Source organism: Chrysemys picta, chromosome 5, assembly GCF_011386835.1.
Source record: "Chrysemys picta bellii isolate R12L10 chromosome 5, ASM1138683v2, whole genome shotgun sequence".
Taxonomy (NCBI): Eukaryota; Metazoa; Chordata; order Testudines; family Emydidae; genus Chrysemys; species Chrysemys picta.
Window position 1 is genome coordinate 2,926,557 of NC_088795.1, and position 71,272 is coordinate 2,997,828.

General features: G+C 50.8%; 3 long non-coding RNA genes across 3 annotated transcripts; 2 read left to right on the plus strand and 1 right to left on the minus strand.

The window, feature by feature from the left end:
- The first annotated feature begins 6,136 nt into the window (after positions 1-6,136).
- Positions 6,137-13,052, plus strand: LOC135983868 (uncharacterized). The gene is made up of 2 exons (XR_010601681.1): positions 6,137-11,204; positions 11,540-13,052. It is a non-coding gene; the product is annotated as an uncharacterized LOC135983868 (long non-coding RNA).
- On the minus strand, positions 13,043-26,789 carry LOC122172155 (uncharacterized). The gene is made up of 3 exons (XR_006172196.2): positions 26,451-26,789; positions 15,017-15,068; positions 13,043-13,645 (listed from the first exon to the last, which is right to left on the minus strand). It is a non-coding gene; the product is annotated as an uncharacterized LOC122172155 (long non-coding RNA).
- A 35,010-nt stretch (positions 26,790-61,799) lies between these two features.
- On the plus strand, positions 61,800-65,292 carry LOC135983507 (uncharacterized). Its single transcript, XR_010601183.1, has 2 exons — positions 61,800-62,577; positions 64,213-65,292. It is a non-coding gene; the product is annotated as an uncharacterized LOC135983507 (long non-coding RNA).
- The last annotated feature ends 5,980 nt before the right edge of the window (positions 65,293-71,272 follow it).

Sequence of the window (71,272 nt, forward strand, 5' to 3'; positions counted from 1 at the left end):
CATATAAACTGTGTGTACACTAGGAGGGTTTGCTGGGACTGGGAAACCTCTTCCTGTGTAGATCTGGCCTAAGACCTGGTCTACACTTACAACTTATAACCAGCAAGGGCATGACTCCCCCGCTCCCTCAGGGACACAGATATGATCACAAAACTCCCAGCCGAGAGAAGAGGGCATAGCTGCCGTCATTCAGGGAGGTGGTGCACACTGGAGGAAAAACTCCTTCTGTCAGAGTATATGCAGTGTCTACAGTAGGGGCCTGCTCAGACATAGCATTGACTGGCTGTGACTGTGATCTGACCTAGGCTGGTGTAAATCAGGAATAACTCTAATGAATTCAGTGGAGTCAGAGTACCTTAAAACCCAGAGTAAGATCACAAAGAGGCCCTGAAAATTTGATATTCTATTGAAATTTATCACCTTTTCTCTGTGAAACTAAAAAGAAAAAAAACTCATGCAAATGTAGAGCTTTCGGTGTGTGTCACAAACTGTAACTGTGGGGTTGGAGCAGCACTGGTCTAAGAGCACCTGGCTGCTCCAAGAGCAGCTGCAGCCATTAGCGCAGGGTAGGTTCTTAACAGGGCACCAACCCAGAGGAAGTGATGCTGGGTTCTCATTGGAAAGAATTCATGGCAATGTACATTTTTCCAAACAAAGGTCTTTCTTTGCATAAGTAGTTTTATTGACTTTCCTGGAGCTACTCACATTGGCAAGGCTTTCAAAGATCAGACACAAAATAGGAAGATAATTGTATTGGTGTGCATTACTGTCTGGAGGCATAGACTATTGATAGGGCACTGGGCTCAGACTCAGGTGGGGAGCCCTTGATTAATTACTGGGCTCTGCTGTTAGGAAGTCACTTCACTGCCTTGTGCCTCAGTTTCCCCACACTTGTAATTTGTGGATGATACTGGCCTCATTTGCAAAGCATGTTGAGATCTATCGAGGAAAAGGGCTAGAGATTATTATTATTAAACTGAGCCCCATTTAAAATTAGACATGGTTGAAACAAACCTGAATTTTTCAATTCAACATTTTCTACTTTTTTATGGAAAATTTCAAAATGAAAAATTTCAAAACATACTTTGAATTTTTTATTTGTTTTGGTGGGGAAAAAAACCCTCTTCCTCTCCCTTTTATATTTTTTCTAACTTTTTCAAGTGGACAGACAAGTGGTTGGAAAATGAAAGTGGCTTTTTTCTCTGAATAGAACTGACATTTTACCAAAAATCAAAACATTTGAAATATTTTTGTTTTGATTTTTCTTGTTGAAAGCTGAAATTTTATGACCAAAATACTTTGTTTCACACAAACTTTCATGCAAGGGAGAGCTGGGTCTGATCCTGATGGTGCATGATCAGCAGCTCCATGGAAACGCTTCTCCACAATGGCTCCAACTCAGGACCAATGAGGGTGCATCCTGGCAATACACAATGCCTGCATTTACCCTGCCCTTGGGACTCATGCAGGCAGCAGCCATGACAGTAACCATTGTGAAGCCAGAACCCGTCATTGCTTACCAGGGTATTTGCATGTGGATAGCTGCACCCAGCTCCTTTGCTAATCAGCCTGTTCTTCACCAGCTTGTTCAGTGACAGCTTCCCGAGGAGCAGCCCAATGACTGAGGAGATCATTTCATTTACATGAAAACTCCTGGTAATTAGACGGGAAAGACGAAAAAAATCCATGACAATGGTCCTCAAACATCCCATGTTGTTTAAGCTTTGCTCAAGGCTCCAGACAGAGGGTGATGTATAACAATCCCCCCCTTTCAGACACTAACAAGCTGCCACCTCCCATCGGCCCTGAGAGGTAGGGAAGTAGTAGTATTGTGCTCATGGGTGTTTATGGGATGTTCCCAAGGCCACGCAGGGAGTCCCAGGCCAGCTCAGAATTCAGACATTCAGGGGGTCCCAGATTGGAGGTCAGACCACTAGGTAACACTTTCCCTTGTAGGCACCATGTATGCCGTACTGCTCTGGCCCAATGGAGAGGGGAAAATACAAAATTTAAAGCTGTAATTCTGAAGCCATAATCTCTGCTTTGGTGGGCACTAGCCAGACATGCCACATACCGTATTTACTCCTAGAGCACACACGTTCTGGGATGAACCATATCGGGTTCAATTCCCGGTTATTATAGCTACATAGGGCCAGTGAAGCCAGCAGGGCCTGTGTGGAGACCCCAGGCACCAGCAGGCGCTGGTGAAAGTTCAGGGAGGACCCCTCTCTCCTGTCCCCAAAGTTCTTCAACTTTGGGGGCGGGTGAGAGGCAGGAAAAGGCTGGAGGGAAGTTGCAGTTTGATTGCTTTAGGAATCCCTTCGCAATAGGTCGTAATGTGAAGACGTACACTGTATGCCCTTGCGATGGTCGCCTGGCTGTATTCACTAAGGGGTAGCATTGGAGTCTCCCCCACCCCCTGCCATTGGCAATGTCTTTATTGCAATGCCAACACTTTGTCAGCAAAAACCAGATGCTATTTTTGTGGGACCTTTAAAAAACAACTACATAGGGCTCTTGTGCTGCTCTCCTGCAGCAAAGCACCACAAGGAATAGTTCAGGCACATGCCCAGGAAAGGAAACAAACATTAGAAACATAGGGCTATGAATAACAGACAAGTGGAAAAGCACAAGTTGGCTTGAGGAAGAAGTGGTTTTTCAGTCTCCAAGGAGGATATTGCAAGCCACCGACAATTAAACTCACTCTGCAAGGAAAGAGCTAGCCTGTGCCCTTGGAAATCAAGTACAGCCGGTTCCCAGTTATAGAAACTCAGCGGAGTAGTTTGAATTTTTCAGCATGCCAGGGGGAAGACACCGTGCCTTTCAGAGCACAGAAATTTGTGTCCAGGTAATTCATGCACCGGCACTCTGTGTAGGGAGGCAGTGTGGTCTATCAGCCAGAACCAAGAACAGGCAGGATGCTTCTTGTCCCGCCTTAGTCACTGTTTTGCTATGTGATCTTAGAATCATAGAATATCAGGGTTGGAAGGGACCTGAGGAGGTCATCTAGTCCAACCCCCTGCTCAAAGCAGGACCAATTCCCAACTAAATCATCCCAGCCAGGGCCTTGTCAAGCCGGGCCTTAAAAACCTCTAAGGAAGGAGATTCCACCACCTCCCTAGGTAACAAATTCATCACCCTCCTAGTGAAATAGTGTTTCCTAATATCCAACCTAGACCTCCCCCACTGCAACTTGAGACCATTACTCCTTGTTCTGTCAGCTGGTACCACTGAGAACAGTCTAGAGCCATCCTCTTTGGAACCCCCTTTCAGGTAGTTGAAAGCAGCTATCAAATCCCCCCATCTTCTCTTCTGCAGACTAAATAATCCCACACACACGTTACCTAAACTCACAGACCAAAACTGTCAAAAGTTGCTAATGATTTTGGGTGCCCAACTTGAGACCCCTCAAATGGGCCCAATTTTCACAGAGATGCAGCACTCTCTGAGAGTCAGGCCTCTTCAACGTGTGCCAAGATGGGCTCCCAAAAATTGGTGTGCCCAAAATCAGGTCACTGTTGAAAATCCTGGTATCAGTTTCCCCCTTGTAAAATGGGTGCGGTGATACACAGGGGTGGTAAGAGGCTTACTTTGCTAGTGTGTGAAACCCCTTGTGCTCCTCAGAGGAAGCTGCTTGGTTCCACAATGAAGCCAAATCACCCTGTTCCTTGCGAATGCTGCTTCTCTTTCATTGCCCCATTTGCTTCAGGTTATGCACCTCCCCTCATGGAAAGCGAGCCTATTTCACTAACTGTACAGAACCCCCTTGGACAGCAGCTCAGCCAGGGACATGCTGCTCTGAGCACTGCAGCTGAGAACATTGCTACGTAATCCCTTGGTACCAGATCTGGTTGGGTTCCAAGACAGCTGCTGTGACCCCAAACTCTCCATTGCTTTAAATGAAAAATTTGACCCCACTTAAAAAATGATTTGGGTCAAACTGAAAGACAGCCGTTTCCCAGGATAGCAATGTTGCGTAGGGGTGAGATTTTTAAAAATATTTTATCTAGCGTAGGTCCTGCAACCATAGTGGGGCCTTGCTTTAGCCCCATTAGCTGCTGCCGGGGTCAGCACTGGCAGGACGAAGGCCTCACTTGGCAGTGAGGAAGACAGAGGCACTGCTGCAAAATGGAAAAGCGTTTCCAAGGAGCAGAGGAGTTGCTCAGCGCCGTCAGAGCTTCCCCACTTGTCTGGTTGTGGAGCAGCATTGAATTTATCCGTTCATGCCGAAGCTCTTAGATTGGTTAGACCAAACGTGGACTGGCACTGTGCCCACCGAGGAGCTGGCTGCCTGGCCACACTGGTCACTGGCACCTTCAGTCATATTGGAGATGGCATGGGTGGTGATGTCCATACATAGGGTTACCCAACACCACATTCAGTGGCTTATAACTGTACCAAACTTTAACCATTTGGGCTCAAATTTCCCATGCCTTAGGCCGATTTTTTTTTTTTTAGATGAAATGGTTCTGATGTTGCAGAGATGAGATTGGGGAAATACATTGTTTTGCCCATATTCATTAATTAAGTGTAAGAATTTTTTTGGCCGTTCTAGTGCTTCCATACTTTAGAGCAAGGATTTGAAATTTGGCAGCCCTGGCACCAGGGATGTGCCTTTTGCTGGCCCCATGGCTATGCTCCCCAATAGGGCCAAGTTACAAGCTTTTGGAAAAATCTCAGCACGCTGAGCCTGGGGGTAAGAAGGATTTCCCTGAAATTGTGCCTCCTGGCAGCTGGGGCCGAGCGCAGGGAGCCTGTCTGTCCTGAGTTCTCAGCAACAACACCCCACACACCCAAGTGCCAGAGGAGAAGGAGCAGTCTGACCGGAGTGGGAATGGGGACAAGTGGGGGGGGGGCAGCGAAGGAGCCAGCATGGGGTACTGGGGCAGGAACAGGTGAGTTTGGAGATGGCCCTGATATTCCCATTCCCGGGCAAGGTATTGCAGGCCCTACGGGCTTTGTGTGACCCATCCCATGCCAGTCTAGACTGGGGCTCATAATTGAATTCCAATGGGTTAATGATTTCCCCCCCTCACCACCCCGAGGCTTCCCTCCCAGAGGACTCCCCGCAGCCGACTCTGGGCCAGGCCCCATGGCAGAGTGTTGAAGTGCAGGGTCTGGAGGCTGTCCACATTCTGCCTGGCCTTCACCCCAGCGTCCCTCGCCAGAGCTCCTTAGTGCTCACCTCCCTCTGGCACTCCAAGCTCTCCAGGCCTGGCAGCTGGTCAGGTGGCCCTGAGGAGAGTCCTAGGGACCCTGCCCAGGATGAGGGCAAGGTGGCCCAGCAGTACTGGAGGAAGCCCCATCGGCTAGCTCACCAGCCCTTCCAGCTGCACAGGAGGGAAGGGGATCCAGCGAGTTGGGAGGGAGAGTCCACTGCAGGGGGCCCATCCGACAGTGGAGAGCCAGAATAGTGTTCCAGAGCTTCCTTCCTCTCGGCATGGGGAAGGAAGTGCTGGGCTGTGCAGAGCCCAGGCCCCCAGTGCCAGGGCAGGGCACAACCTGGAGAGCATGGGGGATGGACCCTGCAGCTCCCTGTGGAAAGCCCTGGCATTGGGGCTGCAGTCCCTGTCCCTGCTCAGGGGGCTCGGGGATGGGGGCAGAGGCCTCTAGTCCCCTCCCAGCCCACAGCACCTGAATGCCAGCAGGGCCTCCCCGTTGGACAGGGCTGCAGGCACCCCAGCCTATTACCTCATGTGCAGGTACCAGGTCCCTGGCCATAGGGCCACCCTGTGCTGCTGGGTCAGCTACAGCTGGGAAGGGAGGTGGTAGCTGCTCAGTCTCTGCTCGGAGATGGCCAAGAGAGGGGCTTGGCCCACCATCTTTGCACCCTGCTCCTGCCTCCCCTATGGTGAGTGCTGCAGCAGGTCCCTACTTCTTCCCCTGGGGAGGGGAGCCCTTTATCACTGCACAGGCCAAAGGAGCCTGGCGGAAGTATAGTGACCACCCCAGGCACGCCGGAACAGGGGAACCAGGGCCATGGCCCCATCACTTTTTACCTTCCTTAAAAGCGAGTGATGAGGGGATGGGGTGGAGAAAAGCAAGCGGAGACAGGGCTGCAGGGGAAGAAGCAGAGTGAGGGTGGGGCCATGGGGGAAGAGGTTGAGTGAGAGCAGGGGGGAAGGGAGTGAGGGGAGCCATGGTTTGGGTGCCAATGCCCCCCCACACACACACTTCTAGGGAGGTTCCAGTGCTCCACCCCCACTACTCCTTTGCTGTCGGTGAGCAAGTCGACCCAGACCAGCACCAGCAGGGCTCTAGTGGCGAAGCGAGTGCCGGCGCTTCATTATTTAGCACTCGAGATCTAGTGTGTGAATGAGCTCAATATCCATCGCCCGCTGCTGAGATCCTGTCCTGCATGTGGAGAGCAATCAGCCAGAGAGCACAGTGTCCTCCCCCATCTCCATGAGTACCCTGCGCTGGCCCACGCCCCACATTCATGAGCCCAGGTCCCTCTGGGAAAGCATTGCTACAACTTACCCTCTCCTAACTCCCTAACTGCAGTCACATTGCCTCATTCCTTATAGCCAAGTGCCCACTTGTGCAGCATGGCTCCAACTGTACAGCAGGCAGGACTTTGAAGCGGACACAGGCCATATCTCACTGAGGATGTAGATCTGCGTTCAGGCGTTCACAAATCTCAGGGGTGGCCAGGTCTTGGGGTTGGTCGGAGCCCATCTCTGCATTCAGGTTGGTCTGAGCCATTGCTGGCCCTTACCATTAATTTAGCAAAGCAAAGAGCGAGCTGAGCACCCATTTGAACTGACTGATGGACTTTTGCATTCAATGAAAGGATATTTTCAGAGCGCAAGATAAACTTTGCTACTCTTCACCTACAGGTGCACAGCTGTGCGGAGACAGGGCTTTGTGCAGACCGGGTGGTCTGGATGAATAACTGAATGAAAATACAATGAATGACTGTTGAAAAATGCCAATATCTGCACAGTCACAGCAAAGGCTGAGCAGAGTATCACTGAATTAGTCTGCACAGCATTTTAACAGCCGTCCTCTCTCATCTGCTCCCAGGAGCGGCACATTCCAGCAATGCACAGTGCAAACTACCAGCCAAAGAAAAGCAAACAAACGAAAAGCTGCCTGGACTGTGCAATCTGCTACAGATAACATGCCCATACACCTGTTCACTCTAACCATTAGTGAAACCCAACAAATGTAAAATCTACATGGGCCCTTAAAGGAATAAAACTGTAGGATTAGGGTGAGACTTGTATGTTTCACATGAAGCAATATTCTTTTAAGCAGGCATTGTTCTATTTCTCAGCATTTTTCGCTAAAATTCGACTTGCCCTGTGCCACACTTTGATTGAGTTTGAAGGCTGGATCTGTCAAAGAGTGAGTATGGTGCATCAAATATTAAAATAACTGAATATTTTAGAGAGCTGGCTGCCTCTTTCCTGAAAAGAATGCAGCTCTATTGGAAAGTTTATTTCAGAAGGTATTATGCAGTATTGGGCTCAAGCCTGCACAAGCCCTTATTCACACAAGTAACCCTGCGAACAGAGTCACTGAGGTCAATGACACTAGTCTCATTAGTAAGGACAGGAGCCGGTTCTGGTTTATATTGTGTGCTCTTATGCCCTGACTCAGCACAGCACATTCTTAGCTGTGCTTACGGATGTGCTTAAATCGCATTGATTTCAATTAGACATAGGCAACATGCTTAAGTAGTTTGCTGAATCAATGCCTTATATAATGACTTAGAGTGACTCACGTGCAAGCTTTGGTCCATGAGCTACTCACTGCAAACCCACCTTTTAATTTTAACTTGATAGTAACCGAGATGGATGCTGTGTGCATCACTTCAGGTCTGATTGTGATGATGCCTTTGGTCCTGTCCATTTCTGATTGGTAACACACTGTCCTGTGAGGACCCTCTGCTCTGGGTAGCCTTCATTCAGTGTCCCGCAATTACAAGCAGAGTGCTGTTCTAGCCATTGGTATTTCACTCACGTGCAAGGTTCAGATTGTCACCAGGACCTTAGGGAGGTGACACGTTGTTTAGTTGTACCCCCTTGCAATATCTCAACATTCTAGTGACCTGCCCGTGCTTTGCCATGTAGTAACCCAAGCTAAACCACCAGCAAGGGATGCAGCTCTAGGTAAGGAATTAAAGTAACACCTTTTGTGCCAATCACTGGCATGTACAACAATTATCTACTGTACAGAACATAATAACTCATCATTCTAACACAGCCTACTGGATGAGACCATGGGGTCCATGTAGGATGCAGTGCATTGGGGGTCCTAAGCAGGAATATTGTTGGGCCCTTCCCAACACACAACACATACTAATCATTAATAGAGGGCCCTAAGCAATTGCTTAGTCTACTTATGGCCAGCGCCAGCTCTGCTAGTATGGTAACCTGTCTCTGGCTATGGTGTGCAGCTGGTACTTGAGAAGGCGCGAACAAACCCTTCAGGAATGTGTTTCCTACTAGAACTTTCTAAAATTCGGTAACTTCAGTGTTCGGATTCCTAATGAGGGAAAGAAATGAGCTTTCAGAGGCTGTAACAAACCACAACTCCAGCAGGGCTCCATCCATCAGGAATGTGCATTTCTAAGACTTTGATTTGCCAGTTTAACAGAAATAAGCAGCAGGATAAGCCGGGCGCAATTAATCATTAGAGCTGGAACAAACAGAGGGCATATTAAACCAGTTTGGTGTCACTCATTTGAAATAATACTCCAGCCAGCTCTCTTGGCCCAGGCAAGTAATACTTCAGCATTAATCATTCTCTCTCTGTGCCATTTTCTCAAGTATCTGGGAGGTCATCGGCTTGCCCAGATTTATCACAGGATGTTTCCTTCGTTTCACTAACCGAGGGTGAAATGTAGCTACTGCTACAGGCTTGTATTGGAATCCCTGTGGGTGACCGTTTCAATGTGCTGCAGTGCAGGAGCACTGGGAAAGAACAGTGACCAAGAGATTCACAGAGAAGAGCCTCAAGCCAGGCAGCTAAGTCCATATTTAGGCACCTAAAAAAGGACCCAGATTTTAAAGGTGCAGAGCATCCAACAGCTCCCTCTTGCCAGCATCTGGAGCTCCTGTGTGCTTGAATCAGGCCACCTAATGTCAGACTCCAACTTCGGAAACCCTTGGCCTGATGCCCTGTACTGTATTTATCCATAGGCCAGGTACATGATGGGCAGCAGCCGCGCAACTGTCCCCACGTCCTAGCCACTGTGCCTCTCTTCTAGAAAGACAAGCCTGCCAAGCAGTGCTAGGACTCTGATAAAGTTTGCAAATGACACCAAGATTGGGGGAGTGCTAAATAATGAAGACAGGTCACTGATAGGGAGCGATCTGGATCACGTGGTAGGCTGGGCTCAAGTAAACAATGTGAATTTCAATATGGCCAAATGTAGTTATACAGCTAGGAACAAAGACTGTCGGCCATACTAATGGGATGGAGGACTCTATTCTGCGAAGCGGTGAGTGAAAAGGATGTGGGGATTATGGTGAATAATCAGCTCAACACGAGTTCCCAGCAATACGCGGCTGTGATCCAAAGGACTAATGGGATCCTTGCTTGTAGGAGAATCTCGAGTAGGAGCAGAGAGGTTTCTTTGGCACTGGTGTGACCACTGCTGGAATCCTGTGCCCAGTTCTGGTGCCAACTATTCAAGAAGGAGGTTGCTAACTTGGAGAGGGGTCAGAGAAGTGGTGGATTCTCCATCACTAGCCATTTTTAAATCAAGAAGAGCTGTTTTTCTAAAAGATCTGCTCTTAGTTCAAATAGGGATCAATTCAGGGAAGTCCTATTAGCTTGTCACAATAGTCCATTCTGGCCTATTAATCCAAGCATCAAGAATAAGAGCTGCTGCTTGGTTTGAGCCCCTGACTAGGTGAAAAGACGTCTCACTTTGTCCTGCTCTGCCATCAGTTCTCCCGTATTATGCAGCGTTGCTCCAGGTCAGTATTTAAGAACGTAAGAATATAAGAATGGCCACACTGGGTCAGACCAATGGTCCGTCTAACCCAGTATCCTGTCTTCTGACAGTGGCCAATGCCAGGTGCCCCAGAGGGAATGAACAGAACAGGTAATCATCAAGTGATCCATCCCCTGTCGCCCATTGCCAGCTTCTGGCAAATGGAGGCTAGGGACACCATCGCTGTCCATCCTGGCTAATAGCCATTGATGGACCTATCCTCCATGAATTTATCTAGTTCTTTTTTGAACCCTGTTATAGTCTTGGCCTTCACAACATCCTCTGGCAAAGAGTTCCACAGGTTGACTATGCATTGTGTGAAGAAATGCTTCCTTTTGTTTGTTTTAAACCTGCTGCCTATTAATTTCATTTGATGATCCTTAGTTCTTGTGTTATGACAAGGAGTAAATATTCACTGTCTCCACACCAGTCATGATTTTATAGATCTCTATCATATCCCCCCTTAGTCATCTCTTTTCCAAGCTGAAAAGTCCCAGTCTTATTAATCTCTCCTCATACGAAATCTGTTCCATACCCCTATCATTTTTGTTGCCCGTTTCTCAACCTTTTCCAATTGTAATATATCTTTTTTGTGGTGGGGTGACCACATCTGCACGTAGTATTCAAGATGTGGGCGTACCAGGGATTTATATAGAGGCAATATGATATTTTCTGTCTTATTATCTATCCCTTTCTTAATGATGCCCAACATTCTGTTCGCTTTTTTGACTGCTACTGCACATTGAGTGGATGTTTTCAGAGAACTATCCACAATGACTCCAAGATCTCTTTCTTGAGTGGTAACAACTAAGTTAGACCCCATCATTTTATATGTATAGTTGGGATTATGTTTTCCAATGTGCATTACTTTGCATTTATCAACATTGAATTTCATCTGCCATTTTGTTGCCCAGTCACCCAGTTCTGAGAGATCCCTTTGTAACTTCGCAGTCTGCTTTGGACTTACCTATCTTGAGTAGCTTTGTATCATCTGCAAATTTTGCCACCCCTCAGCTTACCCTTTTTTCCAGATCATTTATGAATATGTTAAATAGGACTGGTCCCAGGACAGACCCCTGGTGACACCACTATTTACCTCTCTCCATTCTGAAAACTGACCATTTATTCCTACTCTTTGTTTCTTATCTTTTAACTAGTTACTGATCCATGAGAGGACCTTCCCTCTTATCCCATGATTGCTTACTTTGGTGAGGGACCTTGTCAAAGATTTTCTGAAAATTTAAGTACACTATGGGTATGTCTACACTACGAAATTAGGTCGATTTTATATAATTTGATTTTTAGAAATCGATTTTATACAGTCGATTGCGTATGTCCACACGAAGCACATTAAGTCGGCAGAGTGCGTCCTCACTACCGTGACTAGCATCGACTTACGGAGTGGTGCACTGTGGGTAGCTATCCCACAGTTCCTGCAGTCTCCACTGCCCATTGGAATTCGGGGTTGAGCTCCCAATGCCTGATGGGGTAAAAACATTGTCGCGGGTGGTTTTGGGTACATGTCGTCAGTCGCCCCTCCCTCCGTGAAAGCAACGGCAGACAATCGTTTCGCGCCTTTTTTCTATGCAGACGCCATCCCACGGCAAGCATGGAGCCCGCTCAGCTCAGCTCAGCGTCACCGCTGCTGTTGTGTCCTGGGTGCTGCTGGCAGCAGACGGTGCAGTAGGACCGCAAACCATCGTCATCCACCGCTTCCGCTGCAACTCTGCTCTCCTGCTCTCCTCAGATGCCATATCACAGCAAGCATGGAGCCCACTCAGCTCACCATCACTGCTGCTGTTGTGGGCATTGTAAACACCTCGGGCATTATCCTTGAGTATATGCAGAACCGGGCTAAGAGACGGCCGCACAAGGGCGATTATGAGGAGGAGTTGGACACAGACATTCCTGAAAGCATGGGCTGTGGCAATTGGAACATCATGGTGGCACTGGGGCTGGTTGATACAGTGGAACGCCGATTCTGGGCCAGGCAAACAAGCACAGACTGGTGGGACCACATAGTGTTGCAGGTATGGAATGATTCACAGTTGCTGTGAAACTTTCACATGCGTAAGACCACTTTCCTGGAACGTTGTGACTTGCTTTCTCCTGCCCTGAAGCGTAGGAATACCAAGATGAGAGCTGCCCTGACAGTTGAGAAGCAAGTGGCGATAGCCCTGTGGAAGCTTGCAATGCCTGACTGCTACCGGTCAGTTGGGAATCAATTTGGAGTGGGCAAGTCTACTGTCGGGGCTGCTGTGATCCAAGTAGCCAATGCAATCGTTGATGTTCTGTTATCAAGGGTAGTGACTCTGGGAAATGTGCAGGTCATAGTGGATGGCTTTGCTGCAATGGGGTTCCCTAACTGTGGTGGAGCGATAGGTGGAACCCATATCCCCATTGTGGCACCGGACCACATTGCCAACAGGTACTTCTCAATGGTGCTGCAAGCACTGGTGGATCACAAGGGACATTTCACCAACATCAACGTGGGATGGCCGGGAAAGTGCATGACGCTGTTCGAGCAGCTGCAAGAAGGGACTTACTTCCCAGACCAGAAAATTATCGTTGGGGATGTTGAAATGCCAATAGTTATCCTTGGGGACCCAGCCTACCCCTTGTTCCCATGGCTCATAAAGCCGTACACAGGCAGCCTGGACAGCAGTAAGGAGCAGTTCAACTATAGGCTGAGCAAGTGCAGAATGGTGGTAGAATGTGCCTTTGGATGTTTAAAAGCTCGCAGGTGCTGTTTGCTGACTAGGTCAGACCTCAGTGCAACCAACATTCCCATTGTTATTGCAGTTTGCTGTGTACTCCATAATATCTGAGAGTGTAAGGAGGAGACGTTTATGGTGGGGTGGGAGGTTGAGGCAAATCGCCTGGCAGCCAATTTTGCACAGCCAGACACCAGGGCGCTTAGAAGAGCACAGCTAGGCATGCTGCGCATCAGAGAGGCTTTGAAAACCAGTTTCATGACTGTCCAGGCTTTGGTGTGACAGTTGTGTGTGTTTCTCCTTGATGCAAACCCGCCCCTTTGTTGATTTTAATTCCCTGTAAGCCAACCACCCTCCCCCCTTCAAAATAAAGTAGCTATTGTTTTGAAGCCATGCATTCTTTCTTTAATAATTAAAAAAAAATTAGATAACAGACAAGGTATCCTGGGTGGGATGGGGGAGGAGGGAAGGAAAAGGCCACATTGTTTATTGTAGCCACACTACAAATCAAACTGCTTGAATGACAGCCTTCTGTCGCTTGGGCCATCCTCTGCAGTAGAGTGGCTGGGTGCCCGGAGCCTCCCACCGCGTTCTTGGGCGTCTGGGTGAGGAAGCTATGGCACATGGGGAGGAGGGTAGGCGGTTATACAGTGGATGCAGCGGGGGTCTGTGCTGTTGTTGGCTTTCCTGCAGCTCCAACACATGCTTCATCATGTCCGTTGCTTCCCCAACAGATACTTCAGCATGTCCATTTGCTCCCCCATTAGCCTCAGCATCGCATCCTGCCTCCGCTCTTCGCGCTCACTCAATTCTTTCCTGGCCTCTGCCACTGAATGCCTCTATGCATTCAGCTGTGCCCTATCAGTGCAGGAGGACTTCATGAGCTCGGAAAACACGTCATTGCGAGTGCGTTTTTTTCGCCTTCTAATCTGCGATAACCTCAGAGACGGAGATGATAGGGGGAGCGTAGAAACATTTGCAGCTGGGAGGAGATAAAAAGGGAAAGTAACATTGGGTTGGCTTCTTACGGCTTCTTAACATGTGGGAATGTTTTCAAACTGCAGGGCCCCACTTTCCCAGAGCAAGCAATGGGTTGGGTTTCACATTTAAAAGGAGGGGCTGCAGTATTTGGGTAGATGTGCATCACACACCTACCTCCACCCCACTGCGTGGTTATTCTCTGGGATGATCCCTTCCCCCCGCCATGTGGCTATTCTCCGGGATGATCCCTTTTAGCCAAGCATAAACAGCCCAGCATGAACGGGGTCCTTTTACTGTTCCCTTACAAAAATTCCCCTATTTCAAACAGGTGACCATGAACACTGTTGCTTTTAAACCGGTACTCAGCACACACCAATTTTTCCCTGTGGGTGCTCCAGCCCCAGAGCACCCGCGGAGTCGGCGCCTATGGTCTGGGGTGCATTAGGACATGGCTACACATACAGCAGTACTGCAATGGCACAGCTGCACCGATGCAGCTGCAGCACATCTAGTGAAGATGTTCTGTGCTGACAGAAGCCCATCAGTGTAATAAAACCACCCCTGTGAGTGTTGGTAGCTATGTTGGCGGGAGAAGCTCTCCCACTGACACAGCGCTGTCCACACCAGCACTTATGTCAGTGTAACTTACATCACTCACGGGGGTGTAAGTGACATCACACCCCTGGCATAAACTGTGTAGTGGAGGTCAGAGTCCCCCCATGGCTCAGTGTTCTGATGTTAATCTGCAGCAGCTGGCCTGATTTTCCACTGTCCCTGCAGCTCTGGAGTTTCTCTGCCTGTAGAGAGTGTCAAACTGCCATGCTAATCGGTAGCTCTTCTCACCCACTTTGCCAGGTGCACATGATCTGCACAAGAGGCAGGCTGGGGAGAACCAAGCCTAGCTACTCCACAAACACATTCCCGTTTCACTCTTATGTCACATGTAAATACACTGGATCAAGACTTTAGCAATACTTGCAGTACATCCCTGGAACTCCAAGATGGTATGGCCCATAAGTGGTTAACCCCCTGAGCTCATTAATTCACTGCATTAGCTGATCAAGAGTCACCCAACAGCAACTGTTCAGCAACAACTGCTATTACTCTTATTCCCCATTAAGGACTAAAAGGGAACCTAATGCAGGCACCTGGTGGAATTTTCAATAGTGCCTACTCTGAATTTTTAGCTACCTAAATACCATTGAAGATATGGCCCCAAGGGGCAAATCCCAATCACATTGATACAATTTGAGAGTTTTGTCACCAACTCTAATGAGACCAGGATTTGACCCCAACTGTGTGATTCATATCAGAGATAAAAGACATTGCATCAGAGGGGCTTTGTAGAATCAGGTAATCCACTTGTACATACCTTCACACTGGATATTTGCAACCTTAGACCTGAGATCAAGAGCACACCCAACCTGCAACAAACAGAGAAGTATTTTGAAGTGTCATTCGATTCCTGCATTTGCCCAAATCCAAATAAGCAGAACTTTTCTGCTTTCTTAAGCTCTGCTGCTTTCATGATCTTTGCTACATCTTCATCACTGTTTTATTGTTCTTGAATTAATGTTTAACCTAAACTAGGTATGCTGGGAACCAGCCTTTTTCCAATAGCTTTGGGCTCTGCTACAACAGCTAACTCTGACACTAGTTTATGACACTATTTTCTGCAGTACCACCATGATCTCCAGCCTTTTGTTTGTATGCCAAAGTTATGTGCATTTTTGGAAGCAATTTGAGCTTTATGACCTTGCTTTTCCCCCTCCTCTTAAATTGTTCTTCTGACAAGCAACAGATTAAAGTGCTGTTCTACTCTGGAAAGTGACTTTGCAAAAATGGTACTTTCTTGATGAATAAATCTGTTCCCTGTGTGTATTCAGAGGCAGAGCTCCTGAGAATCTATTGCAGGTTACGGGCAAGAAGGAAAGGAGCCAGCTTGAGTCTCCAAGCCCAGGTTTAGGGCCTGAGCTAGCAGCTCCCATTGATGTCAATAGCCAAAGTCCTGTTGAGGCCTCAGCTTGCAGGGCTGGTGGTTAGGAAAAAAGCCGTTTTCCTTCTGAACTAAACACACCTGATCCTGAGTCACTAGCATCAGCTTGTTTTAGGCACCAGGGTCCCTCCACTGCACACAGCTGTCTTTTTTTATTGGTGAAAGTTAAGCCATGGTGTGGAGGACATGGGGCTCTGTTTCCTGCATGAGTCATTTGACTGGCCCTCATTTGGGTCTTTGTCACACACATATTAAACTGATGTTTAAGACTAATTAAAAGAGAAGGAAACATCCTCCCCAGCCCCTGCCCGCCCCCCCAAAAAAACCCACCACAAACCAAAAAACCCTCCAAAACCCAGCCTGCAGTCACTTCTATATGAATTTTGCCTGTGGCTGTTCATTAGGCTCCATTCTCCAGTCATTTCTTTCTGGGCCTTTGTCTTTTTCTCCCCCCTCACCAATTCACAGTCCTGTTGACTGTTCATGTTCAGACATTGCTTCTTTAGCAACAGTGACAAATTGTAATAAATTGATTCTTCTAATTGTAGTCTTTTGGCTTCAGGTTTTTTAGGTTAAAGCATCATCAGTGTTTTTTAACTTTATGAAGTTTTCAGGCTGACAAATCTTTCTCTATCATGAGGGAAAAAGAAGAAAAATAACCCCTTAGAAAAGAACATTAGGAATCAAAATGCTTTTTTTTCCTTTCTCTCGCTAGTACAAAGATTGCAAAATACATGTGTACTCTGGAGCAATTATTTGCAAAACTCAAGCTACACCGTTGAAACAATTAAATTTAATATATCAGCTCGTTTCATCAGCAAAACTGTTCAACTCCTCTCAAGCCTCTAAAGACATAGCTCCTTTCATCAGCAATCAATAGGGTAAAAGTGACTTTTTTAGGCTGTATCTGGATGGTGGAGTCCTTCCACCACATCAGGAGGATGATGAGTAAGGAGTCACATTTATTTCCTTATTCAGGTAGCACAGGGAGCACATCTTTCTGGAGCTGCCCAGGGCACCCGGGGGGAGGGGGGGTAAGTGGGGCAATTTGCCCCAGGCCCCGCAGGGGCCCCCATGAGAGCTTTTCGGGGCCCCTGGAGCAGGTCCTTCACTCACTCCAGGGGCCCCGGAAAACTCTCGCGGGGCCCGGGCCCCCAGAGCTTCTTCCGCTCTGGGTCTTCGGCGGCAGTTCAGCGGCAGGGGGTCCTTCCGTCCCGGGACCCGCCACTGAAGTGCCGGGTCTTCAGTGGCAATTCGGCGGTGGGGGCCCCCTACCGCCGAAGACCCTAGGCCCCCTGAATCCTCTGGGCGGCCCTGGAGCTGCCTCTTTTGGAACTATGGATGTCTTCATGGACAGGAAAAAGAACAGGATACTTGTGGCACCTTAGAGACTAACAAATTTATTAGAGCATAAGCTTTTGTGGGCTGCAGCCCACTTCATCAGATGCATAGAATGGAACATATAGTGAGAAGATATTTATACATACAGAGAACATGAAAAGATGGAAGTAGCCAGACCAACTGTAAGAGGCTAATTAATTAAGATGAGCTGCTATTAGCAGGAGGGGGAAAAAACTTTTGTAGTGATAATCAAGATAGCCCATTTTAGACAGTTAACAAGAAGGTGTGAGGATACTTAACATGGGGAAATAGATTCAATTTGTGTAATAACCCAGCCACTCTCTATTCAAACCCAAGTTAATAGTATCTAATTTGCATATTAATTCAAGCTTAGCAGTTTCTCCTTGGAGTCTGTTTTTGAAGCTCTTCTTTTGCAAAATTGCCACCTTTAAGTCTGTCACTGAGTGATTAGAGAGGTTGAAGTGTTCTCCTACTGGTTTTTGAATGTTATGATTCCTGATGTCAGATTTGTGTCCATGTATTCTTTTGCGTAGAGACTGTCCAGTTTGGCCAATGTACATGGCAGAGGGGCATTGCTGGCACATGATGGCATATATCACATTGGTAGATGTGCAGGTGAATGAGCCCCTGATGCTGTGGCTGATGTGATTAGGCCCTATGATGGTGTCATTTGAATAAATATGTGGACAGAGTTGGCATCGGGCTTTATTGCAAGGATAGGTTCCTGGGTTAGTGTTTTTGTTGTGTGGTTGCTGGTGAGTATTTGCTTCAGTTTGGGGGGCTGTCTGAAGCAAATACTCACCAGCCACCACACAACAAAAACACTAGCCCAGAAATGCAATACTTCAGGTGTGGCCTCACCAGTGCCGAATAGAGGGGAATAATCACTTCCCTCGATCTGCTGGCAATGCTCTACTAATGCAGCCCAATATGCCATTGGCCTTCGTGGCAACAAGGGCACACTGTTGACTCATATCCAGCTTCTCGTCCACTGTAATCCCCAGGTCCTTTTCTGCAGAACTGCTGCTTAGCCGGTCGGTCCCCAGCCTGTAACGGAACACGGGATTCTTCTGTCCTAAGTGCAGGACTTGTTGAACCTCATCAGATTTCTTTTGGCCCAATCCTCCAATCTGTCTAGGTCCCTCTGTATCCTATCCCTACCCTCCAGCATATCTACCACTCCTCCAAGTTTAGTGTCATCTGTGAACTTGCTGAGGGTGCAATTCATCCCATCATCCAGATCATTAATAAAGATGTTGAACAAAACCAGCCCCAGGACCGACCCCTGAGGCACTCCGCTTGATACCAGCTGCCAACTAGACATTGAGCCGTTGATCACTACCCGTTGAGTAGGGTTACCATATTTCAACAATCAAAAAAGAGGACGGGAGGAGCCCCACCCTAGCCCCGCCCCTGTCCTAGCCCCGCCCCCATCCTGTCCTAGCCCCGCCCCTGCCCCTTCCACTCCCTCCCACTTCCTGCCTCCTCAGAACCCCCAACCCTCCCCCCCACTCCTTGTCCCCTGACTGCCCCCCAGGACTCCACCCCCTCCCTAAGCCTCCCTGCCTCTTGTCCCATGACAGCCCCCCCCCAGAACTCCTGACCCATCTAAACCCCTCTGCTCCCTGTCCCCTGACTGCCCCCTCCTGGGACCCCTGCTCCTAACTGCCCTCCAGAACCCCACCCCCTATCTAAGACTCCCTGTTCCTTGTCCCCTAACTGCCCCCTCCTAAGACCCCCCCCAACTGTCCCCCAGGACCCTACCTCCTACCTGTACCCTGACTGCCCAAAACCTTATCCACCCTCCCCCAGAAAGCCCGCCCCGAACTCCCGACCCCCCCCCGCTCCTTGTCCCCTGACTGCCCCCTCCTGGGACCTGTGCTCCTAACTGCCCTCCAGAACCCCACCCCCTACCTAAGCCTCCCTGTTCCTTGTCCCCTAACTGCCCCCTCCTGAGACCCCCCCCACCTGTACCCTGACTGCCCAAAACCTTACACCCCCAACCCCCAGACAGCCCCCCCCCGAACTCCCTGACCCATCCAACCCTCCCCCATGCTCCCTGTCTCTTGATTACCCCCCCCCAGAACCTCCCTGCCGCTTCTCTGACCCCCAGCCCCCTTACTGTGCTGCAGAACCACGTGCTCAACAGCGGGGGAGGGCAGCAGGCTCGGAGCTCCAGACGAACGGCCGCCGGTGATCTGTGAGTGCAGGGAGGGGGAGGAAGAGGAGGGGGGGTGTCAAGTTTCAGGAGGGAGGAGGGGGAAGTGCAAGCAGGGCTCTGGCTTTGGCTGTTGGAGCACCGGCTGCTTTGTAAGCCGCGCGCACGCTCTGCATGGGGGCGGGGGAGGAGGGGAAGTCCGGACAGTGACAAATTCCCCCCGGACGCTATTTTTAACCCGAAAAAGCCGGACATGTCCGGGGGAATCCGGACGAATGGTAACCCTACCGTTGAGCCCGACAATCTAGCCAGCTTTCTATCCACCTGTAGGATGTCAAGCACTCACTGTCACGGCACCTCCTGCTGGCCATCCAGGAATTAGCTCGATTCCAGCACTCGGCGCACCCCCTGCTGGCCAGTGTCTCTCCTGCCTCAGGCCCCATGTCCCTCCTGGACCCCGGTGCCCCTTATCCTGGGGGTCTGCCACACAGCAGTCCCCATGCTCTGGGTCTTCCTTCCCAGGAGAACTCCCAACCCTCTATTCCCACCTCACCTCAGTGGCTACTGCCAGTCGTCATCTAGCCCCCATTCTCTGGGGGCAGACTGCAGTCTGTAATGGCCACTCATCACTGGCAACGGGGTTGGATCTGCTGCCTTTCTAGGCCCTGCTGTCTCCCTGCAGCCCTAGTACCTCCATTGGCCTTCAGCAAGGCCTCAGCCTGGGCATTCGCCAGGCCAAAGCTCCCCAGCACTGCTCTGCTCTGCTTCTGGTATCCTGGGCTCCCAGGCAGCAGGTCTTTCCCACTCCAAGGCTGGAGTGAGACTGACCCAGCTCCTCCCTTAGGCCTTATATCAGCCAGCTGTGGGCTGATTGGGTGTGGCCACAGCTGTGGCCACCTCCCCAATCAGCCTACCCTTTTCCCTTAGGAGCGGGGTAACTGCCCCGCTACACAACCTTATAGTCCATTCATCCAATCCATACTTCTTTAACTTGCTGGCAAGAACACTGTGGGAGACCATATCAAAAGCTTTGCTAAAGTCAAGATCTATCACGTCCACTGCTTTCCTCATATCCACAGAACCAGTTATCTCATCATAGAAGGCAATCAGGTTGGTCAGGCATGACCTTGCCCTTGGTGAATCCATGTTGACTGTTCCTGATCACCTTCCTCACCTCCAAGTGCTTCAAAATGGATTCCTTCAGGACCTGCTCCATGATTTTGCCAGAGACTGAAGTGAGACTGTAGTTCCTTGGGTTCTCTTTTTTCCCCTTTTTTAAAGATGGGCACTATATTTGCCTTTTTCCAATCATCTGGGATCTCCACTGATCGCCATGAATTTTCAAAGATAATGGCCAGTGGCTCTGCAATCACATCAGCCAGCTCTCTCAGCACTCTTGGATGCATTAGATCTGGACCCATGGACTTGTGCATGTCCAGCTTTTCTAAATAGTCCTTAACCTGTTCTTTCACCACTGAGGGCTGCTCACCTCTTCCCCATACTGTGTTGCCCAGTGCAGCAGTCTGGGAGCTGATCTTGTCTGTGAAGACCAAGGCAAAAAAAGTATTGAGTACTTCAGCTTTTTACAGGATAATTCTACAGGATGCAGTAGTGCCAACCTGCTAGAGTATTCAAAACTCTGAGATTCGCTTAAAATTCTGAGATTTTAAAAATCATAGTTGGGGGGAGGGGGCACATCCATACTTGGGGGGATGTTTTATTTATGTTGGGGTTCTCAGGTTTTTCACCTACATTTTTGCAGGGAAAGTTCTCTAAGTGCCTGTTCCTACCTCTGCATCTGCCTATGCACCTGCGCGTTGCAGTCCCACACCAGCTGCCCGACCACCTAAGGCTCAGAATAATGCATGAACCAGGGAAAGGCAGGCAGAGGAACGGCTAAGTCACCTGCAGGGCCGGGAAGCATGCTCAGAGCTCACCTACCAGATCAAGCTCCTCTGGAGAGCTTACACAAAACACAGTGGTGAAGGTGCCGGGGGAGGAGATCTCTCAACTGTTAGCCCAGTGGATAGGGTACCCCCAGTTCAAGCCCCCTCCAGCAGAAGGGGAGAAAAGAGGTGGCAAATTCCTGTTCAAAGCCCTTTGCCCCTCAGAGCAGGGGGAGCTGACCTGGGGGGTGTCCCACATTCCCACTAGGTGCCTGAATCATTGGGTTACTAGTCATGAGGGAGATTTTCTTCTCCAGCACCCCCAACTAAAACAGCATCAGCGCCTAACCCCAAGAGAGGGCTCACAGCTGAGACCCAAGCAGAGGGAGACAGCTGCCCACAGCCGGGACCTAGATGCCTATCTCAGCGAGGGGCGGGGCTTGGTCCCCACCCCTCAGCTTGACCCTGTCCCCAGCTAGCTTAGGCAAGGAGTCACCTAGGGTGCTGGGTGTTGTGGATCCCGTTCTGAGGCACCCATTGCTCCCCATTCACTGCACAGGGAGCCAAGGCCCAACCTCAGACTGTGAGGCCTGGTGAACTTCTGGGTATCTACGTTCCTCTGTGCATCTAGCCCTGCCTCTTTCTCTTCCCACTCCTTCCCCGCCTCTCCCCTCACATCTCCTTCCACATACCCTCACAAGGACCCAGCACCCAACCTCCTAAGCTCTTCTGCAAAGCTCGCCCTGAGGCTCCCGCCCCCACCTCTGCCCTGAGGTCCTCTGTCCCTGGGTTCCCCTCCCCATTCCATTTCCCCATTTCCCAGTTGCCTCCTGCACCCCACATTCCCCTGTCCCAGGTAGGTAGCACAAAGGGCAGGGCTTTGTTTAATATAGAGCTCTGGCCAGGCAGCAGCCTCTGTCCCAGGGTGTATGTGGGCAGGAGCTGGATGGCTCTGGGCACTGCTGGTGAGCTGTCCCATTGTGTTCTGGCTCCTGTTCTGGTGTGAGGCCGAGATTGTAACCAGGTGTTTTCCATGAGAATGTTTCCTGTGGCTTTAGCCCCAGTATGGGGGGCTAGTCAATAGCTGCCAAGCTGCTGGAGGTGGTGTATTGCCCCATGTGCTGGTGTAACCCACAAACCTCCTGGGTGTGGTGTTCTGTCCCATCGAGTGGCACCGAGACCCCTTAGAGAGAGAGAGAAAATGAATCTGCTCTACAGCCTTAGCTAACAGCCAGTTCATGCGGTAGAGGCTCATACACTAAACTCCAGAGGTCCCAGGTTCGATCCCACCCACCAATGATCGGGGTTTGTCGGCGTTACGCTCGCAGTGTGTACACGTCTGTTAATCCACACAATCCCCCTCTCTCCTTGTGCTCCCTTTAGCTGGGCTGTGGAGAGAGGTGAATCCATTTTAACTAATTCACACCTCAGAACCCCCCACCCTGAAGCACCAGCCCATTTGCTAGGTAGGCGCTGGGCACAAGGCTTGCTACTCCTCTCAGCTACGGAGCAGGGCTCTGGAACAGCAGTGGGTTAATTCAGGCATAGTAAAGCCGAGGCCTGGTGAAGCTACTTGTTCTCCACACCAGGACCTGTGCGAAGCACTGTGAAGTGGAAAGCACATGTCACAACCACAGCACTGTTCAGCGGCAAACCTTCTTGCTTGACAATCAGCTAAAAAAATAAAAACCGTGTAGCTGGCACCAGACCTGAAGACCTGGCTATTAATAGAAGGCAGCACAAGCAGAAGTGAGACAAAGCAAAGGCCATTCAGAGGGCAGGTACAGTGCTGCCTATATATGACACATATACAGCTCTTCTGATCAAGCGTGACGCTGAGCTGAACCACTGACTCAAAGGTAGCATGATATGGCACTAACGCCCCCAATGCTCCCAAGCCTCCCCTGCTGCTCCCCAGGAATGCACCACACCCAGTGCTGTACAAGATAAGAGAAAGCTCTGCTTCCAGCAGCCCGTGCGCGGCATTCCTCCTTTCTGGGCTCTTTTATTTTAAGCCTTAATACGTTAACTTTACTACGTACGGACTCATAGCAAAACAAACTTGGACTTGGGGCTGGTGGAGCTCTGCCTGGGGGACTCAGAAGAGAGGGCAGTCGGGCTGGGGTGGCCGGCTAGCACAGTTAGACAACATGAGGTTTAGAGGAGGTTGGGAATTTTCCGAAGACCTTTGGGGAGGGGCAGGAGGGACTGTGGGGGATCAGAGAAAAGCCACTGTGTCAAAACTGAAGTTTTGCAGAACCCTACCAGAGTTGACGGTACTTTTCTCGGGAACGGTTCTCAGGTGCAGGGTGCAATTTCTGGTGAAAGCCAGAGAGAGAGGGAGACACCCCGTCCCAAAAAAGCCAGAGGCTCAGAGCACTCATCTGGGATATGGGAGCCCCAGGTGCAAGTCCCTGGGCTGCCTGAGGCTGATGAGTGCTCTGGGATGGGAGGTGGAAGGAGGCTCTCTATTTTGTCTGTCTGTCTCTTGATGCAGAATGGGAAAATGTTTGAAACCATGCCAAGTTTCTTGAGCTGGGAAAGCAGTGTCCTGCCCAGCTCCAGCCAGTTCGACTGAGATAAGGCTGGTGGCTGGTGTGCAGGGGGCTGTGTGTGCATGAAAGAGGGCTCTGGGCAGAGGCGGGAGTGGGAGTGAAAGACAGAGCAGGAAGAGCTCTACTGTGGGATGTGTGACAAGGGCAGGGAGGGTGGAGAGATGGGGGAGACCTGGTCAGAAGTGGGGGCACCAGGCAGCTCCCTCTTATTCACTCTTGTTCCAAGGCTTCAGGTTGCCAGGCTTCAGCAGCTCTGCAGCCCCACCGCAGGCCTATCTGGGGAGCCTTTCCCGCACTCCTCTCCTGCTCTGGGTCCTGGGCTCTCAACTCCTCCTCCTTGGCTGAGGGTTTCCACAGCCCTGCGTCCTGGGGCTGTGCTGGGATTCGAGCTCGTTCACAACCCACCAGTCCCCCCATTCCACACAGCCTGCTTTGGTTGGACGCCCATGCTGCAGCCCCATGGTACAGGGGGCTCCAGCCTCCTCCTAGGGGCTCGGCTGGGATCCAGGCAGGCTTCCCCAGCTCCTTCCCTCCTCCTGTAAAAGGGCAAGGGCCAGGCCCTGGAGCAGAGGTTGGCTGGCCTAAGGCTCCACCTCTCCTTAAAGGGACAGACCTCCCTGTTACAGCCTACCATTTCCACCACGCTCCTGCACCAGCTCTGCGCTAGCTCAGCCACGTGGGATTACTCAGCTGGACGCCGCTCCATGGCTGAGGTTCTGTGCTGGGTCTCTCTTAGAGCATCGCTCAGGGCTCAGGCCTCTGCCTTCTCCTGGTCCCGGGTGGACTCCTGTGATTCTCCCACTGTCAGATGCAGCACTCTGTGTGCCAGCCGGGAGGGCTCACAGTAGGTCTGACGGGGTTTGAGCCCTGCTAGTCTGCACTTTGGGAGCTGAGACCAGGGCGAGAATATAGCGACATCAAACAGCCTTTCCAAAGAAAGTCCTGCGCAACGTCATCTAGGGCAGAGGGCTCTCAACACAAGCAGCCTACACACAGGCCTGTGTTACCTACTGCTTAGGGAGACCTGGCTCATCCCGACACCCCAGGGACGGGGTTCAGGCTGCTTACGCACAGGCCCTGTGCGTCTCTCTTGTTTGATCAGTTGCCTGGTTTGTTGTCTGCCTGTGCGCTGGGTCCAGGCCCATGAGGGTAAAGGGGTCACAGAGGGCAGAACAGGAGGGGGGCGGGTCCATGCAGCGAGGAGTGCAGTTGGTTGGGGAAGCCCCCTCTGTGCCATCATGCTCTGTGCACAGATAGCACTGATCGCTGGTGATATTGGGGCCAGGTGAAGTTTTTTGAACAAAACTGGTTTGCTAGAAAGTTGAGTTTTTGACAGGCCCCAGTTTGTCACACGCCGTGTCCGCTTTCCACACACCAGGAGGGTTTTCATTGAACGCTTTCAGCCCAAAACTCAAACATTGCCACAGCAAAAAGCAGCTTTTGGAGCAGCTCTAATGGCTACGCTGGTAGTGCCCAGCAGCCCAGCCAGGATCAGGCCCCTTGGCAGGTGCTACACACGCCAGTCTGGCCTGGAGAACAGCTCTCCCTGACTGGGCCGCCCGGGGGGGCAAGTGGGGCAATTTGCCGCAGGGGCCCCACGAGCCCTGGCCTGGCGGCAATCCAGGTCTTCGGCGGCATTTTGGCGGCGGGGGGTCCTTCAGTGCTGCCCAAGATGCAGAGCGACTGAAGGGCCCCCCGACGCCGAAATACCGCCAAAGACCCGGACCGCCGCCGGGTGAGTACAAGCGCCGCAGCTCCCCCGCTTTGCCCCAGGCCCCCTGAATCCTCTGGGGGGCCCTGCTCCCTGACCCTCGCTCTCTTCCCTTCTTTTTCCTCCCCCAGTGCCCAGAAGGGCGGAAGGCGGCTTCCCCCAGAAATGGAATCACCTGTTAACCCCAGCTGCAGCCACCAGCAGGGGGCTCTTGCAGTTGAGCTGGGTTCAAATGCTGCACTACGGGAAGCCATCCCTCCAGAGACAGGGTGTCCCAATGGGCAACCAATCCCAGGGCATCCCTGCCTGCCAGGGACAGAGTAGCAGGGACCCCTTTCCCTGCAGGGCTGGTTGGCTGCTAGCCATGTAAGGGGGTGTGCTCTCATAAACCCACATGCAGCACCCTCCTGCAGCACTGGGGTTAACAGAGCAGGGCTCCCAGGCTCTCCCCAGCCCCACTCTGCTAGGTGCTCCACCAACACGGTCCCTGGATATGAGTGCTCCTGTGAGGCCAGGTATGTTAGTATGTGACCAGTCCCACTGAAGACAGGCTGCTGAATTGGGATCTGAATACAATAGTCCAGGTTCAGCGGCCATGCACTAGGCCTGATATCCCCTCTTCAGTGAGGGTCTGGCCGTGCGCTTGCAGCCCACACCTAGATGGGGCAGCTTTAGCTGTTTCATTGCATTGTAAAAGCACGTCCCATTTGCTTGGGGTCTCCCAGCTGTACTCCTTGGCAACGTTCCCCATCCCTTTGAAAAGTGGCCTGTCGGATTATTTCCCCCTACTGTACCGCATTAATGTGACCCTCTGCTTTTCTGCCCATATTTCTAATTTTCTTTGGGCCCTAGGTGTTATTTCACTGTCTGGACTGCAGCTTGAAACACTGCCCAGTTCAGTATATGCCATACAGTCCATTAATATGCCTTTGCCACCTTTCCAGACAACCGCGTGCAGGGTTTACATTCTCCCAGAGTATTTCCCAGAGCCCCAGGGTTTCTGCCCTGCGGGGGGCACTGGGTCTCAGGGCTTCTGCCCCGTTGGTTTGAAAATATTTCCCGAAGCTCTGCTCTGGCCAGCTCTGGCTAAAGTTAAGCCCTGACTGAGTGGGGTATTAAATAACAAAAGGCCACTAACCATTTCAACACACTGGGTGAAATCCAAAACTCCCAGCAGGGCCAGGGTTTCACCCAGCATTACTCTTTGCTTGTCATCCTTCAGCCAATTTTCAGTCCATGTAACACTGTCCATGTGTGCACGTAGACCTCAGGGCTCTCACTGAACATGAGACGCTATGTCATGCCCTCTACTAAAAGCCAAATATATTACATTGGCTACACAGCCTTCATCTGCTACATTTGTAAATGTCTCGCTCTTTGTTTGGCAAGCTTCATTCTTTAGGAACCAGGGCTGCTTCTTTGTTTACAGTTCCACTATTCTCCAGGGCATTAGCAGATTTCCCCTTCCTATTTATTCCATTTCTTCACTGGGAACTGAAGCTAGTTAATAATTTACTGGTTGCTAATTGCCAGAGTCACCCTTCTTTTGTGTTTTGATGACCCGTGTCGTAAAGCCTGGGGTCAGGAGGAGGAGGACGGATGTGTTTACTTTGTTCTGCTCTTGGGCATACTTTTACACCCTCGAGCACAACGTTTTAAAGTACTGCATTGTATTTAGGCTAGTTCAGATGGACATCCTGTTTTCCAGCTGGCTTGCTTTGGAGCTACGCAACGCTGAGGCCTGATCTACACTTAAAATGTAGGTCGCCATTAGGGTGACCAGATGTCCCGATTTTATAGGGACAGTCCCGATATTTGAAGCTTTTTCTTATATAGGTGCCTATTACCCCCCACCCCCTGTCCTGATTTTTCACCCTTGCTATCTGGTCACCCTAGTCGCCATAGCCGCGGTGCTCAGGGGTCTGAAAAATCCACATCCCCCAGTGCCGTAGCTTTGCCGAGGTAACCCCAGTGTGGATGTAGCGAGCATTCTTCCCCAGCCCAGCTGCCATCACTCAGGGCGGTGGAGCTCCTACAGTGATGCTGTCCATTGGTGTAAGCTGCAGATACATGACGGGGTGCTGTTCTTGCTAGGCTGGCCCCCAAGACAAGGCCCATGAAATAATATCTTTTATTGGACCAACTTCAGAGCTGCCGTGTTCAGCTCACTCCAATTAGCACCGCAGTCTGTCTCGTTAGTGCTCTTTGACTAATGGCAGAGGTCTCCAAGAATGGGAGCACACACGCTGTGCAAGTGCCTGCCCCAACCCCCACTGCTAGATCCGGAGTGAAGCGTAGTATTAACCCATTCGGTATTCAGTGACACTCCACAACCACGGTGGGATTACACCCCCCTTGATCTGAGCTGCATAGCAGGAACCCACCGGGGCAGCAGGGTTAGGCCCAGGCCGGAGAAGTGCCCATCTAGAGCACCTCATTTAGGGGAGCAGAGCGCACCATGAGCCTGGGATGGGGTCCACTGCAGGGCATCCTCCATGAAGTACACAGCAAGCTGGCAGATGAGCACATGGGGCGGCATGTCCCAGCACCTGCACCACCAAGTCAGCCAGGGATGTACGGGTGTGTCTGGGAGGACAAAGGATCAGACACGTGGGCACAACAGGAGGGTTGAACGTCACAGACCCACCAAAGAAGCAAGATGCTTCTTTTGAGAGTGAGGCTGGAGGTCTCAATCCACCCCTTCCCCTGGAGCCATCAGTCCCCGTCACTGACCCCAACGTGCCATTCAGCACTGCTGGCGATCCCTCCACAGACCCATGAGGGGTGGGCAGCTGGACGCCGTGGCTCAGATCACGGGCAATTAGTAAAATACCCTAAGGATACAGAGGCCCAACCCAGATGCCTGCACAGAGCTCCAGTAAATGAGCTCTGCACAGAGATTCTCTCTGGGTCTGGAGGGGATTGGAGCTTCACCTCACAAGCAACCTCATCATGTACTGGGGTTTTACCACAAGACACGGTCCCTCTCGGCCTTGCCGCCAAGCCTCCTGTTAACAGCTCCCCTCCCACCCAACACACCCATTCTACCGCTTTTCATTGAGCAGGAGGTACAGAGTGTGTTTAGGGCTCACAGAGGCCCTGTGCAGCGTGGGACCCAGCAGCCAGCCAGCCCCCATGTGGCTATATCCAAGAGCTAGTTTCATAGTCATGTGTTGGGTGTTAGCCCTGAGGGACACGCAGGGCCGGCTCCAGCTTCGTTGCCGCCCCAAGCGGCGATTAAAAAAAAAAAAAAGAAGAACCCGATCGAGCTGCCGACGCCGATGCGGACGTGCCGCCCTGACAAGGGATGCACTGCTGCCCCTTTCCATGGGCCATCCCAAGTGCCTGCTTCCTTCGCTGGTGGCTGGAGCCAGTCCTGGAGACACGTCCAGTACCCCCAAGTGCCCCTTCTCTCAGAGAATTTTGTCTGCTCTGCCAACGCTCTTTGGGACAGCCTAGCCTGACCTAAGACTTGCACACAGAAAAGCCAGAAAGTGTGTTGTTTATTGCCCCCGGAATGGTATTGTATTTGTGACCCTTGACCTTCCCATAGCATATACACAAGCTATTGATCAAATAACAAAAAGCAGGATACGTCCATACGTGCAATGCCCCTGCAGACAGGCCCCTGCACCACCCAACAGCTACTTCTTGTGCCTAAGACCCCCAGCCTGCTCACCCTGACATCAGGAGCCACGAATGCCCGTCTCACCTAGACCCAAACCCACCCCGAACAAGACTGCAAACCCTTGCTGATCGCACATGGCTTGGACATTCACCAGACACTGCCAGTGTGCTGGTCCCAACACCTAGGCTATGTCTACACGGAGATAAAAAACCCGTAACACTGGGGCTCAGAGCCCAGGTCAGCTGACTCAGCTCACAGGGCTGGGCTGGGTTCTGGAACCTCAGGACCAGGGAGGGCCCCAGAATCCAGTCTCCAGCCCAAGCCCGAACATCTACAATGCAATTTTATAGCCCTGCAAGCCTGAGCCAGCGGGCCTGGGGTAGCCATAGCAGTGCTGCCGGTCTTTTATTGCAGGGTAGACATACCCTTAGGGCAGTGGTCCCCAAACTTTTCAGGGTCACGCTCCCCACCCCCACGGAGCCGGGCCCCTCCGAACATTCCTCCATGCCTCCTAGGGGGGCATGCCCCACAGTTTCAGGCCCTCTGCCTTAGGGCCCGAGCATGCCTTGCTTGGCATGGGTTTGTGAGAGTACAAGCAGACTTGCCCCACTAGGATGAGGGGGGATGTACTCACTGGGCGGTTCCCTACCGGGTCTTGGGCGGCGGGTCCTTCAGTGCTGCGGAAGACCCGGAGCGAAGACCCAGAGCGCTGCCGGGTGAGTCATCCCTGCCGGGGCCCCGTCGAATCGGGCCCCGCACTTCCTAAAGCCGGCCCTGCCTCCAGCCGGGACTCCCGCCTCTAGGACTGGCTGGGAATTGGGAGGGCAGAGCTGCGGGGACCGCCTTGGCAGGGGGCTGAGCAGCCGGGGCAGGGCAGCCTCAGAGGGGAATGGACCCCTGGAGAGCAGGACGTGGGCCCTGCACGGCAGCGCCTCGGGCACCGGTCCCCTCTATGGCCTCGTTGCTGCTCCTGACCGCCCTGCTGCAGCCCCTGGGCGGCTCGAGCCACTTCGCCCAGCCCTAGCTGCGGCGCTGGGGAGCAGCTGCCCTGCGGTACTTGCAGGCGGCTCTGTGCACCCCGCGGGGCAGCCCCCAGCCCAAGTGTCCTGTGAGCCACATGTCGGAGCCCACCGGATGGCTCGGCCGTGGCTGGCGGCACGAACCACAGCAGCCCCAGGGCGCCCCCCGCGCACGACGCGCTGCTGCTGCTGGACCCCAGTCCCAGGGCCAGCTTTGGCTACTCGCTGCGGCTCTTCCACCTGGACTTCGGCGTCAGCTTGGGGGCTGGGACAGCGTCTACTTGGGTGAGCGCCCGCAGGGCTGGCCCTCCCGCCCCCCACAAAAAAAGGATGGCCCGAATGCAGCCCCTGCAAATGTACCGCCCCAAGCACCTGCTTGCTTTGCTGGTGCATAGAGCCAGCCCTGCTTGGCTCCCTCCACCATGACACAGCACAGCAGTTCTGCAGATCCCTAACGGCAGCACGGCCATGCAGAGCCGTCACTCAGCCTTTCAGCGCCTGGGGCAAACAAGCATATTTGCGCCCCCTAAAGGCAATGCATGGGGGGGCCCATAGGGTCATGTTCCGCCCACCACCACAGCTTTCTGCCTTCCATTTAGCACAGAGATTTTCAAAATGTGGGATGCCCACACACACTCCCCACAGTTTGAAAACCATTGCCTCCTGCCAGGAGCCGGTGGATTGGAAGCTGGTGGGCAGCACCCGGCCTGCTCAGGCCCTTGGCTTTCCATGCTGTGGGAGCTGGGGTCAGGGGTGAAAGTAAAGCCGAAAACTTACCAGTACAGGGGCCGGTGGTAGGGAGGAGGGGTGTGTGTGAGAGTGTTGAGGGCTGGGGCTATATTTAGTACTTATGTTTTATCCTAAATGAGGCCCAAGCACACCCGGTACTACTGTATCCAACACTATGTGACTAGTGGCTGCGGTGGAGTTGGTCAAATGCTACAAAAAACCTTTACAAACATGCATTCAGTCTGGGAGCAGCCATTCCCTTCAGCCACATGCATCTCCCTTCGTCTTCAGTGTTCTCAGGCCTGCAGAAATGGGTGAGTATCTGCGTGACAGTTTGGGTATCAGCTGTTCTCAGTGGGTGAAATTCAGCTGTGTGTAGTGAGCCAGCAAGAGTCCAGAACAGATACACCCTGCAGTGGCGTTAGTAAAGCCTGTCCAAGCCCTTTAACTGCTGGACGCATTCCAGTCACGCTGACCCCTAGGCAGTGGAGTTCAGAAAGCAGTTAGGTCACTGCTGGAGGGAAGATTGGAGTGGGAGGACTTCTTTACCAGTAAAGTTGTATCAGTGTTAGTGTGTAGCCATGGTGTTACTGCATCAGCATCATTCCACCACTAGGGACCTGTGCCACTTTGCCAAAAGGAATAACTATAGAGAATAACAGTGGGACGCACAAGACTGTGTTCGGACAGGTGAATTCTACTGGTGCAACTCTTGTGAGGAGACTAGGTCCAAGCCCCACCCAGGCAGCCCTTGTGTCCTCCACACAGCGGTGTGCTTCATTCTGTTCTCCTACAGAACATGTCACTTATTTAGTCAGGGAGCAGAGATCCCACCTTGTGATCAGTTGCACACCACAAATAACTCAGAGCAGAAATGAAGAACTCACAAACATCTCACAGGCTGAAATGTGTTTGCATAAACTGTTTGTTGAAGAATAATGAACTAGGTTTGTAAAACTCAAAGCTAGTTTGTGGATAATCTGCAAATAGATAACAGGGTTGAGGTTCTCTTGGCAGAAATCTTACCTGCCATGAATAATTCAACTACTGCTCTTTCTCTTAAATATATTTAACATCCCTTTGTCAATGTTTGTACTGACCTTAGAACGATCTAGCTAAACTCAGTAGACAATGAAGCCAAAGGTTCACTTGTTTTTCAGAAATATTGAGAAATTCAAGGCCTTTCTGAATTGTAGTCATTGAGAATATTTCTGTTTAAAGGTTGGTTGTGAGAGTGGGTGTGAGAGTGTGTGAAAGTTGTCAAAATTGTTTGTGCAACCTTAGCTTGTGATTTCATAGGTTGTGATATTTGTGGGCTTTGTACCGATGTGCTTAATGGTATATTTTCTCTTGGTCTGCACTTAGCAGGTTTATCTGTGACATTACAGTATTCTTAGTGTTGGCATTATGTATGTTGTATAGCACCCACGGTGTGGTAGGTATGGAATTTACAGGCAGGGATGAAGGAAAGAGACAAAATTATCAAAAGTGCCTAAGTGAATTGGGAGCCTAAGTCCCAACTAAGGGACTAGGCTTAGGCTCCTATATCACTTAGGTACTTTTGAAATTGTTGCCCATACTGAGGTGATCTAGAAGGTCTCACTGAATCTGGGGGTAGTGCTGACTATTGCTATCATTTCTGGGTATTCTGTAATCAACCCTTGTTGACAGCGGATTGTTTGCTCTGTGTGCTTCTTGCCCATTCTTCGTCTCCTCCACTCCTCCACACACCATACCAAAGAGGGATGAGGTGGGATGCCACCAAATGTGGAGGGATTGTACAAAGGAGCAAGTTAGTTTGTTTCTACACCAATGCTAGGACCCTGGGAAACAAGAGGAATTGGAATAGCACCTTTACTAGCATACATTTGATCTAACTGGTATGACTGAAACCTGCTGGGATGATTCTAGTGATTAGAATGGGACCATTGTGATCTTCTCTGACCTTCTGTATAACACAGGCCAGAGACCTGCCCTGAAATAATTCACAGAGAACATCTTTTATTAAAACACCAATCTGGATTTTAAAATTTCCAGTGATGGGGAATCGACCATGACATTTAGTAAATTGTTCCAATTACTAAAATTGTTAATTACTCTCAAGATTAGAAATTTCCCATATTAATCTGTCTAGCTTCAATTTCTAGTCATTGTCTCATGTTATATCTTTCTCCGTGTAGTAGTTCCAGGGTGGGGCTCGTCCCTTCCAGGGGCGCCTGGGAGCCAGGCTGCCCCGCTACAAAGCTAATAATAGTTTACAGCTCAGACCTTTGGGCAGGGATTGAGCACACAAGTAACAGTTCAGAGCTCAGGCCCTTATGCAGGGAGTGCAGTAAAGTCTATAGCAGCCCAGGCCCTGGGTCAGGGCGGGGCAGCAAACAAATAGTCTGTCAGAGGCCTAGGCCCCTTAGACAAGGAGGAGGAGAGACTGCCACCCGGCACGGGGTGGCAGGGGGGAACACAGGCTGACCCACTCCACTGTGTTCCAGCCCGGGGCCCTATCCGCAGCAGTCCATCTGCCGCGCAGTCAGTGGGGATCCTGACCTCAACACACTGACATGGGTTCAGGGTCTGCTATCCCCGGGCCACTTCCCATCTCCTCCTCCATGGGTACCTGTTCCTCCTGAGTTCCGTCTGGCGGGTCGCAGATCATGGGCTCCTCCGGGCCCCGAGCACCAGGTAAGTTTGTCGCTCCCTCTGGGCCCTCGGCGGGGGGAAGCTCAGACCGCTCCTCAGGATACCGGGCTCTCGGCAGGCTTGGCCAGTCCTCCTCAGGGTACCGGGCTCTCGGCAGACTCAGGCCCGCGGGAGCTCGGGCACCAGCATCTGTCCTCTCCCGCTGCCGGCCAGCTACTGAGCGCTGTGGCTTGGCCTTTATACTTCCTGTCCCGCCCCTTGACTTCCGGGGGGCGGAGACAGGCGGCGGTGGCTCCGCCCACTCTGGCAGCTGTTCTGGCTCGTCCCTTCCAGGGGCGCCTGGGAGCAAGGCCGCCCCGCTACACTCTGCTAGACTGAAGAGCCCATTATTAAATATCTAAATATAGACTGGGATCAAGTTTCTAAGTACCTACGTTAACCTTCCAAACAGAGAGAGGTGAAGAAGGACAAGAAACACCACCTCTCTAAGGAGAAGTCCAAGTCCTGCACCAAGTGAGCTGGTACCGACACTGATTATGGGACTGCAAAATGCCCACACTGAGCTGTCAGGATCCTCCTCGCTGTGGGGAATGACATTGGTATTGTCCTCAGAGCAGGGCACCAACTGGCACAGCCAGGAGTGTACCCTATCAACATACCATCTTGGGGACCATCATCTCATGTTTCCCTTAGCCAGTCCCCTTCCTGCTGATCCAGGAAGTGGGGAGCTCAAGGTCCCCAGTGTCATCACTGCCTAGACCACTGAGACCAGAGCCTGAGGCCAGCATCCAGGAGCTGGGGGCAAAACACCAACACCCCTAGTCTCCACCATCTCTAGACAAGGCAGTCCAACCAGCCCCAGTTGTCAACAATTTCAGGGCTTGCCAGAATCTCCTAGTACATAATGAATGAACAGAATGAAGTACTCTCAAGCAGGCCAAGCCTTCACTTGGCTCACTCACCTTGCAGCAAATTCCCCTTGTCACCGGCTGGTGCAGTCACACTCAGTCTCCTCCCATCCCACAGTGCTGAAGTTTCTTAAAGGGCACCTATGCACTTACCCATCAGTCAGGGAACCCCCTTCTGCCTGGGACCTCAATATAGTCCTCCTGAGACTCCTGGCGTCTCCCTCCACCTGAGCCTCTCTCAGAACCCTCCCTGCACTACCTCACACTGAGGATCTTCCTAGTCACTGTCCCTTTGGCCCCCAGGAGAGCGAGGCGCTTCTGGAGTTTATGGCTGAACGTCCCCAGACAAAATTCCATGGGGACAAGAGGGTGCTGAGGTCTCACCCGACATTCTTCCCCAAGGTCACTCTGAATTCCATCAGAACCAATCCCCCAACTTCCCTGTCTTCTTCCCAGAGCCACATCTGGGACTGGAAGAGAAGAAATTGCACCTACTGAATGTGTGGCCAGGCCTCTGCTTTATTCCATTGACAGGACTAACCCACTCAGACTGTCGCCCCCAGTGTTTCTGGCTATAGCGAGGCATCTCCTCTCAAGTCTCTCCAAATGGGTCACACACTGCTTCTCCTTGTGTTACCAGCTGGCTGGCGCACCTCTCCCACTGAACATCGAGGCTCACACCACCAGACTTCTGCCTGCATCAGGCCCCCACCAGTATCTGAGATCTGCAAGGTGGTGACGCTATAAAGCACAGTGCCTTAGACTTAGCTGTGAGGTCAGTGTGACAGTGCACCCCATAAGGCTTTATGGAAATATGCTTAGGAATGTATCTATATATAACATAACTAGAATGTGTTTTATGCTACATATGCCATGTAACATATCTATGTAAAGGTTATGAACTACTGAATCTATTCCTCCTATTTGTATGCATGTATCATCGTTGTGTTCAAAGTTATGAATATTGGCTGTGTACTTCCTTGATTTCTAAGTAGCCTTAGGGTATGTCTACACTACGAAATTAGGTCGATTTTATAGAAGTTGATTTTTAGAAATCGATTTTATACACTCGATTGTGTATGTCCACACTAAGTACATTAAGTCGGTGGAGTGCGTCCTCACTACTGTGGCTAGCATCGACTTACGGAGCGGTGCACTGTGGGTAGCTATCCCACAGTTCCTGCAGTCTCCGCCACCCATTGGAATTCTGGGTTAAGCTCCCAATGCCTGATGGGGCAAAAACATTGTCATGGGTGGTTTTGGGTACATGTCATCAGTCGCCCCTCCCTCCATGAAAGCAACGGCAGACAATCATTTCGCACCGGACACCGGGGCAATTAGAAGAGCACAGCAAGGCGCGCTGCGCATCAGAGAGGCTTTGAAAACCAGTTTCATGACTGGCCAGGCTTTGGTGTGACAGTTGTGTGTGTTTCTCCTTGATGCAAACCTGCCCCCTTTGTTGATTTTAATTCCCTGTAAGCCAACCACCCTCTCCCCTTCGAAATAAAGTAACTATTGTTTTGAAACCATGCATTCTTTCTTTATTAATTAAAAAAAAATGAGATACGGACAAGGTAGCCCAGATGGGGTGGGGGAGGAGGGAAGGACAGGCCACATTGCTTATTGTAGCCACACTAAAAGTCAAACTGTTTGAATGACAGCCTTCTGTTGCTTGGGCCATCCTCTGCAGTAGAGTGGCTGGGTGCCCGGAGCCTCCCCCCACCGCATTCTTGGGTGTCTGGGTGAGGAGGCCATGGAACATGGGGAGGAGGGTATGCAGTTATACAATGGATGCAGCGGGGATCTGTGCTCTTGTTGGCTTTCCTGCAGCTCCAACAGACATGTCATCATGTCCGTTTGCTCCCCCAACAGATGCTTCATCATGGCCGTTTGCTCCCCCATTAGCCTCAGCATTGCATCCTGCCTCTGCTCTTCAGGCTCACTTAATTCTTTCCTGACCTCTGCCACTGAATGCCTCCATGCATTCAGCTGTGCCCTATCAATGCAGGAGGACTGCATGAGCTCGGAAAACATGTCATTGCAAGTGCGTTTTTTTTGCCTTCTAATCTGCGATAACCTCAGGAACGGAGATGATAGGGGGAGCGTAGAAACAGTCTATGCTCTACAATTCTGGGGGGACTGCATGGTCACCTGTGCTGCTGAGTTCGCCACGCTGACCAAACAGGAAATGAAATTCAAAAGTTCCCGGGGCTTTTCCTGTGTACCTGGCTAGTGCATCGGACTTCAAAGTGCTGTCCAGAATGGTCACAATGGAACACTCTGGGATAGTTCCCGGAGGCCAATACCGTCAATTTGCCTCTGCACTATCCCAAATTCAACCCATCAAAGTCAATTTTAGCACTATTCCCCTTGCCGGGGAGGAGTACAGAAGTCGATTTTAAGAGCCTTTAGGTCGACAGAACGGAGTTGGTTGTGTGGATGCATTCATTTTTAAATCGACCTAATGTGGCTAAATTCGACCTAACCCCGTAGTGTAGACCAGGCCTGAGTAAAGTATTTGGTCAGCTTCTTGAGAAAGGAATGTGCAAATTAAGTGCCCAATCAAGATGCACTTAATGGACAATGGATCTTGGAAGGCTGCAATACACATAAGAAGTTTACTTGAGGATGTTCAAGGCAGCATATGAACAATTGCTGCTGCCTGTAAAGAACTGAGTCATGCATGGACATGTGACTTGCCCAGGTGACTCCAAAACTCCATCTTGGAGCTGGTCTTTCCATAGGAGAGAGGAGGGGGTCTCCACCTACAAGATAAAGTCTATTTAAGCCTGTGGGAGACCCCTACATTTTGGTCTTCAGCTGGCTCAAGAGATAGCCTCTCCACCCCCAAAGATACCTGAAAGAAACCGAAACAAAGGACAGTAACTACAGGGGGTGTGAGTGATTGCTGGAAGGAGACTAGTCTGTAAAAGGAAGCTTACTGGAATTCCTCTGAGGCTGAGGTTTTTATCTGCATTCAGTTTTCTTACTGTATTAGACATAGACTTGTGTGTTCTATTTTATTTTGCGTGGTAATTCACTTTGTTCTGTCTGCTATTACTTGGAACCACTTAAATCCTATTTTCTGTATTTAATAAAATCACTTTTTACTTATTAATTAACCCAGAGTATTTATTAATACCTGGGGGGGCAAACAGCTGTGCATACCTCTCTATCAGTGTTATAGAGGGCGAACAATTTATGAGTTTACCCTGTATAAATTTTATACAGGGTAAAACAGATTTATTTGGGGTTTGGACCCAACTGGGAGTTGGGCATCTGAGTGTTAAAGATAGGACCACTTAAGCTGCTTTCAGTTTAAGCCTACAGCTGTTAGGGGACATGGTTCAGACCTGGGTCTGGGTTTGCAGCAGGTTAATGGGTCTGGCTTAAATCAGGCATGGCACTGAAGTCCTAAGCTGGGAGGGCAGGGAAAGCAGGGGCAGAAGTAGTCTTGGCACATCAGCTGGCAGCCTCAAGGGGGTTTCTGTGATCCAACCCTTCACAGTCAAATGCCAAGTTCTGGAGGGCAGTACTGCAATCACTCTGTGACTCATGCAGTTGAAACTCCACATTCTCACCATCCAGGGAGGATACTGCTTGCCAGTCATCTGCAGTAGAATCACAAGGATTCCGGTGGCACCTCAAAGACTAACAGATTTATTTGGGCATGAGCTTTCGTGGGTAAAAAAAACACTTCTTCAGATGCATCTGAAGAAGTGTTTTTTTACCCACGAAAGCTCATGCCCAAATAAATCTGTTAGTTTTTAAGGTGCCACCAGACTCCTTGTTGTTTTTGTGGATACAGACTAACACAACTACCCCCCTGATACTTGACACCATGCAAGGCAGTAGAATCACACTGACACATAGATGAAGGAGACAACTGCTTGAACCTGGGCCTACAGGGTTTTTAGGTGCAGCCATGCACCAACTCTCCACCCAGCAGCCTGCTGATGCTGGCTTACCCGGGACCCATGAAGCCCAGCCCCGGTTTGAGGCTCTGCCCTGCAGTCCTATTGGCAGAGTCCCGGGGCAGCTGATGGCCCGCTGGCCCTACTTAAGCCAGCAGCAGGAACAGGAAATTCTCCGAACAATTGGGCTTCAGCCCATTCTGGACTGTGAGCCTCTGCTTCCTACCCCTGCTCCCCTGGCTTGATTTCCTGGCATCCTGACCTGGCATGACCCCTGACATCTGATTCATGGGTCTGACCTCCAGTTTTGTCTCCTTCCTCTGACCTCTCACTATCCTGACGCAGCTGACTCCTGTCTCCTGCTTTGTGACTGCAGCCTCTGCCTCTGACTGCTAGGTCTGGCCGCCCAGGACCTGGCCATGACACTGTGGTTCTTTGAGATTCTGTAGTCAATGTGGATCCCACGACCTGCCCTCCATCCCTACCTTTGGAGTCCTCAGCTAACACAGGCTTTGAATTGTGGGGGAATTGAAGCAGGGTCATGGCCTCCCCACCCTTGAGGCCCTCGCATGGGAGTGCACTGATGACAACATTTCAAACTACTGCAGGGTAAGTATTTGGTAATGGATTATAATGATTACTGCAGCTAATAGTCGTCTCACTTAGACATTGCTAGTGACAGTGCCAGTTCCAGCATGTGCTGCACAAGCTGTGAGGAGCCCCTTTGATGTGCATCTGCATAACTAGATGGACCACTTGACAACCACAACACTAGGAGTAGGTTTGCTCACAGTGACAGGGAGGCACTGGTGCAAGTTTGTCTCTAGAAAATGCGTGTAGACATGCAAATAGGTGCAGGCCAGAGTTCCTGGAGAGGAAGCTATTGTGATTTTTCTCATGAATATAGTGGGCTCTCTTGCCAGGTGCTCAATACGTAAATTCCCCCCTTCCATTTCCTTGCCCCACCCCCACACAGGCATAAGAAATACGTACAAGCACCTAATTAACCTTTCTGGCCACTGGATTTCACCTTCATGATTACACCACAAAAGGCACTTACTTGGCAGCAAACATAATAGGCTCTAGCAAAATGCTAAGGTGTCAGAGTTTAGGCTAGCTCACTATATTTCTACTTAATGACTTTTGGGGCTGAATAATAATTAAAACGCATTCCTTTCCTGTGGAATGTTGGCAAGCCATGTGAGTGAAGCCAGAATCTTCCCGAAGCAAAGTATGTGCAATAAGTTAGCAGCTATTGGTAATTCTTCAGAGATTGCTGAGTTCCAGAGCTTCGGGGTTTTTTGAGACTCAGTACTGTTGATCCTTTGGTGCTTACATGCCAGGGCAACAAATCTTTCTTGGAATGTTTTGGGTAGCAGCTGTTCCTAAGATTGTCATTGTGTAAGGCTAGACATTGAAATTCCCTATTTATAAAACAGTATTTATCATCATCCCAGGGGGAAAGAAATACACTGCCCTAGACTCTTGGGGTTGAGTCTATAGTCTGGGTTTATAACACGGTTAGAATGGGAAAAAAATACACGTTGATCCTGGAATACCTGTTAGTCATGCTGAAACCTGATTATTGCTACCAACATTTCCACCATGCTGTAGGGGTCTAAAAGACTCAGGGAGTCTTGAGCAATGTCCTCTTTCACCAACATGAATTACTGTCATATCTAGTTTCACCCGCCCTTTTTCCTGTAATGACTGCAAACCTCTCTGCTTGTGTTTTTCCATCAATGTCCAGCTCCATCCCCACCAGGACAAACAGTTTGTACGCAAAGGAGGCATCTAGATCCTCTTCATGAAGTGCATTAGAACTTCGTTTCTGTGACTGGAATTGGATACTCCTTCCCCACTAGACTACTGCATGCCCTGAGTGTATTTAATCCTCCCTTCTTTTCGTCATCTCTCCCTGGGCTAACTCCTTTCTGACATATATTCACTTCCTGTTTGAACTCCTGGCTTGTCTTCTAATAGGAATCTTGGATGTTTGGATGCCAAACCCTCTCTCCTCCCACGCCTCCTAGTCTTTATCTCATCACCTCCACATTATCACCTCTCTAAGATACTACTTGAAGATTCCACCATAAAACTTCTCTTCCAGCTTTGATCTCCTTCCATGCCGAGTGCTATAATTCCCCTTCTTTCATAAACTCCCTAAATTTCATCTTTCCAAAATGCCGCAATTCCTCCCCTCACTTCATCTGTACCATGAAAAGAGAACACTCTGTCACCATCTTCAGGAACTTTAGCTTCTTTTCCATGTCAAAACCCAGCTCCAAACCTCTGTTCTCGTTTTCAAGACTTTCCTCTAGAGCTGGCTGAAACTTTTACTTTTCGGTTCAGGAGAAATTTCAGTTCCATATTGGAACAAACCCCAACCTGATGAAATTCTTGATGAAATCAAAAATTTTCATTTTGGAAACGTAGTATTTCTGGAAGAAAATATTAAACTGATGTGAAAAAAAACTGTGAAATGTGAACTGAAACAAAACAAAACTGTTCTGACAAAAGTTTCATCGAATTTGCAGTAGATGTAGTTAAATGTTTCAGGCCATTGGCTCAGCTGTTTTTGTTGGAAAATTTCTGACCAGCTCTACTTTCCTCTCTTTTTTTAATTTTTTTTCTACTCTCCAGATGGTTTCTCTGCTCTTTAGACACCAGATTTCTTAGTGGTCCTTGGATCAGTCTCCCTGCTCTTCTGTGCCTAAGTGATTTTCATGTTTCAACTCAAAGCCTGCCCCTTCTCTTTAGCCTATGACTCCTAAACATCACTTTGGCAATGAAATTCTTTCCCTTTGGACTCCCATGGCATTAGTATATTACGCCCAGACATGAACTTGAGACATAGAGTCTGGATCCTGAATTGGATCAGAGTGCAGATGTCCCCTGAACTCAGAATTGTTTGGGTAGTGTCAAGTCTGCTAGAGATAAGTTTGGATAAAATAAGAACTGGGCAGAATGTCTGCCCCAAAGTGGAGTTGAATCCAAACTCAGTAGGAGGCTTGGAAAAAATGGAGCAACTTTTTGAACTTTAAAAATATTCAAATATCTTTGCAATTGCTTGGTTCAACCAGGGCTGGACTTAGAGCTGTTCTTGCAGGGCCTGATTGTGGAGCCTAAATTCACACTGGTGAGTGCTTCCCAGGGTAATGCATGTCACTCTATGGGGCTACTTGTGTGAGCAGGGCGCTGCTTCGAGTGGCCTCTGCACATTCATGCTGATTGGAGGCCCCAACAGCGCAGCTGCAGAGACTGTGCAGAGGCCTTCTTGAAGAACTGTGGTCACAGGCAAGTAACCATTTCCCATTTGTTGAAACTTTTATGAAGAACCCTTTTCCCTGAAATTTCCAGCCCCCAGAATTGGACTAGCATCCCAAAACATTGATGATCTGAACTGCACCAACACTTTTGAAACTTGCCTATCACAAACTGTATCCTATGGCACTTAATTTACATCCTTATTTTGTTCTGGCTGCTCCCAGTTGCACTGATCTCCTTCCAAATGCAATTCCTCTGCACATGGATTACATATTGGGTACAACGGTGATCTTCTTTGACTTATGTTTACTATCAGTCTGAAGCTTTATAGTCTCCTAAGCTCTGATATTGATCACTGCCCTCCTGTTCGGTTTTGTGCTGGGTTTGGAAGGTCAGTTAATCAATGTTATTTACTTGAGCACATGGCAATAGCTTCAGCACCTTTAATAGCACCATTGATCTCTCATTGCTAGTGGGAGCAAAATGCTATGCTCTGGAGAGGCAGCTCACCTCCTCAAAACAGATCTTGCTTTGTTAGTGAAGTGCACAGTTCAGGTTATTTTATGGGAATATCAGGACCTGCTTTCATCAGTGTCTATATGAATATTATAGATGTCTGTAAGATATGCATCCCTCCATGCAAGAGTAATCTCCATTAGACTCCAGGAGAATTGAGGGTTTGCATCAAAGTGAGAACAGATGCCCTGAGGTTTTTAGCTGGCTTTGTTTTAAGGCTTAATGAAGAAAACGGGAGAATAGAAACAACAGTAACTGGAGAAAATATTCTGTCTCCTGCCAGAGAGAAGGGTTAGGGTGACTAACCAAGCCCTGGTTCTGGATTTGAGATGAGGGAACTCGCATCTCGTCATTTAGAATCTTTCTGAATTCTCGGGGCCCAGGAGTTCTCCAAGCCTTAGGGCACTTTAATGGTTAGGGGGATTGTTCCACTTTTCTGGAGGGGGAGGGAGGAAAAGAATGGTTTTTCCTTTAAAAAATATTTTGTTTTCAAAACTTAAAATTGATTCAGAAACATTTCTCCATTTTTGGAGGGCTGTTTTTAAAGTTCTCAAGGTTTCATGAAACTGCAGATTTCCCTGCCTCGTCATTTCATGCTATTCTCACTAATCATTGAGTGACCAGAAACATGGAAGCCCAAAATGCCACCCTTGCAGAGGAGAGTCACATTTTCACTGAGATTCATCCGTGTGAAAGAGCCAATATGAGGACTAGGCCCCATTTAACTCCCAGATGAGCCCAATTTTGAAGGTTTAAGTGGGACTCAGGTGGTACACAGGCCTTCTACAAGCCTGCCTGGGGATACATTTCACCCTGAAGAGGCTATGCATTGACTACATGCTATACAGAATTCAGGATCTATGCCTGATTTCCTGCTATTGACAGATTTTGTGAAAAGACACCTGTCACTGTTACAAATTAAAACATTCTTTAGCATTGTTGGGTTGAGAATCAAGGTAGTCTTTCTCCCTACAAAATTCATGGTTAAAGATAAACTAAGATGATGTACTGAATGTGAACCACACACAACACTGCTAAGGGTATGTCTACACTACAAAATTAGGTCGATTTTATAGAAGTCGATTTTTAGAAATCAATTTTATACATTCGACTGCGTATGTCCACACTAAGCGCATTAAGACGGTGGAGTGCATCCTCACTACCGTGGCTAGCATCGACTTACGGAGTGAAGTATCAGGGGGTAGCCGTGTTAGTCTGTATCTACAAAAACAACAAGGAGTCTGGTGGCACCTTAAAGACTAACAGATTTATTTGGGCATAAGCTTTCGTGAGTAAAAACCTCACTTCTTCGGATGCATAGAGTGAAAGTTACAGATGCAGGCATTATATACTGACACATGTTGAGCAGGGAGTTACTTCACAAGTGGAGAACCAGTGTTGACAGGGCCAATTCAATCAGGGTGGATGTAGTCCACTCCCAATAATAGATGAGGAGGTGTGAATTCCAGGAGAGGAAAAGCTGCTTCTGTAATGAGCCAGCCACTCCCAGTCCCTATTCAAGCCCAGATTAATGGTGTTGAATTTGCAAATGAATTTTAGTTCTGCTGTTTCTCTTTGAAGTCTGTTTCTGAAGTTTTTTTGTTCAATGATAGTGACTTTTAAATCTGTAATAGAATGACCAGGGAGATTGAAGTGTTCACTTACTGGCTTATGTATGTTACCATTCCTGATGTCCGATTTGTGTCCATTTATTCTTTTGCGGAGAGAATACCCTCTCCAATTTCTCCACATCTTTCTTGAAATCCGGTGCCCAGAACTGGACACAATACTCCAGAGGCAGAGTAGAGCGGAAGAATGACTTCTCGCGTCTTGCTCACAACACACCTGTTAATACATCCCAGAATCACGTTTGCTTTTTTTGCAACAGCATCACACTGTTGACTCATATTTAGCTTGTGGTCCACTATAACCCCTAGATCCCTTTCTGCCGTACTCCTTCCTAGACAGTCTCTTCCCATTCTGTATGTGTGAAACTGATTGTTCCTTCCTAAGTGGAGCACTTTGCATTTGTCTTTGTTAAACTTCATCCTGTTTACCTCAGACCATTTCTCCAATTTGTCCAGATCATTTTGAATTATGACCCTGTCCTCCAAAGCAGTTTCAAATTCATGCATTCTTTATTAATTCATCACACAAATAGGGGGATAACTGCCAAGGTAGCCCGGGAGGGGTGGGGGAGGAGGGAAGCACTGGGTGGGGTGGTGGATGAGGGGAGGAGGGAAGGACAAGGCCACACTGCACTTCAAAACTTATTGAATGCCAGCCTTCTGTTGCTTGGGCAATCCTCTGGGGTGGAGTGGTTGGGTGCCCGGAACCCCTCCCCCCGGCATTCTTGGGCATCTGAGTGAGGAGGCTATGGAACTTGGGGAGGAGGGCAGGCTGCACAGGGGCTGCAGTGGTGGTCTGTGTTCTTGCTGCATTTCTTGCAGCTCCTCCAGCCACCGGAGCATATTGGTCTGATCCCCCCAGTAGCCTCAGCATTGCATCCTGTCTCCTCTTATCACGCTGCTGCCACCTCTCCTCTTGCTCCCACCAGCTCTCATCTCGCTCGTCCCGCCTGTCCTCGCTTTCAGTTTCTGGTTTCCTGGACTCTGACATTGTTTGCCTCCACACATTCTGCTGAGCTCTTTCAGTGCCGGAGGACTGCATGAGCTCAGAGAACATTTCATCGTGAGTGTGTTTTTTTTCACATTCTTATCTGCGCTAGCCTGTGGGATGGAGAGGATAGGGGGAGCGTTGAAACATTTGCAGCTGCGGGAGGAAAAAAAGGGACAGTAGTATTTAAAAAGGACACATTTTAGAGAACAATGGGTAAACTCTTTCACGGTGAACCAAGCTATTAACATTACATAGCACATGTGCTTTCAGTACAAGGTCACATTTTGCCTCTTATATTGAGGGCCTGCCGGTTTGGTGTGAGAGATCACACACACAGGGCCGGGCAACAGAATTCGGCTTGCAGGCAGACATGGTAAGCCACAGTCCTTCGGCTTCTTCAACCTTCATAACATGTGGGAATGGTTTCAAACAGCAGCGCCCTCATTTCCCATACCAAGCACCCGTTGGGTTGGCCATTTAAAAGGAGGGGCTGTACTGGCCACGAATGCATCCCAAGTCTTCAGGGCAAATTAATCATTAAACACGCTTGCTTTTAAACCATGCATTATATTTACAAAGGTACACTCACCAGAGATGCCTTCTTCTGCTTCACGGTCCATGAGCCCGGGTTGGGAGGGTATTGGCTCCAGGGTGATAAACAGTTCCTGGCTGTTGGGGAGAATGGTTTCTTCACTTGCATGCTCCTCCTCCTCATCCCCAAAATCCTCATCCCTGTTGCGTGAGACTCCCCCTTTGCAGGTGTCCACGGACAGGGGTGGGGTAGTGGTGGGGGCCCCCCCTAGAATTACATGCAGCTTATCATAGAAGCAGCATATCTGGGGCTCTGACCCGGAGCAGCCGTTTGCCTTTTTGGCAGGCTTGCCTGAGCTTCTTAATTTTCACGCGGCACTGCTGCGCGTCCCTGTTGTAGCCTCTGTCCATCATGTCCTTAGAGATTTTTTCAAATATTTTGGCATTTGGTCTTTTGGAACGGAGTTCTGATAGCATGGATTCGTCTCCCCAAACAGTGATCAGATCCAATACCTCCTGTTGGGTCCATGATGGAGCTCTTTTGCAATTCTGGGACTGCATGGTCACCTGTGCTGATGAGCTCGCCACGCTGGCCAAACGGAAAATGAAATTCAAAAGTTCCAGGGGCTTTTTCCTGTCTACCTGGCCAGTGCATCTGAGTTGAGAGTGCTGTCCAGAGCGGTCACAATGGAGCACTCTGGGATAGCTCCCAGAGGGCAATACCGTCGAATTGCGTCCACACTACTCCAAATTCGACCTGGTGATGTCGATTTCAGCACTAATCCCCTCATCGGGGAGGAGTACAGAAATCAATTTTAAGAGCCCTTTAAGTCGACAAAAATGGCTTCGTCATGTGGACGGATCCAGGGTTAAATCAATCTAACCCTGCTAAATTCGACCTAAACTCATAATGTAGACCAGGGCTAAGAGAGTTTCATTTGGAAGCCCATTATAGATTCTTTGAAAGACTTAGCCCAATATCTTTAAAGTAATGCATAGAGATTTACGGTGTAATTCTGAGCCACTAAGTCAAAGGCAAAGCTTTGTTTGACTGTGGTAGGCATCTGACTAGATTTTCAGCCAGTGACCCTCTTGGCAATTAATAGTGCTGCTCCTGAAACTGCTGAGAACTCTTTGCAAATGTAGCGGCTGATGTCTACCCTCTAAACGCCAGTAGCCAAGAATATAATTGTGTGGAGCACCTTCCTCACTCAAGGTTTTGGATCCTTTGATGATAATGATATATCTGTTGCAAGGGAAACCTGATCTGTCAGGGAGGAGGGACTTAGTTTTGCAGGGGTGGGATTAGTGTTCAAACTGTAGTGTGCTTGTTCAAACTAGACCCAAACTCCAAACCACTGGCGATTCACCCATCATGTGCTTCTCTTGAGAAGAGGCTGCCAGGAGACCAAATTGTATGGTGACAGAGGCTAAGGAGAAGATGTTTTCAGCCATTGTTTGAACAACTCTATCATTGTCTACAGAGATAAAAGGGTGAGCATGTGAGCCCATGGCATCATGGCCTTAGCTTCAACTTTTCTGAGTCCAAATGATGATAGAAATAATTATGTTAAAAAATGTCATTGTGCTGGCCTGGTCGATTTATGGTCATAGATGAGTGGGTTTATCCAGCCAGACTTGAAACCATTGTACTAAGGATTTCATTGGATGGTTCACATGAGCCATGTATATTTTAAGAATAACAGGCTTTGACTGTACCAAATCCTTGGGAAATGTTTTACAACTCTGTAAGGCTAATCTCAATTGCAGATGTTAGCAGGGTTCCGGTCTGCTTGTTTGTCACACACATTTTCACCCTCCTTCCCCCTGATTCCCCAGAGGCGCCTCTGTGGGCCAGCACCCAAACACATGATTTGCAGATGGCCAGAGTGCTGCAAATTAGTCTTCAAACATGTCACAGAGGTGGTTCCTGCTGCCTTGTTTTCTAGTCAGGTCACACCAGTTGTCATGATGATGAATAAATGTCAGGTAATTTTCTATGGCTGTGCTGATCCCAGCTCATCTCCTGGATGGCTTCTATCATGTCATTTTCTGTTTGCATTACAGTTGTCATCAGAGCAGTAAGTTATCGCCCCATACAATTCCTGATGGGCTCTTAAAATGCAGACTAAAATGTAATGTCCCCATTTTTCTTTTCTCTACTGTCAGCTTGACAAGCTGACACAGCCTATCCCCACCCTGCATCCTGTCGCATTCTAGGATGGATCAGCCTCCATCACCAACTTGTTCCGTTTTCAAACAAGCCCTTTGTGCTCTTTCCCACACTGCCCCTCACGCTCAGGAGCAGGTCCCCATAAACATCCACAAAGCAAATTCCTTCACACTCTTCTCTGCCAAGAAGCCTCCAAAACCCTTGACACCAGCTAGGCCAGGGGAGGGCAAACTACAGCCCATGGGCTGGATTCGGCCCGTCAGGCCTTTCAATCTGACCCGCGGGATTGCCAGCCCCGTGGTGCAGTGGAGCTAAGGCAGGTTCCCTGCCTGCCCTGGCCCCGCGCCGCTCCTGGAACTGGCCAGCATCACGTCCCTGCAACCCCTGGGGGCAGAGGGCTCTGTGCACTGCCCTCGCTTGCAGGCACCGCCCCCCACAGCTCCCATTGGCTGGGAACAGGGAACCACGGCCAATGGTGGCTTTGGGGGTGGTACCCACAGGTGAGGGCAGTGCGTGGCAGAGACGCCTGCCCCACCCCACCCCACCCCACGAGCCACTGCCAGACATGCTGACCACTTCTGGGAGTGTCGTGGGGCCAGGGCAGACAGGGATCCTGCCTTAGCCTCGCTGTGTGCTGCTGTCACCCTGAAGGCGCTTGAGGTAAGCCGTGCTGGGCCGGAGCCCGCACCCCGAACCCCTCCTGCACCTTGCCCCCCATCCCCCTGCCCTGAGATCCCTAACCCCCTGTCCTGAGCCCCCTGACACACCCCACGCTCCCTCCCACACCCCAACTCCCTGCCTCAGCCCCACATTCGTGGCCTTGCATACAATTTCCACACCCAGATGTGGACTTCGGGCCAAAAAGTTTGCCCAAATCTGAGCTAGGTCAACGTTTCTCAGATGCGGCCACCATGGCCACATGCAGCTACCAGGGGCATTTCATGTGGATACAACAGCCTCCTGGGTGGTGATGGGGGGCAAAGGATCAGTCCCTCCAATTCCCTCCTTGCTGCTCCTGGATGTGCAGGGCTCTGCACTGCCTCTGGAGAGGGGTGGGGCAAAACGCTGCAGGAGCAAGGTGAGTTCTTGACCCACCTTGGGGGGAGGGGGTTTGAGCAGCAGGCTCCAGCGGCAGGAAGTCAGGAGCCTAGCAGTGCGGCCTCAGGTTCTAACCACGGGCAGCGGGTACTGACCCCCCCCAGCTCCGGCCACGCAGCCCTGGCCTCCAGCTGCGGGGCTTCAGCCTGTGGCCCCAGGTACCAGCTGTGTGGCAGCAGGTGCTGGCTCCTGGCTCCAGTCCCAGGCTCTGGCTGTGCAATGGCAGGTGCTGGCCACAGGCACCAACTCCCAGCCCCAGCCATATGGCAGCGAGCTCCAACTGCGGGGCTTTGGGTGCCAACCCCTGGCTCTGACTGCAGGGAAGCAGGTGCTGACCCCCGGCTCTGGCCACAGGCGCCAGCTACGCAGCCCCAGCCCCTGGCGCTGATCCCCTGCCTCACCTGCACTGCAGCAGGTGCCGACCCACAGCGCCGGCCGAGCAGCCTCAGCCCCAGCCCCTGGCGCTGATCCCCTGCCCCAGTTGCAGTGCAGCAGGTGCCGACCCACAGCGCCGGCCGAGCAGCCTCAGCCCCAGCCTCTGGCAATGATCCCCTGCCCCAGTTGCATGGCAACAGGTGCCAACCCACAGCTCTGCCTCCTCTCTCTGAGCAGACTGTCTCCAGGGCAAGAAGCTCACACAGCTTCAACCTTCCTGGGCCTGACCTCGGAGCATTCAGCATCCCCTTCTCATACCGTGCGCTTCCCACAGCAAGTCCACACAGGCGGGGCGCCTGGGGAAGCCACAGGGCCCTGCACCCCAACTCCGCAGTCAGACGTGATTCTCAGCCAGCGTAAAACAGGTTTATTTGTCGACAGGAACATAGCGTAGAACAGAGCTTGTTAGCACAGAAATCAGTGACTTTCAGCCAAGTCCATCTTGGGAATCCTGGGCCAGATGCCCTGGACTCCCCCTCTTCCAGTCCCCCTACGCAGACTGCCAGCCTCCAGACCTCTGACTCCCTCCTTCATGCCGCTCCTCCTTCTCTTCGTCTCGCTTTCTGGGCCAAAGGTGTCACCTGGTCGCACCCCCCTGCTAGGTCTCAAGTTACACAGGTGCAAATAGCTGGGCAGTCTCACCTGCCCTGAGGGTGAGCAAAATCACACCCCCAGTTCTCACCACCGAAGTATTGGTGCAGCACACAGGGAAACTAAGATACAGACAGTATTAGTATAGGACAGTAAGACTCACATGCAACATAGCAAGATGAATAAAACCCCACGTTGTCACACTAGCATAAAACATATTCCAGTTATGTCATATTTACACTCATAACCATATTTCTATAAAGCATTATGGGGCGCAAGTCACACCCCCATCCAGGGCTTAATGGGTCCTGGGGTTTGCTGAGAAAAGTGCTGTGAAATGTGACACTTGTATATTTGTTGATATCACATCACTTTTCATAGCCTCCCAGGTAGCTAAAGTGTGCTGTGATATTAACAAATATACAAATTAGGGCTGTCAATTAATCACAGGTAACTCATGCGATTAATGAAAAAAAATTAATTGTGATTAATTGCAGTTTTAATCGTACTGTGTAAACAAAGTACCAATTGAAATTTATTAAAAATTTAGGTGTTTTTCTACATTTTCATATATATTGTACTCTGTGTTGTAACTGAAATCAAAGTGTATATTATTTGTGATTACAAATATTAGTACTGTAAAAATAAACAAAAGAAATAGTATTTTTCAATTCACCTCATAGAAGTACTGTAGTGCAATCTTTTTCTTGTGAAAGTGCAACTTACAAATGTAGATTTTTTTTGTTGCACTCAAAAAAATATTTTTAAATTTCAGAGCTTACAAGTCCATTCAGTCCAACTTCTTGTTCAGCCAATCGCTAAGACAAACAAGTTTGTTTACATTTACAGGAGATAATGCTGCCCTCTTCTTACTTACAATGTCACCAGAAAGTGAGAACAGGCATTTGCATGGCACTTTTGTAGCCAGCATTGTCATGTTCCAGATATGAATCACAGAATCATAGAATATCAAGGTTGGAAGGGACCTCAGGAGGTCATCTAGTCCAACCCCCTGCTCAAAGCAGGACCAATTCCCAACTAAATCATCCCAGACAGGGCTTTGTCAAGCCAGGCCTTAAAAACCTCTAAGGAAGGAGATTCCACCACCTCCCTAGGTAATGCATTCCAGTGCTTCAACACCCTCCTAGTGAAATAGTGTTTCCTAATATCTAACCTAGACCTCCCCCACTGCAACTTGAGATCATTGCTTCTTGTTCTGTCATCTGCCACCACTGAGAACAGCCGAATTCCATCCTCTTTGGAATCTCCCTTAAGGTAGTTGAAGGCTGCTATCAAATCCCCCCTTATTCTTCTCTTCTGCAGACTAAATAACCCCTGTTCCCTCAGCCTCTCCTCGTAAGTCATGTGCTCCAGCCCCCTAATCATTTTCGTTGCCCTCCGCTGGACTCTCTCCAACTTGTCCACATCCCTTCTGTAGAGGGGGGGGGGGGGAGAGGCAAAACTGGATGCAATACTCCAGGTGTGGCCTCACCAGTGCCGAATAGAGGGGAATAATCACTTCCCTCAATCTGCTGGCAGTGCTCCTACTAATACAGCCCAATATGCCATTGACCTTCTTGGCAACAAGGGCACACTGCTGACTCATATCCAGCTTCTCGTCCACTGTAATCTCCAGGTCCTTTTCTGAGAACTGCTGCTTAGCCAGTTGGTCCCCAGCCTGTAGTAGTGCCTGGGATTTTTCCTTCCTAAGTGCAGGACTCTGCACTTGTCCTTGTTGAACCTCATCAGATTTCTTTTGACCCAATCCTCCAATTTGTCTAGGTCATTCTAGACTCTATCCCTACCCTCCAACCTATCTACCTCTCCCCCCAGCTTAGTGTCATCTGCGAACTTGCTGAGGGTGCAATTCATCCCATCATCCAGATCATTAATAAAGATGTTGAACAAAACCAACCCCAGAACCGACCCCTGGGGCACTCCGCTTGATCATAGAATCATAGACTATCAGGGTTGGAAGGGAACTCAGGAGGTATCTAGTCCAACCCCCTGCTCAAAGCAGGACCAATTCCCAACTAAATCATCCCAGCCAGGGCTTTGTCAAGCCGGGCCTTAAAAACCTCCAAGGAAGGAGATTCCACCAGCTTCCTAGGTAACCCAACCCATTGATACCAGCTGCTAACTGGACATCAAGTCATTGATCACTACCCATTGAGCCCGACAATCTAGTCAGCTTTCTATCCACCTTATAGTCCATTCATCCAATCCATTCTTCTTTAACTTGCTGGCAGGAATCAATATATTTGAAAATGTAGAAAACATCCACAAATATTTAAATAAATGGTATTCTAATACTGTTTAACACTGCAATTAATCACGACTAATTTTTTTAATCGCTTGACAGCCCTAATACAAATATTACTTTTCACAGCAAGCCCCAGGACCCATTAAGCCCAGGATTGGGGATGGGGGAGGGAGCTGTGAAGCATTATTTTTACTATACAGTCTGCCAAAAAACCTGACAAATATAAATTACAATGATTTGGATGTTTAGCTGTGAATTTTTAATTGTTTTTCCTAAAGTTAATTAAGTATTTTAGGAAAAAAGCGTCAGTGCGGCCACCAGTGAGAGTTGGTGGCTACACTCTGAGGCCACCAAAAAATTTGTTGTGAGAACACCTGAGCAAGACGACTGTTGTGCTAAGACCACTGCCTGCCATGCTGACTACTATTGTCATTGTCCAGTTGTCATTGTCATGGGCATGGCCAATATTGTCAGTGTTTCCATGTGCTCCCCCATCTGCCTCTCTGGATCCAGCTGTTGGCTCTTGTCTTAGAGTGGAAGCTCTGTAGGGCAGGGACCGTCTTTGTGTTCTGTGTTTGTGCAGCACCAAGCACAGGGGGACCCTGGTCCATGACTGGAACTCCCAGGCACTACGGCAATAAAGATAATAAATAACAAGCCAATGTTTAAACTCTGGTTTGGTTGGTGTGCGAGGTGCTGCACAGCCATTAGCCGATCATTCCCCACACACAGGGCAGCTGAGTTGCTCTGCTTGGCCTCAGTTATGGATAGGGACTCAGGCTCTGAGGCATTACAAATTTGCCCAAGGTCCCGGGGGAGTTTAGTGGTAGAGCTAAGAACTCGGTGATTACGGCTCTTAGCCCCACCAGCTAACACTGCACCAAGTCAGGGGCACTGAGCATTGCAGCGCTGGTCAGGAACCATGCACATATCCCAGGCTGCCTGGCTCCAGTAACAGCCACCCGGCCGAACTAGGGCAGGGCGAGCGGGGAAGCTGCCTGGGGCACAAAGCCAGCAGGGATGAAAAAATGGGGCAATGCAGGATTGGGCCCAGTGGCATCAGCCTCCCCGGCAGGATTGGGCCAGCAACACTGGCCAGAGCCCAGGGTGCTCAGTGCCCCTCCATCTCTGCAGGATTGGGCCCAGCAGTGTCAGCCAGAGCAGAGGGTGCTCCCCCTCCTCCCCCGCACCTGGGTTCAGTGACCACAGCAAGAGCAGAGGGGGCTCGGCCTCCCCCACAGGGTGGGAACCTAGGGTGACCAGACAGCAAATGTGAAAAATCAGGACGGGGGTGGGGGTAATAGGAGCCTATATAAGAAAAAGACCCAAAAATCAGGACTGTCCCTATAAAATTGGGACATCTGGTCACCCTATGGGAACCAGCAGTGTCAGCTGGAGCCCAGGGTGCTCAGTCCACCCCCGCACACACACACAGGAGCGAGCCCAGTGACCCCAGCCAGAGCAGGCTCTCCCCGCAGTGCTAGGACTGTGGCAGGCGGGCAGGGTGCTGAGTGCCACCAGCTGCCTGTCCGTGGGCCCACGTGGAGACGTGTGTCAGACACGTCCCCTGCTCCCCCCCCCCACACACCCCTGGCAGCCTGCCCATGGTGCAGGGAGGTCGCTCTGTTCTCAGGGCCTTGATTTCCGCCCTGCCAGCAGCAGCTGCCTGCCCCAGCGCCTGGGCTGGGCACTGGGCTCGCGTGACTGAGCTCAGGCTGTGTGACCCAGAGCCCCACAGCCACGGGACTGGGGCAGGGCAGCCAAGGGGAGAAGGGAGGTTCCACTCTGTGCACAGGTAGTGTGGGGAGAGTGACCCAGCTGCAATGGCAGGTCCCCAGGGAGGTGAGCGGGGTGTGACCGGGCTGCTGAGAGGCAGGTGCCCAAAGGGGATGAGTCCTGCAGGGAGCACCTTGGGGAGCAGCGAGGCTTCATGGGCATGGGCAGGGGCTGGCTCCAGGCTCTTTCGGGGCAGAGGCAAGAGTGTATTAGAGGCACAGCTCAGAGCAGAAGCAGCCGGCCTGGGGAGCAGTGAAGGGAGAGCTGCCAGGCAGCCAGCCAGGACCCCAGCCAGGGGTGAAAGTAAGCCGGTACGGGAAAAACTAGCCGCTGGTACTGGCCCGTACCAGCTGACTTTAAAGAACCCTGCTTAAAGCGCTGCCAAGGCAGTACTTTAACGTCACTGCCCCTTTGCCCCCCCTCCCCAGCTGTAGGGGAGAGGAGTGTGTGTGGGAGAGGAGAGGGCTGGGGTGGTGGTGGGGAGGGGTGTGTATGGGAGCAAAGAGGGCTGGGGCAGTAGTGGGGAGGGGTGTGTGATGGTGGAAAGGGCTGGGGCGGTAGCGGGGACAAGGATGCGTGGGAGCAGAGAGCAGGGCTGGCCTTACCATGAGGTGAACTGAGGGGGACGCCTCAGGTGCCAGACTCAGGTGGGCGGGGGGTGCCACTAGGTTCCAGAGTGTAGAAAATTGTGTCTGCTGCGGGTGCCTATGTATTCTCTCTGCTCGAGATGCACAGAGATGGCGGAGTGCTGTGCTGGAGGAAGGAGGGCACAAGAGACATAACAGGCAGGCAGGACAAAAGGTGAGAGGGAATAACAGAAAGCAGCAGGAGCTGCAGGGAGAGAGAAGAGGAGGAGCCTCTTATGTACCTCTCCAGCACCCCCAGGAGCCTGGACTGATTCACACCAGCTTCTCAGGGAGCTTCCTGTTTCCTGCTGCTTCCCTGAACCCACTTGAGGAGAACAGGTTTCAGAGTAGCAGCCGTGTTAGTCTGTATCCGCAAAAAGAAGAACAAGAGTACTTGTGGCACCTTAGAGACTAACAAATTTATTAGAGCATAAGCTTTCGTGGACTACAGCCCACTTCTTTGGATGCATATAGAATGGAACATATATTGAGGAGATATATATACACACATACAGAGAGCATAAACAGGTGGGAGTTGTCTTACCAACTCTGAGAGGCCAATTAAGAGAAAAAAAAAACTTTTGAAGTGATAATCAAGATAGCCCAGTACAGACAGTTTGATAAGAAGTGTGAGAATACTTACAAGGGGAGATAGATTCAATGTTTGTAATGGCTCAGCCATTCCCAGTCCTTATTCAAACCGGAGTTGATTGATACACATTGTTTGAATAAGGTTTGAATAAGGACTGGGAATGGCTGAGCCATTACAAACATTGAATCTATCTCCCCTTGTAAGTATTCTCACACTTCTTATCAAACTGTCTGTACTGGGCTATCTTGATTATCACTTCAAAAGTTTTTTTTTTCTCTTAATTAATTGGCCTCTCAGAGTTGGTAAGACAACTCCCACCTGTTTATGCTCTCTGTATGTGTGTATATGTATCTCCTCAATATATGTTCCATTCTATATGCATCCGAAGAAGTGGGCTGTAGTCCACGAAAGCTTATGCTCTAATAAATTTGTTAGTCTCTAAGGTGCCACAAGTCCTCCTGTTCTTCTTTTTGAGGAGAACAGGCAGTCAATTGAAATAGTAGGAGCCAGTTAGGCCCTTAAGACGCTGATATCTTCCCTCACTCAGACTCTGCTACCAGTCTGCTTATTTGTCCCCTTCAATTGAGTGTTGAGAGCCACTATAGCTGGCACAGAACAGCAGTCATGAGTGAAAGAAGAAAACGCCCCTCTGGGCAGTGATGAGCTGCCAAAATCTTAACCACCGGTTCTCTCCTCACCCCACAAGGGGGTCGTGGCCTGCCCCATCCACCCCCCTTCCCTGTCCCCTGACTGCCCCTCGCCACCCCATCCAACCCCTCTTCTCATTCCTGATGCCCCCCCAGGACCCCTGCCCCATCCAACCACCTCTTCTCCCTGTCCCTTGACTGCCCCCAGAACCCCTGCCCCTGACTACCTCCCACTGCCCCATCCAACCCCCCCTCCTTCCTGACTGCTCTCCCGGGACCCTTGCCCCCATTCAACCCCCCTGTTCCCCACCCTCTGACTGCCCCGACCCCTATCCACCCCCCCCCACCCCAACCACTCCCCCGAACTCCACTGCCCTCTATCCAACTCCCCCTCCCCCCGGTCCCTGGCCCCTTACCACTCTGCCTGGAGGTGGCTGGCAGTGCTACAGCCGCGCCACTCGGCTGGAGCCGGGCCACGCTGCCACCATGCAGCGCCTGGAGCACTGGGTCAGGCTGAGCTCACAGCCCCCTGCTTCCCGCGAATCAGCTGTTTGCGCGGGAAGCCTGGGAAGGCTGAGAAGCAAGCGGCGGCTTCGCGCTCAGGCCCAGGGAGGCAGAGGCAAAGCGGAGATGAGCTGAGGTGGGGAGCGGTTCCCCTGTGCCCCCCCCTCGGGTTACCTGCTGCGGCGCGGGCGGCCCCCCTGCCCCAGCTCACCTCCGCTCCATCTCCACTTCCCCGGGCCTGAGTGTGAAACCGCTGCACCGCTTCTCCGCCCTCCCAGGCTTCCCCCGCGAACAGCTGATTCGCAGAAAGCGGGGGGGGAGGGGGAGAAGTGGGGCAGAGTGTTCAGGGGAGGAGGCGGAGCGGAGGTGAGCTGGGGCCGGGGAGCTGCTGGTGAGTGCTCTGCACCCACCAAATTTTCCCCGTGGGTGCTCCAGCCCCGGAGCACCCATGGAGTTGGCACCTAAGGCGCCACTTTTGGATAATGTGCTCAGGGGGAGCGGCTGCTCCCCCTGCTTCCCCCCCCCCAGCTCCTCTCCTGGGTCACTTCAACTTACCAGTTGTTACATTTAGAAGCCCTTTTAGAACCGGTTGTCCCACGCAGGACAACCGGTTCTAAAAGGGCTTCTAAATTTAACAACCGGTTCCCGCGAACCGGCTCCAGCTCACCACTGCCTCTGGGGCAGCATTCAGAAAAAGAAAGAAAGAAAAGGAAGCTTTTCTATCTAAGCAGGAAGGAGCTCTCCTGAGATACATAGACACAAATGTTCACGGTGAGCCTTCCGGCCCCAGTGAGGATGTGAGTGATGAGAAGATGCCTGATCTTCCAGTTAGTCAGAGTGCAGGTGACCTGGCAGCTACTGCAGCATCCAAATCTCTATCTCAAATGGATGTAACTTGCACATTCCTGAAGAAAAGTGTAGATCAGAGAAGAGTGTGGTGGAGGCGCAAGAAACAGCTGCTGCTGAGTTTAGTTCCTTAAGTCTAAATGATCCAGGACTGTGGACCTACTTGAGCAGTAGCCTGAGGGACTTCCTTGTACTGCATGGGCCACAGCAAGTGAAAAACTTCATGTTCCCCAAAGACAATGAAAATAGAAGTTTCCATCCAACACATTAGTGACATGAAATCCCCAATGGTGACAAAGTGGAGAGGCCATGGCTTATGTACTCAAAAACCCAGAATGCTGCATACTGCTTTTGCTGCAAACTCTTCCAGTCTAATGTTCCAGCCACATTGGGTTCTACAGGAACAAAGGACTGGAAAAATCTAGCTAGAAATCTGGCATGCCATGAGAAGGCAGCAAATCACCAGAGAACATTCCATAGGTTGAAAGAGCTTGAGACGAGACTAAGGTTAAAAGCCACCATAGATGATCAGCATCAAGAGAAGATTGCATCAGAGTCTCTTTACTGGCAAAATGTTCTGAAAAGGCTCATTGCCGTTGTGAGTATGCTTGCTACCCAAAACCTAGCACTGTGTGGCACTTCCGATTAGCTGTATGTGCCAAACAATGGAAACTTCCTTAAAATTGTGGAGCTGATGGCTGAGTTTGATGCTGTACTCCAGCATCTAAGAAAAGTCACCACCCAAGAAATGTACACACACCACTCCCTTGGAAAAACAACTCAAAATACAGTTACTGGCAACAAAAGTCAAACAAAAGATTGTGGCAGATCTGAAGTCAGCAAGATATTTCTCTGTTATTCTGGACTGCACACCTGACATCAGCCATACGGAACAAATGACTTTAACGGTGCATTTTGTAACAACAACAGAACCTAGTGAAAATGTCCCTGCAATGGTGACTGTCAGAGAGCATTTTCTAGAATTTATTGACATTGATGATACTACAGGAGCTGGTATGACAACTGTGCTTCTTAAAAAGCTGGAAGATACGAGAATTGCGATAGCTGACATGAGAGGAAAGAACAGAGGAGTGCAGACACGGATCTGAGAGTTAAACCCTCGAGCTTTTTTTGTCCCATGCAGTTCTCATTCATTGAACTTGGTGGTCAGTGATACCGCATTAGCTTCTAGTGAGGCTGCTGAATTTTGTGATGTAATTCAAAGTATCTATGTATGGCAAATTTTGAAGCAACATCTGGGAACATCCTCTCTGACACTGAAACCACTGAGTGCCACACAATGGGAAAGTCAAGTGGAGGCGATAAAGCCTATCAAACACCAAACTGGGAAGATAGATGATGCCATAGTTGCCATTATGGAGGATAATGCTATGACAGGAACTGTTCAGAGGCAGAGGGAAATGGAATCACCAGAAACAAACATAACTTCAAATTTCTGTGTGGCTTAGTGTTGTGGCATGACAGTCAGTTGAAGAATGTTTCATGCAGCTCAAGGAACACAGCAGTATATTTGGGGTGTTGTATGATATTCCAAAACTCCTCACTATACCTGAAGAAGACCTACACCAGCAGTGCAGGGCACTAGAGACAGTGTTGATGTGAGTGATTTAGGTGATAAACTGAAAGACCTTTCAAGATACATTTCAGCAAGATCAACTCCAAAGGCTGTTCTGGAATGTATGTGCACAAATAAGATGACCGCCTTCTTTCCAAATACTTTTGTTGCTCTGCGCATACTTCTAACACTCCCTGTAACAGTTGCCAGTGGAGTACACAGCTTCTCCAAGCTGAAGTTAATAAAAACACATTTACGGTCCACAATGACACAGGAGAGGCTGGTTGGCCTTGCAACCATCTCAATAGAGCATGAGCTGGCCCAGACTGTGGACCTTCAGCAGTTCAAATTTTTGCAACCAAGAAGGCACGGAAAGCACCACTTTGGTTATTCACACTGCCAGTGTTTACTATGCAGACAAGAAAAGTTACATTTGCTGTTCAGCCATTTGAAAGTTAAGTGATACTTAAAATTTTTGAACAAGGCATTTTAAGTTGTTCGTTCTCCTTTATTGGGGTAGGTAGCAGAGCAGCACCGTGAGAGGAGTAGAACAGAAAGAAGGCAGAATTGAGACCTTTCCAAGTTTTGGCCCAAGTGAGGGAGTATGAGGGCATCATTTGAGCTCCCTGCCTCAGGTACCAAAATGTTGTGGGCCGATCCTGGCAGAGAGGACTGGGGCGGTAGCCAGGAGAGAAGTGTGTGAGAGCAGAGAGGGCTGGGGCAGAAGCAGGGAGGGGTGTGGGAGAGCGGAGAGGGCTGGGGCGGTAGCCCAGAGGGGTGTGTGTGAGGGCAGAGAGGCCTGGGGTGGTAGCGGAGAAGGGTGTGTGTGAGAGCACAGAGGGCTAGGGTGGTAGCAGGGAGGGGTTTGTGTGATGGTGGAGAGGGCTGGGGCAGTAGTGGGGAGGGGTGTGTGTGTGAGGGCAGAGTGGGCTGGGGCGGTAGCGGAGAGGGGTGTGTGTGTGGGAGCGGAGAGGGCTGGGGAGGTAGTGGGGGGCTGTGCGTGAGGGCAGAGAGGCCTGGGGTGGTAGCGGGGAAGGGTGTGTGTGAGAGCACAGAGGGCTAGGGTGATAGCAGGGGGGGTTTGTGTGATGGTGGAGAGGGCTGGGGCAGTAGTGGGGAGGGGTGTGTGTGTGAGGGCAGAGTGGGCTGGGGCGGTAGCGGAGAGGGGTGTGTGTGGGAGCGGAGAGGGCTGGGGAGGTAGTGGGGGGCTGTGCGTGAGGGCAGAGAGGAATGGGGTGGTAGCGGGGAAGGGTGTGTGTGAGAGCACAGAGGGCTAGGGTGGTAGCAGGGAGGGGTTTGTGTGATGGTGGAGAGGGCTGGGGCAGTAGTGGGGAGGGGTGTGTGGGAGCGGAGAGGGCTGGAACGGTAGTGGGGAGGCGTGTATGTATGAGGGCTGAGAGGGCTTGGGCGGAAGTGGGGAGAGGTGTGAGGGCGGAGAGGGTGGGGGTGGCAGGGAGGGGTGTGTCAGGGCAGAGAAGGCTGGCGCGGAAGCATGGAGGGTATGTGAGGGCAGAGCAGGTTGGAGCGCTAGCGGGATGTGTGAGAGCGGAGGGGGCTGGGGTGGTGTCGAGGAGGGTGTGTGTGTGGGCGGAGAAGGCTGGGGTGGTATCTGGGAGGGGTGTGTGTGAGGGCAGAGCAGGTTGGGGCGGTAGCGGGGAGGGGTGTGTGTGGGAGCGGAGTGGACTGGCACGGTAGAGGGGAGGGGTGTGTGAGGGATAAGGGGGCTGGGGCACTAGCAGGGAGGGATGTGTGTGTGTGTGTGTGTGTGTGTGTGTGTGTGTGTGTGTGTGTGTGTGTGAGAGAGCGAAGTGGGTTGGGGCGGTAGTGGGGAGGGGTGTGTGTGAGGCGGAGACGTGTAAGGGCGGAGAGAGCTGGGGCGGTAGCTGGGAGCAGTGTGTGTGAGGGCAGAGCAGGTTTGGGCAGTAGCAGGGAGGGGTCTGTAAGAGAGCAGAGAGGGCTGGGGCAGTAACGAGGAGGGGTGTGTTTGAGAGTGGAGAGGGCTGGGGCAGTAACGAGGAGGGGTCTGTGAAAGGGCAAAGAGGGCTTGGTCGGTAGCGGAGAGGGGTGTGTGTGAGGGGTAGCGGAGAGGATTGGGGCGGTAGCAGGGAGAGGTGTTGGGGGCAGCGGAGCGGGTCGCGGCTGTAGCGGGGAGGGGATTGTGTGGGAGCAGAGAGAGCTGGGGCGGTAGCAGGGAGGGATGTGTGTGAGAGCGGAGAGGGCCTGGGGTGGTAGCTGAGAGGGCTAGGGCTTTGGTGGGGAGGGATGTGTGTGAGGGCGGAGAAGGCAGGGGCGGAAAAAGGGAAGGGTGTGTGGGGGAGCGGAAAAGGCTGGGGGGCTGGGTGTGTGTAGGACCGGAGAGGGCTGGGGAGGTAGCGGGGATGGGTGTGTGTGAGGGCAGAGTAGGCTGGTGTGGTAGCGGGGAGGGGTGTGTATGTGTGTGTGTGTGGGAGTGGAGCAGGTTGGGGCGGTAGCCGGAAGGGGTGTATGATGGCTGAGAGAGCTGGGGCGGTAGTGGGGAGGGGTGTGTGTGTGTGAGGGAGGAGAGGGTTGGGATTTTAGCGGAGAGGGGTGTCTGAGGGAGGGGAAAGCTGGGGCAGTAGCAGGGAGGGGTGTGAATGAGGGCAGAGAAGGCAGGGGCGGTAGCGGGGAGGAGTGTGTGTGTGTGTGTGTGTGTAAATGAAGCGGGTTGGGGTGGTTGTGGGGAAGGGTGTGTGTGAGAGCAGAGACGGCTGGGGTGGTAGCAGGGAGGGATGTGTGTGTGTGTGTGTGAGTGGAGAGGTGGGGTAGTAGCGGGGAGGGGTTGTGTGTGCGCAAGCAGAGAGGGCTGGGGTGGTAGCAGGGAGGGGTGCGTGTGTGTGTGAGCGGAGAGGGCTGGGGCAGTATTGGAGAGGGGTGTGTGTGAGGGTGGAGAGGACGGGCTGTAGCGAGGACGGGTGTGTGTGGGGGGGTGCAGTGGGCTGGGGCTGTAGCTGGGAGGGATGTGTGTGATGGCAGAGAGGGCTGGGGCAGTAGTGGGGAGGAGTGTGTGTGTGTGGAAATGAAGCGGGTTGGGGTGGTTGTGGGGAAGGGGGTGTGTGAGAGTAGAGACGGCTGGGGCAGTAGCAGAGAGGCGTGTGTGTGTTGGTGGAGAGGGCTGGGACAGTAGCGGGGACGTGTGAGGGCGGAGGGGTCTGGGGCGGTAGCAGGGAGGGGTGTGTGAGAGAGCAGCAAGGGCTGGGGCAGTAGAGGGGAGGGGTGTGTGTGAGGGCGGAGAGGACGGGCTGTAGCGAGGACGGGTGTGTGTGGGGGGTGCAGTGAGCTGGGGCTGTAGCTGGGAGGGGTGTGTGTGATGGAAGAGAGGGCTGGGGCAGTAGCAGGGAGGGGTGTGTGTGTGTGTGTGTGTGTGTGTGTGTGTGTGTGTGTGTGTGTGTGTGTGTGTGTGTGTGTGTGGAGAGGTGGGGCAGTAGCGGGGAGGGGTTGTGTGTGCGCAAGCAGAGAGGGCTGGGGTGGTAGCGGGGAGGGGTGCGTGTGTGTGGGAGCGGAGAGGGCTGGGGCAGTATTGGAGGGGGGGTGTGGGAGGGCGGAGAGGCCTGGGGCTATATTTAGTACTTGTCTTACCCTAAATGAGGCCCAACCACAGCCAGTACTACTGTATCGAACATGTCATTTATTGTTTCAACAACTATAAAATGGGTCTAAGGTTACTTAGCTCACATGGTTTTGTGAGGTTCACATATGCTGTTCTACAGAGCAGTTCATTAGGTTGCCCAAACCTACCCATCAATTTTGAGGTAGAACCAGGAGTTGATCCTTGGAGGCCTGTAGGAAAGATCTCTGTACTTTCCACTGAAAAGGCTGGGGAAGGTGCTAAGAGGCCTGAGATCCATTTCCAAGTCTCACTGACTCGCTGTATAGACTTGGATATGTGATTTAATCTCTCTGTGCCTGAATATTATCTTCTGTAAAACATGGGTGTGACATTTAGTCACTCTTTGTACAGTAATTTGAAAATGTTAAGTATTAGGAGTTAAGAAACCCTTCCTTTAAAGCTGATGGATGGCTAGCTGTTTGGTTGTGTGGATATACTGAGAGTGCTTTTTGCAGGTATTGTAGTACTCTGAATTGAGAAGACCAAAAATAATGTTCAGAGACTGAACAGTAGCTGCACTTGGATGGCAAAGAACTGCAGAATGAAGGGAATAGATAACGGGGGGAATGTAGTGAAAACATACAATGCCTGTTTGGTATTGGAGGGCACGGAAATGTATTTACATAAGGAGGTAGGGCGAGAGAAAAGTGGTTAATGACATTTTAAGATATATTGTGGACAAACAGTTCTGCCAAAATCCTCACAAGCAAACAGAGCATTGCATCTGTCTGCCCAGTCAAAGGTAAGTGAACTGTGCTGGACTGTGGTGCAGGAAGAGAACATACACTGTAGATACTAGGGAAAGGAGATTTCTCAGAATATAGATTTTGTTCTATAGCCCCAGAAAAGGAGATACCAAGGTGTGTGATATTTGTAGCTAACTTGCTGAGAAATAGAGCAGGTTTAAAAAGACTTTGATCATAATCCAGGACATAAAAAGGAGGAGAAAGAATTACCAGATGAAGTCGATTAGAATGAGAGCAAATTAGTTTCAGGAAAAGTGTCAAAAAAGGCAGTTATCTGTCCGTAACTGTTCTTTGAGATGTGTTGCTCATGTCCATTCCGCAGTAGGTGTGCGTGCTCACCACATGGACCAGTGCCGGAAGTTTTTCCCTTAGCAGTACCCGTAGGGGAACGCCCCTAGCAACCCCTGGAGTGGTGCCGCCATGGTGCAGTATAAGGGGTGCTGTGTGCTCCCCCCACCCTCACTTCTTCGTGCCGGACAACTCCGACAGAAGAGAAGGAGGGCGGGATGTGGAATGGACATGAGCAACACATCTTTTATTGGTTGATCACAGGATGACTATGAGTCGCCAATGTGATATGGCCGTGAAAAAAGCTAATGCGGTCTTGGGATGCATCAGGCGAGGTATTTCCAGTAAAGATAAGGAGGTGTTAATACCGTTATACAAGGCACTGGTGAGACCTCATCTGGAATACTGTGTGCAGTTCTTGTCTCCCATGTTTAAGAAGGATGAATTCAAACTGGAACAGGTACAGAGAAGGGCTACTAGGATGATCCAAGGAATGAAAAACCTGTCATATGAAAGGAGACTCAAAGAGCTTGGCTTGTTTAGCCAAACCAAAAGAAGGCTGAGGGGAGATATGATTGCTCTTTATAAATACATCAGAGGGATAAATACCAGGGAGGGAGAGGAATTATTTAAGCTTAGTACCAATGTGGACACAAGAACAAATGGATATAAATTGGCCATCAGGAAGTTTAGACTTGAAATTTGACGAAGGTTTCTAACCATCAGAGGAGTGAAGTTCTGGAACAGCCTTCCAAGGGGAGTCGTGAGGGCAAAAGACATATCTGGCTTCAAGACTAAGCTTGATAAGTTTATGGAGGGGATGGTATAATGGGCTAGCCTAATTTTGGCAATTAATTCGTCTTTGACTACTAGCGGTAAATATGCCCAATGGCTTGTGATGGGATGTTAGATGGGGTGGGATGGGAGTTACTACAGAGAATTCTTTCCTGGGTGTCTGGTTGGTGAGTCTTGCCCACATGCTCAGGGTTTAGCTGATCGCCATATTTGAGGTCGGGAAGGAATTTTCCTCCAGGGCAGATTGGCAGAAGCCCTGGGGTTTTTTTTGCCTTCCTCTGCAGCGTGGGGCACAGGTCACTTGCTGGAAGATTCTCTGCACCTTGAAGTCTTTAAACCATGATTTGAGGACTTCAAATGGCTCAGACACAGGTTTGATACAGGAGTGGGTGGGTGAGATTCTGTGGCCTGCATTGTGCAGGAGGTCAGACTAGATGATCATAATGGTCCCTTCTGACCTTAACGTCTTTGATCTTGAAGAACACCAATTACGGAAAAGTAACTGTCTTTTCTTCTTCGAGTGATTGCTCATGTGCATTCCACAATAGGTGATTCCAAGCTATTTCTGTTGGAGGTGGGTAGGAGTTCACAGACACTTGGGACGGAACACTGCCCTGCTGAACCCGGCGTTCTCCCTGGTATGGGAGATGATTGCATAATGCGAGGTAAACGTGTGAACCGATGACCATGTGGCAGCCCTACAGATGTCCTGAATAGGGACATGGGCCAGAAAGGCATCCAACGAGGCTTGCGCCCTAATCAAGTGCACCCTCACAATCGGCGGCGGGGGAACTTCCGCCAGGTCGTAACAAGCATGGATATGTGATGGTGCACTCCATAAGGCTTTATGGAAATATGCTTAGGAATGTATATATATGACATAACTGAAATGTTTTATGCTACATATGCCATGTGACATATCTCTGTAAAGGTTATGATCTACTGAATCTATTCATCCTATTTGTATGCATCCAAAGTTATGTATTCAAAGTTATGCATATTGGCTGTGTACTGGCTTGATTTTTATGTAATCTTTGTAAAGCATTTGGGCAGGTTCTTGAGAAAGGAATGTGCAAATTAAGTGCCCAATCAAGAAGCACTTACGGGACAACGGATCTTGGGAGGCTCCAATTCACATAAGAAGTCTACATGAGGACATTCAAGGTAGCAGGTAAGCAATGGCTGCTGCCTGTAAAAACTGAGTCATGCATGGACATGTGACTTGCCCATGTGACTCCAAAACTCCATCTTGGAGCTGGACTTTGCATAGGAGAGAGGAGGGGGTCTCCACCCACAAAATAACGTCTATTTAAGCCTGTGGGAGACCCCTACATTTTGGTCTTCAGCTGGCTCAAGAGATAGCCTCTCCACCCCCAAGGATACCTGAAAGAAACTGGAACAAAGGACAGTAACTACAGGGGGTGTGAGTGATTGCTGGACCCAGACTAGAAGGAGACTAGTCTGTAAAAGGAAGCTTACTGGGTGAGGTTTTTATCTGTATTCAGTTTTCTTAGACATAGACTTGTGTTCTATTTTAGTTTGCTTGGTAATTCACTTTATTCTGTCTGCTATTACTTGGAACCACTTAAATCCTACTTTCTGTATTTAATAAAATCACTTTTTACTTATTAATTAAGCCAGAGTATGTATTAATATCTGGGGGTGGGGGACGGGGACAGCTGTGCATATCTCTCTATCAATGTTATAGAGGGCGAACAATTTATGAGTTTACCTGGTATAAGCTTAATACAAGGTAAAACACATTTATTTGGGGTTTAGACCCCATTGGGAGTTGGGCATCTGAATGTTAAAGACAAGAACACTTCTATAAGTTGCTTTCAGTTAAGTCTGCAGCTTTGGGGCACGTGGTTCAGACCCTGGGTCGGTGTTGGAGCAGACTGGCATGTCTGGCTCAACAAGACAGGGTGCTGGAGTCCCAAGCTGGCAGGGAAAGCAGGGGCAGTAGTAGTCTTGGCACATCAGTTGGCAGCCCCAAGGGGGTTTCTGTGATCCAACCCGTCACAGGATACACAAGGTGATCCAGTTGGAGAGTCGTTGAGTGGCGATCAGCCAGCCCCTCATGCGTTCAGCCGAGGCGATGAACAGTTGCGAAGACTTCCTGAATGGTTTTGTACGTTCCAGGTAAAAGGCCAGAGCCCGACTCACATCCAGCATGTGGAGGCGGCGCTCCTCACTGGACACATGGGGTTTGGGACAGAGCATCAGCAGGAAAATGTCTTGCCCCATATGGTAGGCAGAGACCACCTTAGGGAGGAACAAAGGATGTGGTCGGAGCTGGACCTTATCCTTATGGAACACCGTGTATGGGGGTTCGGAGGTCAGGGCCCGGAGTTCTGAGACCTGTCTAGCAGATGTGATCGCCACCAGGAAGGCTACCTTCCATGAGAGGTGTGACCAGGAGCATGTAGCTAGTGATTCAAACGAAGGACCCGTTAACCTGACCAGCACCAAGTTAAGGTCCCACTGGTGGACTGGGGGCCTAACATATGGGAAAGGGCGATCGAAACCCTTAAGGAATCGGCCAGTCATGGCATGAGAGAATACCGTGTGACCCTGTACTGGCGGGTGGAAGGCCGATATGGCTGCCAAGTGCACCTTGATGGACGAGGGCGCTAGGCCCTGGGCTCTAAGATGAAGGAGGTAGTCTAGTATAAGCTGGATCGAAGCAGCCACAGCGGCCCACCAGGAAAACCGAGACCATTTCGCCAGGTAGACCTGATGCGTGGAGGGCCGCCTGCTCTCCAGAAGGACCTGCTGAACCCCTTCAAAGCAAGTTCTCTCCTCCCGGCCTAACCATTGAGCAGCCACGCGATGAGGAGGAGTGCCACTAGATTGGGATGGAGGCAGCGACCTTGGTCCTGGGAGAGTAGGTCCGGATGGGCTGACAACGGCCACGGTGGGGCGACTGCCAGGCTCGTGAGAGTCCCATACCAATGTTGCCTGGGCCATGCCGGGGTGATCATGAGGACCCAGGCCCTGTCCGTTTTTATCTTTTCCAAGACCTTGCCGATCAGTGGAATCCGGGGAAAGGCATAGAACAGCTGGCCCGACCAGGACAGAAGGAAGGTGTTGGAGATCACATCCATGCCCAATCCTCCCCTGGAGCAGAAGCGGGGACACCGGTGGTTCTGCCAGGTCATGAACAGATCCACTTGGGGAGTGCCCCACATTTGGAAAATCCTGTGCACCACCTCTGGGTGCAGCGACCACTCATGCTGAGAGGAGAAGTCCCGGCTCAGCCGATCTGCTCGAGGGTTCCTGACACCCATTAAGTGGCGGGCTTCCAGGCAAATATCATGGGCTATGCAGAAGTCGCACAGCCTAAGGGCTTCCTGACAGAGGGCTGAGGAACAGACCCGCCTTGTCTGTTGATGTTCCCCGGGGAGGACCACCAGCGTAGGGAGGCTATCACCAGTTCGGGCACAGTGAGGACTTTGTCCATCCTGTCTCTGGACTGGGAGAATACCGAGGCCAACCAGAGCTGGAGAGGCCACATCCTGAGTCTGGCGTGACGAACCACGTACATGCACACTGACATATGACCCAGGAGTTGGAGGCACGCTCTGGCTGTCATCACGTGGAACCTCGTGACAGCTGATGAGCTCCCTTCGGGTTTTGCATCTGTCCAGTGGGAGGGAGGCTCTGGCCGACACTGCATCCAGAATTGCCCTGATGAACTCTATGCGCTACAACGGAACTACGTGGACTTGGTGTTATTTAGCAACAGCCCCAGCAGGAGGTGTGTTACATGATCCTGTACCTGTGACCTGGAGCTGCCCTTGACCAGCCAGTTATCGAGTAGGGGAAGATCTGGACCCCCTGACATCTGAGGTAGGCTGCTAGCACAGACATACACTTCGTGAAGACCCTGGGAGCTGTGGATAGGCCAAACGGGATGATAGTGAAAAGACAGTTACTCACCTTTGTAACTGTTGTTCTTCGAGATGTGTTGCTCATATCCATTCCAATTAGGTGTGTGAGCGCCGCGTGCACGGCCATTGGAGAATTTTTACACTAGCAACACCCAGTAAGTTGGCTGTGGAGCACCTTGGAGTGGTACTTTCATGGCGCTGGATATATACCCCAGCCAGCCCAGTGCCCCCTCAGTTCCTTCTTGTCAGCTACTCCGACAGAGGGGAAGGGGGGCGGGTTTGGAATGAACGTGAGCAACACATCTCGAAGAACAACCGTTACAAAGGTGAGTAACCGTCTTTTCTTCTTCAAGTGCTTGCTAATATCGATTCCAATTAGGTGACTCCCAAGCCTTACTTAGGCAGTGGGGTTGGAGTGAAGTACCGTGGATTGTAGGATTGCCCTACCAAATGCTGCATCGTCTCTGGCCTAACGATGGCATAGTGTGAGGCAAACATATGCACTGAAGACCAAGTAGCAGCTCTGCAGATCTCCTGGATTAGCACCTGGGCCAGGAAGGCTGCTGATGAGGCCTGAGTCCTCATGGAGTGAGCGGTGAGATGGGGTTCGGGACTCTGGCCAGATCATAGCAAGCACAAATACATGACGTGATCCAAGAAGAGATCCACTGGGAGAAGATTGGAAGACCCTTCATCCGGTCTGCTACCGCGACGAAGAGCTGCGTCGTTTTCCGGAATGGCTTTGTATGTTCAATGCAGAAGGCAAGAGCCCTACGAACATTGAGGGAGTGAAGCCACTGTTCCTGACTATTGGTGTGAGGTTTTGGGTAGAAAACCGGGAGGAAGATGTCCTGGTTGATATGAAAAGTTGATACCACCTTGGGAAGAAAGGCAGGGTGAGGTCGTAGCTGCACCTTATCCTTATGGAAGATCGTGTAAGGTGGTTCCAATGTAAGAACTTTGAGCTCAGAGACTCGCCTCGCCAACGTGAGAGCCACGAGGAAAGCGGTTTTCCAAGAGACGTACAAAAGAGAACATGTGGCCAAGGGCTCAAATGGGGGTCTCATAAATCTGGAGAGGACCAGGTTAAGGTCCCGTGTGGGTACAGGCTGTCGTACCTGCAGATATAGATGGTCCAGGCCCTTGAGGAACCCACCAACCATGGGGTTGGCGAAGACAGATTGGCCATTCACTCCCAGGTGGAAGGCTGAGATGGCCTCCAGGTGAACTCTGATGGATGATATTGCCAGGCCCTGCTGTTTCAGGTTCAGGAGATAGTCCAGAATGAGAGGCATGGACACTTGGAGGGGAAGTGTGTCGTGGTGAGAGCACCAGCATGAGAATCGCTTCCATTTAGCGATATACGTAGCCTGAGTGGAAGGTTTCCTGCTGCCCAACAGGACCTGTTTCACCAAACGGGAACAGAGGAATTCAGAGTGGCTCAGCCATGCAACATCCACGCCGTGAGGTGGAGGGACCACAGGTTGGGGTGACAGAGGCGGAGGCTATCCTGCGTGATTAGCTCCGGAAAGAGAGGCAGTGGAATCGGAGCATCCACTGAGATCTCCAACAGCGTGGTGTACGAATGCTGCCTGGGCCATGCCGGGGCGACCAGAATCAGTCATGATCTGTCCCTGCGCGCCTTGAGCAGGATCTTGTGTACGAGGAGAAACGGCAGGAAGGCGTAGAACAATCGGCTCGTCCATGGGAGTAGGAAGGCATCTGTGAGAGAGCCCGAGGAGTGACCTTGGAGGGAGCAAAACGCCTGGCATTTCCAATTGGTGCGTGAGGCAAACAGGTCGACCTGGGGAAACCCCCACTTTAGGAAGATGGAGGGGATGACATCCGGACAGAACGACCACTCGTGGGCGTGGAAGGACCTGCTGAGGCGGTCTGCCAACGTGTTCTGGACCCCTGGGAGAAATTACGCCCACCACGTGAATGGAGTGGGCTATGCAGAACTCCCACCAGTGGAGGGTGGGGTCAGGACCCTCTCCTGGACAGTGACCACCAGGTTCAGGCTGTCTCGACCTGGGCGATAGACCGATGCCAGCCAGGCTTGAAGTGGGCAGAACCTTAGTCTGGCATGCCTGGTGACGTGTGTGCAGGAAGCCATGTGTCCTAGAAGACTCAAGCATGTTCTTGCCGTTGAGGTTGGGAAGTTTTGAAGACTCCGGATGAGGCCCGACAAAGTTTGGAACGAGCGTCTGGCAGGATGGCGCAAGCGAGCATGGAGTCTAGGACCGCCCCGATGAATTCTATCCTCTGGGTCGGTTCTAGCATCAACTTTGCCACATTGAGAAGGAAGCCTAATTGACCAAACGTATCCATGACCAACTGATTGTGGGACTGCACCTGCTCTTTGGTGCGCCCTCCGATGAGCCAGTCATTGAAATACGGGTATACCTGAATTCGACGATGACGGAGGAAGGCTGCCACTACTGCCATACATTTGGTGAACACCTGGGGGGCTGTAAAGAGGCCGAACGGAAGGACCGTAAACTGATAGTGTTTAGTATCAGAGGGGTAGCTGTGTTAGTCTGGATCTGTAAAAAGCGACAAAGAGTCCTGTGGCACCTTATAGACTAACAGACGTATTGGAGCATAAGCTTTCGTAGGTGAATACCCACTTTGTCAGACGCATGCGTCTGATAGTGTTTGCGGTTGACCACAAATCGAAGGAAGCGTCTGTGCGCTGGATGGATCGCTATGTGGAAATACATGTCCTTCATGTCGAGGGCGGCGTACCAGGATCCAGGGAAGGTATAATGGTGCCCAAGGAGACTATGCAGAACTTCAACTTTACCATGAATTTGTTGAGTCCGCACAGGTCCAGGATAGGCCGAAGCCCGCCTTTTGCCTTGGGGATTAGGAAGTAACAGGAGTAAAACCCCCTGACCCTTAGCTCCCTTGGAACCTCCTCGATCGCCCCCATGGCAAGGAGCGACTGCACCTCCTGGATAACGAGTTGCTCGTGAGAGGGGTCCCTGAAGAGGGACGGGGAGGGAGGGTGGTTAGGATGAAAATTGGAGAGAGTATCCCCTTTCCACCATGAGAAGAACCCAACGGTGTGTGGTTATGAGGGACCAGGCACGGTGGAAACGGGATAAACGATTTAAGAAGGGGGTATGATCCTGAGTGAGGTCCGGTACACCGTCCTCGGGCGTCCCTTCAAAAGTTTAGTTTGGGACCCGCCGAGGGCTTGGAAGGACCTTGGGCCTGGCCAGATTGGTGGTTGGAGGGTTTTCTCCTGCCACCACGCCCCCGTCTCCTATAGAAGTCCTGTCTCGGCCGAGGAGGAGGGTAGGAGTGTTGAAGCTGCAGTTTAAATGGTTTCCGCAGGGTAGATGGTGTGTGCATCCCCAGCGAACGCATTATGGCCCTAGAGTCTTTGAGGCTTTGAAGCCTCGAGTCTGTCTTGTTTGAGAACAGGCCCTCTCCATCAAAGGGGAGATCCTGCAAAGTTTGCTGAAGCTCTGGTGGTAGACTAGAAGCTTGCAGCCAAGAAATGCACCTCATTGCTATCCCTGAAGAGAGAGTCCTAGCAGCAGAGTCCGCGGTGTCCAATGAGGCCTGCAAAGCGTTTCGTGCGACCGTTTTGCCCTCTTCTACCAGAGCCCCAAACTCTTCTCTGGACTCTGGAGGAACCAGTTCCTTGAACTTCATCATGGAGTTCCAAGAGTTAAAATTGTATCGGCTCAGGAGAGCCTGCTGG